The sequence below is a fragment of the Phascolarctos cinereus genome, unplaced genomic scaffold (genome assembly GCF_003287225.1).
Source record: "Phascolarctos cinereus isolate Bilbo 61053 unplaced genomic scaffold, phaCin_HiC Scaffold_726;HRSCAF=1367, whole genome shotgun sequence".
NCBI lineage: Eukaryota > Metazoa > Chordata > Mammalia > Diprotodontia > Phascolarctidae > Phascolarctos > Phascolarctos cinereus.
Genome location: NW_027556098.1, coordinates 173,885,600 through 173,953,690, shown reverse-complemented (window position 1 = coordinate 173,953,690; position 68,091 = coordinate 173,885,600). Strand labels below are relative to the sequence as shown.

Here is a 68,091-nt window from a genome sequence, read left to right as displayed (position 1 = left end):
AGCTGGAAAGAAGAGGGATCCTAGTTTTCTAGCCTTCTGATATGAGAGAGAAAACAATCCAGGTTCCAGGCTCTCTTCAGCTTCCTTAAAGGTTGAGAAAGACTCTGGGAAGAAGCAAAAGCCAGCACTTCAATCATACTCCTATGGCTAGTTTAAAAAAGAGTCCTGGGCATGAAGTCAGAAAAAACAGAGTTTAAATCTGGTCTCAGACACTTTTTAGCTACATGACCCTGAGCAAGTCACTTAACCTGTTAGCCATAGTTTTCTCATCTGTAAAACGGGTATTATAATAACAGCACCAACCTCACACGGTTGTTGGGAGGGTCAAATGGCATAATAATTGTAAAGTGCTTAGCCAAGCGCCTGGCACACAGTAAGTGCTACATAAATGTTAGTTGTTGTTATTTTCTCCTTAGGTGAGATCTGGGACTCTCACTTGTTCAGCTGAGTTATTTCCTACTGGGTGAGCTCATTCACTCTATGAATTGTCTGGTATATACATGTGTGTGTATGTATATCCTCTGATTTCTGTTTGCTGTCTGTTGGGATAAATGGATTTATTGCTATTTCTTATGTGCATTCACTGTGTAACAGACATCGGGTGGGAAGGAAGTTAAACCCTGGAGATAGATTATATATATATATATACATATATATATATGTGTATATATATATATGTATATATATGTATATACACATATATATACATATATATGTATAGATATAGATATAGATATAGATATAGATATAGATATAGATATAGATATAGATATAGATATAGATATAGATATAGATATAGATATAGATATAGATATAGATATAGATATAGATATAGATATAGATAACTTGAGGCACTCCTTTCCCATTAAGGGATAGTGATAAGGAGCAAAGCTTGAACCTAAAAAATATTTCCTCTAGACAATATTTAAGGGAGCAGGTAGATGTGATTCTAGCCCAGTATACCCTCTATCTGAGAAGAGCTAAGTGACCAGCCTCTGGTTCCATCCTCCTGCTTCCTATCCTGGCAGGAATAAAAGTCTCCTTTGGAGATGGGTGGAGGGAGGAAATTCTAAGAGACCCATATGAACATGCATAACATACATGGAGAAAAAACACAGCACACCTGCATACACCCTACACAAAGAAAACCAACTATATTGAAAATACAGTTAACAAACTATTTAAAAAATTTGCCAACCCTTGATATCTACAGACCCCAGATTAAGAAGCCTCTAATATATCTTTAATAGGCAATGGAATCTTGGACAAGTTATAGTTTAACTGTCCTTCTTTGATATTCTGTAGAGTTAATTGTCATGGTTGAAGAGAGACTGTGAGAAGACAAAGAGAAAGAGGATAAAGGTAATTTTTTTCCTGAGAAAACTGTTTTAAACTCTTATCTTGTGAAGAAATATGAAGAGAATTCTTGAGAAGAGACTTCAACTCATTTTTTGGTTTTTGGGGGGTTTTTTTGGTGAGGCAATTGGGGTTAAGTGACTTGCCCAGAGTCACACAGCTAGTAAGTGTTATGTGTCTGAGGCTGGATTTGAACTCAGGTCCTCCTGACTCCAAGGCCACAGCTCTATTCACTGCGCCATCTAGCTGCCCCTAAGACTTCAACTCCTAACCTGAGAAAACTTAATTGTGGGCTTGTGTTTCAGAACTGAGAAGTCAGGAGTTGTTAGAGAGGACTCAGACTAGTTGTTCTCACAGATAATACATTGTAAACAACTATTTATGTTTTTGCTTTATTATTTGTTACGCTGTTGATTAATTTTATGGACAGAAAATAATGTTCTTTTGAGCCTATAAGATTAGAGGGTTTGATGTAAAGGCAGAGATGAGCAAAAGCTTAGGGGAAAAGGAGGTTTTTCCAGTTTATTAATAAATAATATTTAATAAACTAGGTTGGGGCTCATAGCTAACTGATTGATTAGAGAGGTTTCAATTTTAGGAATTAATGAGAAAACGGCAAAATATATACCTTTGATTGCATAGTTCCCAAAGTGGTCACTGTGCACTGTGCTCTGTAAGCTGGAACGATCCAGGGGGGCTGTAGTAGCCTCAGGTGCAATTGGGGGGCATTGAATAAAAATAAGGGGGTGGTGGGAACATAAGGAAAGAAGAGAAGAGAAGAAAATTTTGAAAAACTGTTTGCCCATGTTTCATCTGTTGTGTAACAGAGTTAAAGTTGTAGTGATTATGTTATTTTCCAAATAAACAAACAAAATGCAAGTTATAACCAATCAGTGGTCAAGTACACCAACAGGTCTCAATAAGTAAGTATTGGCAGGCAGTGTGTGGAGCATTGTCAGCAAGTCCAGCATACAGGCAGGAATATGTGCGTGCAATTCTTGTTTACAATACAATACTGTACGGTTACATGATGAAATATTACATCATCAACATTTCAATGCAGGAAAAAACCCACACATTTACAATAAATTATTAAATTTAAAATGTGTCATTTTTTTGAAATGACGCAAATTAAAAAAAAAGTTAAATGGTTAAAGAAAGTAGATTTCCAAGGGGAGCTTAGTAATTTTTTTTTTTGAAAAGGGTGTGGTAGGGGGGAAGCTAGGTGGCACAGTGGATAGAGCACTGGCCCTTGAGTCAGGAGCACCTGAGTTCAAATTTGGTCTCATCCCAGACACTTGACACTTACTAGCTGTGTGACCCTGGGAAAGTCACTTAACCCCAATTTCCTTCCCTTCTAAAAAAAAAGAAAAGAAAAGGAGGTAGTAGGCCGAATAAGTTTGGGAACCTCTGCCTTAGAGGTTGAGATAGAATGAATAAGTAAAATGAGCTTATAGCAGGTAGGAAGAGGTATAGTCCCCTCATATAGAATACATGTGAGTGTGGTTGACCCTAAAATCCTGTTACATCTGGGTATTTATGTCTGGGATTTTGAATTTTTTTTTTCTGTTTCCCATGGATATCTTCTCATTCATTATAAACCCACTGTAATAAATGCAAAGTGCCTGACTGTGCTGATGATTAATAATATCACTTTGCATACTTTATACATATTAATTACATATAACTATTGTTTCATTACTATATATTCTGACAGTTAAATGACAAGTTATTAGTTTGCTAAACACCATTTTTGTGTTACCACGACCATCTCTCCCGCCCCTCCCCCCATCTGGGTACAACCCTGGTGGCTGTTTTCTTCCACCTTGCATTTTAATTCCTTTTGTGAATTATCTTCCCAATTAGATTGTAAGGTCCCTGAGGGCAAAACTGTCTTTTTTTTTTTTAACTTATTTGGATCACAGAATCAGATCTGTCTGAGGCTAGTGGCCTACTCCTATAATGCCACGCACCTGGGAGAGGCTGAGCTGCTGGATTGCTTGAGCTGAGGAGTTCTGAGCTTCAGGACGGCTAAAGCTAATCAGAGGTCTATATTAGGTTTGGCACCAATACAGTGAGCATTTACAAATCACCTTTGTTCCGAGCTGTCATCTACATAAGATTCTCAATGAGGGAACATAAGGTGACATCCTGGCAGCGGGCTTTTGAGTAATAAAGAATGTGCCAAAAGAAGGGATAAACCTTTTCCCATCTCTGTCCTGAAGGTGACAAACAACCTCAGAGTTATGACTCGTGGAGGGAGTCAAAAGAAAGAAGTTTTAGCTGGTTCTAAGGTAAGGATCTTTGCCTTAGCTAAAAGAGATTTTAGAATATTCTAGTTGAAGAAGGTACAGTATTGCTCCAGCCCAGCCAGTGGCTGAAGGAAAGAGAAGGGAGCAGAAGACTATAGTTACCCATTATAGTAGGTCAGAAGACCAGAGGATCAATCTATGCAGCAAGACACTGCCCTGAGATGAGCCTAGTAGCTGAGCTGCCTGCTTGGCCCAGCCTGGCAACAGCTGCCTAGTGGCAAAGCAACCTGACCAACACTGTCTGGCAGTCAGAGGTCTGCCTGGTACTCCCTGGTGGCAGTTACCACTGGCAGAGAGGTCTGCCTGGTCCCCATCTGGCAAGCACCCACTACCTAGTGGCTGCCAAGGCCAGTCTAGCTGTAGCAGTGTCTGATGAGGAGCCAGCATAACCTCCAAGTGGCCTGTTTGACCGAGTCCAGCAACACACTGGCCCATCCAGGGAAGAAACCCCTTCCTAGGAAGAGCAATCCCAGCAGAGCCACCAGTCCAACAGAGATGTTGATGAACCCTGCAAAGAGCCACCTCAAATGAGCAATGGAGCAACTTGGAATGAGCTTTCTGAGGACCCTCTGGAAAGAGAAAGGATATTGCTGATGTCTTTAAGCTCCAGAATTGTGAGGTTCCTTGGTCATGTGTGCACCTCACTGGGCGTAGTTGAAGAAGGTCCAGCAGAAACATCCCCTCCAGATACATGCAAAGTCTAGACCTAACAATGTCTGAAGCCAGGAAGGGGGCTAGAAGAATGAGTAAACAAATAAAAAACAAAAATCCCACTGCGAAAAGTTAGTATGGTAACAGCGTTGTTCAAAACACAAACAAAAAACAGACTTCAAAATATTTATCTACAAGCAAAACTTCAAAGAAAACCACAGCATGGGCACAAATTCAACTAGAATTCCTAGAAGAGACAAAGTGAGAATTTTTTAAAGAGTTAGAAAAAGCGAAATGAGAGTGCTATAGGAAAAAATGAAAAAGAAATGAGAGCTATGGAAGAAAGTATTGGAAAGTAAATTAACAAGTTGGTCCAAGAAGTACCAAACCTTGCCCAACCAAAAAACTCCCTGAAAATTGTTGTTGTCTAGTTTTGTCCAGATCTTTGTAACCCCATTAGGGGTTTCCTTGACAAAGATACTGGAGTGCCATTTCTTCTCTGGCCCATTTTACATATGAGGGAACTGAGGCAAACAAAGTTAAATGACTTGCCCAGGGTCTCATAGCTAGTAAGTGTCTGAGGCTGGATTTGAACTCAGGAAGATGAGTCTTCCTTCTTCCAAGCCCAGTGCTCTATCCATCATGCCACTTAGCTGTCTGTCCCTGAAACTTAGAATGAACCAAATAGAAGATAATGACTCAATGAAACAACAAGAAATATTAAAATACGAAAATGTAAGGCAGCAAAGACAACTGCCCTAGAAAACAGATTGAGGAGAGATAATCTAAGAACGATTAGACTACCTGACAGCTACGACCGAAAAAAGACCTATACATCGTATTTCAAGGAATCACAAACCATAACTGCCCAGATCTCTTAGAACCAGAGGGTCAAGAGGAAATAGAAAGAATCCACCAGTCACTTCCTGAAAGAAACCTCAAAATGAAAACTACCAGGACCATTATAACCAAAAGCTTCCAGGTTAAAAAAAACCATATTCCATCTCCTGATGCCTTCACTGGTGTGAGGGAGGGGACCATGCCTGAAATACTCTATTCTCTTCTCCACCTCCTAGCTTTCCTGTCCTCCTTCAAGGCTCAGCTAACATCTCATCTTTGCATGAAGTCTTTTTCCTGATGGACTTAGTTGTAGTGACTTTCCTCTAAGATTCCCCCAATTGATCCTGTATATATGTGTCTTGTCTATATACACAGTTATTTGCCTATCGTCTGCCTGACTCGATGGTGAGCTTCTTGAGAGAAGAGGTCTTTCTAGAGCTTCCGAGGTCCCAACAAAACAAAACAAAAAACTGCAATCAGCCAGGAAGAATTCAAGTACCAAGAAGCCAAGAATTCAAGTATCAGGATCACACATGATTTAGCAGCCACCCCTTATAAAGGAACAGAGAGGTTGGAATATGATATTCCAGAAGGCAAAAGACATAGGCTTATAGCCAAGAACAATTTACCCAGAAAAATTGCGTATAATCCTACACGAGGAAAAAATATATATCTTTAATGAAAGAGAGGACTTCCAAGTATTCTTGATAAAAAGACCAGAGTTGCACAGAAACTTTAAAGTGCAAACAGAGGAATTGAGAGAAATATTAAAAGGTAAACATGAATGAATGAACAACAGAGATTAAATATAAATTTGAATATGGGATAGATAATATTCTAATATAAGGAGATAGTACACATCCCCTTTGAATGCTGTCATCAGGCATCATGAGGGAGTCATTAGACTAGATTAAGAGTCATTTTGTTTTTTTAAGGCAATTGAGGGTTAAGTGACTTGCTCCAGGTCACACAGCTGGTAAGTATCTGAAGCAAGATTTGAACTTAGGTCCTCCTAACCTCAGATCCGGTGCTCTATTTGCTGTGCCACCTGGCTGCCCCCAAACAAGTGTCTGAGGCCAGATCTGAACTCATGAAGATGAGTTCCAGGGCCATTGCACCAACTTGCTCCCTCCTCTGTCAGGTTTTAATGATCTTTTAAAAAGCATAGAAAGGAGAGGAAGAATACACTAGGGAAAGAAGGGAAAGGAAAATGAGGGGAAATGATCTCATATAACTAGGATGCACAAGAAAAAATCTTTACAAACAAAGAGGAAGTGATGAGGAGAGTGGCTGACTCTTGCACCTCATTCTCATCTGAATTGATCAAAGGAGGGAAGAACATAATACACAAAAAAAGGTTCAGAATTACATTTCATTCAACAGGGAAAAAAGAGGGAAAAAGGAGAAGGAAAAGGGAGGAATTAAAGGGAGGATAGATTGAGGGCTGGATTAGTCCTAAGCAAAACAAACTCTAGCTAAGGATGTACATAAATATTTACAACTCTTTGCAGTGGCAGAGACCTGGAAACTTTGGGGGTACCTATCAATTGAGGAATAGCTGAACAAATTATAGTATATAAATGTGATGGAATACTATTGCGCTTTGAGAAATTATTAAGGGGATGGTTTCAGATAAACCTGAGAATATTTGTATGAACCAATGCAGAGTTCCGTGAGCAGAACTAGAACAATTTATGCAATTATAACAAGATTGGAAAGACAAACAACTTTGAAAGACTTAGGAACTCTGACCAGCCTAATGTTCACCTAAAATTCCAGAGGACCAATGTCGTAACACACAACCCACCTCCTGATGGAGAAGTGAAAGACTTTGAATGTAGAATGAGGCATATTTTAAAACCATGGCCAATGTGGAAATTAGCTTTGCTCGAAATACCAAACAAAATGAGATCCTACTCTCAAGGAGTTCACAGCCTAGTTGGAAAAACAACACGCAAACAACCACATGTGTATATATACAAGATAAATTAGGGGAATCTTAGAAGGAAGTCACTAAGATTAAGGCAGACTAGAAAAGGATTTATGCAGAAGATGGGACTTTAGTTGAGCCTTGAAGAAAGCCAGGAAAGCTAGGAGGTAGAGATGAGGATAGAGAGTATTTCAAATATAGCCTTCCTTCCCCACTCCATGCCAGTGGAAACACAGAAAAGTAAGGAAGCCAAATGTCACTGGATCATAGAGTATATGGAGAGGAGCCTTTAAGAAAGGAAAGGAGGACAGCTAGGTGGCGCAGAAGATAGAGGAGAGGTGCTGGAGTCGGAGAACCTGAGTTCAAATCCAGCCTCAGACACTTAGTAGGTGTGTGAGCCTGGGCAAGTCACTTAACCCAATTTACCTCAAGAACATAACAAAACAAAACTAAAAAAAAAACTCAAAAGGTAAGTAAAGGGGCCAGGTTGTGAAGGCATAAGTGAAACAGAGGATTTGTATTTGATCCTGGAGGTAACAGGGAGCCACTGGAATTTATTGGGGGGGGGTGTATATCTGTACGTGATGTAGTCAGACCTGTATTTTACGAAGATCAAACTCACAGCTGAGTGGAGGATGGATTGGAGTCAGGGAGACTTGAGAGAGGGAGGCCAATCAGTAAGCAATTGTAATTCTAACAGTTCAGGTATGAGGTGATGAGGGCTTATTATACAACACATATACAAGAGTTGTTACAAAGGTGGATTTGTAAACAAAACAAAGATTTGGCCACTGAATGGTAATGAGCGGTAAAAGAGAACACCTGAGGATAACACCTAGGTTTGAGCCTCAGTGACCAGAAGTAACAGGGACCAGTAAGAGAGAAGTTAGAAAGTTGGAAGGATTTAGGGGAAAAGATAATGAGTTCGGTTTTGGACATTTTGAGTTTGAGATGTCTACAGTATATCCAGTCCAAGATGTCTCAAAGGCAGTTGGACATCTGAGACTAAAGTTAGCAGAAAGGGGAAAGGGAGGTCAGGGATGGACAAGTAAATGGGAGAGTCATCTGCATAGAGATGATAGTTGAAACCATGGGAGTTGATGAGATCACCAAGTCAAACAGTATAAAGGGAGAAGAAAAGAGGGCCCAGGGCAAAGCTTTGGGGGACCCTCACCACTTTTGCAGGCATAAAGTAGATGAAGATCACAAAGGAATTCTCCTTTGTTGAATTTGACAACAAACTGGACTAAAACTTTGTAGGGAATATCTTTGCATGCTTCAGGTACTTGATCCTCATTGACCAGACCCTTTCCAGCCTCCCCCTCCCATTAAATTTGAAAAGCCCTTTTGGCTATCCTTACCAATTTCCTTTTTCTTTTTTCCTTTTTTTTTTTAAATGTGGCAATTGGGGTTAAGTGACTTGCCCAGGGTCACATAGCTAGTAAGTATTAAGTGTCTGAGGCTGGATTTGAACTCAGGTCCTCCTGACTCCAAGGCCAGAGCTCAATTCACTGTGCCACCTAGCTGCCCCTATCCTTACCATTTTTCAAAAGCCTTACCTCACACTGAGCCTTAACCTACATGATGGTACTCCTACAGTTTTGTGCTGCTTTTCTGAGTTCATCCAAATTTAATTATTTTGTAGTTCTTTTAAAATCTAAGCTCACTGGCAAGTGGACATCTACCAAGGCTCTCTCCTGGACCCTCTTCTTTTATCTCTCTCGGTGTTCTCATCGCTTCCCACAGGCCCTATTATCATCACTGGGCAGATCACCCCAAGATCTAGAAATCCAGCCTTCATCTCTCCTCCCAGCCTTAGTCTTGAATTACAAACCGCCTGCTGGAATCTTCATCTGTATGGCCTATAGGTATCTCAAATTCAACATGTCCAAAAGAGAACTAGACATCTTTTCCCCAAAACTCCTCAGAATTTCCCTATTTTTATTGAAAACACCATTATTTTTCCAGTCATCCATGTTAAAAGTCAACCTTGTTGCTTCTTACCCCTGTATCTTACCAGTTGCCAATTCTTATCAATTCTGCCTCCATCCATACCTTTCTCTTCCCTGACATAGCCACTAATTTAATTCAGGCTCTAATTGTCTCTTCCCTGAACTATTGAAATGGCCTCCTGATTGTTCGCTCTCTGTTACTGGTCTCTCTTTTCAGTCAGTTTGTCAGTCAATAAAACATTTATCAGGTGCTTACTACATGCCAGGCACTGTGCTTAGAGTAACAGATACAAACGGGGTAAAAGACAGTCCCTGCTCTCAAGGAGCTCACAGTCTACTGGCAGAGACAACAAGCAAATAAATATGTACAAAGAAGCTATACACAGTATAAACAGGAAATAATTAAAAGAGGGAAGCCTCTAAAATTAATAGAGGCTAGGAAAGGCTTCCTCTACATCAAAGTCAAATTGATATTTCTAAGCATAGAACGCAAGTAGGTAGCTCCATGGATAGAACACAGGACCGGAGAGTCAGGAAGACCTGAGTTCAAATCCAGTCTCGGATACTCACTAGCTGTATGACTGTGGGCAAGTCACTTAACCTCTTGACTGCCTCAGTTTTCTCATCTGGAAAATGGAGATGATAATAATAACACCTACCTCCCAGGGTTGTTGTGAAGATCAAATGAGATAATATTTGTAAAGTACTTAGTATGGTGCCTGGAAGAGAGAGGGAATGAGGTAATATTTGTAAAGGGCTTAGTACAGAGCATGGAGCAGAATGGGTATATAATAAATGATTGTTAATTCAATTTAATTTTAATTCAACTTAATGTCTGGAATGTACTACCTCCTTACCTCTTCCTCATAAAATCCCTAACTTCCTTCAAAAATACAGCTCAGGTGCTGCTTCTTACATGACTCTTTTCTTCATGTCCCCTTGTTTTTAGTCATTTTTATCTCTTGAAATTTTTCATATTTATTTTTCTATGTGTAGCACCTAGAGTCACCCTTCAACTTACATATACAGGTGTTCCAGACAAGGGGACCCCAGGTTTGAAGTTCTTTATGAGTCCATATCCATTTAAACCACAGCTCACTAGGGTCCCACTGATATATTTACCTTTATTAGTCAGAGGACATAATTATTTCAAAGCAAAGCAAAGAATGAAATAGCACAGTAAGAAAAGTAGCAAAACACATTTCCCATATAAACCTGGGACATACCCTTCCATAAATATATATATCATCAGTGGGAAATATGGACACACTAAGGGAAAATTCTTAGAGAGGCATACGCATAGGGAAACTTGTGACAAAGGCACATACATAAAGGGGACATTTAAAAAAAATTTTTTTAATGAACAAAAATCCACCTTCTCTCCCTCCTACCCTCCTACCTACACTGTCTTCCCATTGAAAAAGAAAAATGAAAGCTTTGTAGTAATTAATCATAATCAAACAAATCAAATTCCCTCATCGGTCATGTCCAAAAAAATAGAGAGAACACATGTGTAAGAAGCATGTGTGCCTGGAACACACATTTGAAGGGACAACTCTCACGATTATACTGCTGGACCCAATGTCCCCCAACGGTGTCATGGTATTCATACTATTGGGCTCAGGCCCCACTGATTTCATTCTTTTTTTTTTTTATTAATTAATTTTGATTTATCAACCATCACTTCCACCACTTCATAGCACAATAGTATTCCATTACAGTCATATACCACAACTTGTTCAGCCATTCTCCAATGGATGGGCATCCTCTCAATTTCCAATTCTTTGCCACCACAGAAAGAGCTGCTATGAATATTTTTGTACAGCCCAGTGGTTTCATTCTTGTTCCCCAGTGATCTCTCGAGCTGTGGTATAGTCTCTGATGAGCATTGCTCCCTACTGGTCTTGTGTAGCTATTGCTCAGTCTCGGTCCTAGTAAATCTTGTGGTCACAGCTAGCTAGGCTCAGTTCCCCTGGGCACTAGGTTGTGGAGCATTCCTTGCCTCCCAGTTTTTAGCTCTAGCCAGAATCCTTAGTTAGGGTGCTATTTTTTCTTTGTAAAAAGAGTGGGAATCTACCATGCTCTTTTAATTTAAATCCCTGAGGCTTTCCATAGTTTTTTTTTTTTAATAAAGCAGAAACTTTAATGGGTCTATTCAGACTAGGTTACAAATCTACCTAAGGGGTATAATTCTACCTCTGGGGTACCCCCCAGTTCATATTCACATCTGGTCCCCAGCAAGTGAACTAAAATTATAGTCTAAGACAAAAGAAGAGAAAGAAATTATAATTTTTCTCCAGCAGATCCCTACAGACTAGGGCATTCAAAAATAAAATGGTAGATAGATCTGGTAAGTCCCAGAAAGTGCACATAGAACCCAATATATCCTGAATGAAGCCCCTACAATATAATGCCCCTCTGGGAATTTGAATTCACATTCTCAGGGTAGGTCCCCAGAGGAATGACTACTCTCAGGTTCTAGAGAATAACCTTAGGAGCAGCTTATATTTTATTTTTTCTTTTGAGGCAATGAAGTGGCACAGTAGATGGAAAGCTGGGGCCTAAGTCAGGAAGACCTGAGTTCAAATTTGGCCTCAGACAATTACTAACTGTGTGACCCTGGGCAAGTCACTTAATTTTTATCTGCCTCAGTTTCCTCAACTATAAAATAAAGATAATAATAGCACTTCCCAGGGTTGTCGTAAGGATCACATGCGATAATATTTGTAAAGTGCTTAGCCCAGTACATAGTAGGTGATTAATAAATGTTATTTCCTACCTTCCTTACTTCCATTTCCTACTATAGCAGCTACAAGCCTCAATTAATTTGCTTCCCACTCACATTCAGCCAATAGGCTTAATTAGCTATTTAGAAAAAGTCTTCCTGAGATAATATAGTAAGAACAGTTGGTATAAAACATTACTCCCAAAAGCCTAGGGCATACCCTCCCACAAATGCACAGAGTACTAATTGGTGAGCTCAAACTTAAAAATGCATTGGTAGTGAGGCAAGATACCCATGTGGCAAAGGGTAACTCATCACATCTCCTGGACCTTCATGGCCCAGAAGAAAGTTCTTTCTCTCTTCATAGACCTCTCATGTAGACCCCTTTGAGTGAAGCTTCTTTGCTGCATTAGCCACTTGGCTGGGCTCTCAAGCTCTACTCTTTCTTTTTCTTTTTTTTACTTTAACTTTTCTTTTTTTAAAAATAATTTATTTTGAATTATCAACAATCACTTATAAGCTTTTGAGTTTTAAATTTTTCTCCCCCTCCTTTCCCACCTTCCTCCCCAAGACAGCGTGCAATCTGATATGGGCTATACATATACATTCCTATTAAACATATTTTCACATTAGCGATGTTGTAGGTAAGAATTAGAACCAAAAGGAGGAACCACCAGAAAAAGGAAACAAAACAAAACAGAAGAAAAAAAATAGCAAATAGTATGCTTCGATCTGCTTTCAAACTCCATAGTTCTTTCTTTGGATGTGGATGTGGATAGCATGTCTTAGATCCTTGCATTGCTGCGAAGGGCTAAGTCTATCAAAGTTAGTCATCGCACGACATGGCTGTTACTGTGTGCAACATTCTCCTGGTTCTGCTCGTTTCACTCAGCATCAGACCATACAAGTCTTTCCAGGTTTTTCTGAAGTCTGCCTGTTCATCATTTCTTATAGCACAATAGTATTCCATTACATTCATATACCACAACTTGCTCAGCCATTCCCAAATTGATGGGGCATCCTCTCCATTTCCAATTCTTTGCCACCACAAAAAAGAGTTGCTATAAATATTGTTGTACATGTGGGTCCTTTTCCCATTTGTATGATCTCTCTGGGATACAGCCCTAGAAGTGGTATTCCTGGGTCAGAGGGTATGCACATTTTTATAGCCCTTTGGACATAGTTCCGAATTGCTCTCCAGAATGGTTGGATCATTTCACAACTCCACCAACAATACACTAGTGGCCTACTCTTTTCTTAAGCCCACTGACGTCATTCTTCTCTGCTATGAGTCAGTGAATAAGCATTTAGCAAGCACCAACTATGTTCCAGGCCTGTGCTAAAGGGTTGTTGTCATTCTTCGTTCTCAAAGTAGAGAGATGTCTTGACTTACAAGTAAGTTGGATTTAAGTGAGACAGGGCTGTGCAAAGTCATCAGCCTCACTCTCTCCTCCAGGGTTATCTGAGTCCAGTGGCAAGACATAGGCCAGGACAACTGGAGATGGTCCTGGATGCAGGGGGAGACCTTAGCCTTCTTCTTTTTTTTTTTTTAGGCAATTGGGGTTAAGTGACTTGCCTAGGGTCACACAGCTAGTAAGTGTCAAGTGTTTGGTCTGAGGCCAGATTTGAACTCAGGTCCTCCTGACTTCAGGGCTCTATCCACTGCACCACCTTGCTGCCCCGTAACCTTAGCCTTTTTAAACTAAGGTTTTTGCCAGGTCTCAGTGTGTCTGAGGCAAACTCCCACTCAGTTATTAAAGGCTAGGTAAGAATGGAGGCAAAAGATGGCCCAGTTTGCCTTCACAAAAAAATCAATCTGGGAGGGGAAGACCCTCGGAGTTTCTCCATAAAGGGTTGGAAATATAAAGAAAGGCAAAAGACAGGCCCTGTTCTCAAGGAAATAAGCATGTACAAACTATCTGCCAGGATTATTTGGAGAAAATCCATTGAGGAAAGGAACTAGCATTAAGAAGGGATCTGAAGAGGTCTCTTAGAAGATGCAATTTTAAGGCGGCTAGGTGGCACGGTGGATAGAGCACCGGCCCTCTCAGGAGGTCAGGAGGACCTGAGTTCAAATCCGGCCTCAGACCAAACACTTGACACTTACTAGCTGTGTGACCCTGGGCAAGTCACTTAACCCCAATTGCCTTAATAATAAAAATTAAAATTAAAATTAAAAAAAAAAAGAAGCGATTTTAGCTGGGACTTACAGGAAGCAGGAGGTAGAGATGAGGAGGAGGAATATCCCAGAGCATGAAGATGCAGTGTGATGTGTGAGCAACGGCAAGGAGGCCAGTGTCACCGGATCCCAGAGTACATGGGGTTAGGGAAGGGAAATAGTGTATAAAAAACCAGAGGGGGGGGCAGGTTACTGTGACTAGTTCACATTCCTTGAATCAATGTCTCCCTCAGGTGACTGTCTCTTCACATCCCTGCCCGACCTGAGGCAGGTGTCAGCTGCTAGTTAGATGCATCATCTCCTACTGGTCCAAGAGCCCTGATGACATGGTTTACGTGTCTGTTCCCCAGTCCTCCCAATAAAGCGCTCCTTAACCTGGATTCTTCAACTTTGTAACTGGAACTATTGATCTTCAAGCCCCAACAGGTGGGATTATCTTGTTTGTGTTTAGGAGGTTTGCTCAGCTAATAGAGTTGTTCCCTTCGATGACCCAATTAAAGGGGTTTGCACCTCATAAAGAGGTCACAAGGTTTAGGTCCATCTTGTTTTACGCATTAAAACCTCATCCCATGAGACTGCATTCTGTGATTACATGGGTGTCAGAGGGATGGGGAAATCACATCTTGCGGGGGAAAAAACCCTCACTTGCTTTTTTCCATGAGGAATAGTGTGTTTCTCTCAGAGCTTTAGAAAAGGCCTGCTCTCCAAGAGGGACTGGGCCCCAGGTGCCAAGCTCTCTGGAAATGCAGGAGACACTCCCAGCTAGCTGGAGCCCTCAGGCTTAATTCTATTTTTTTTTTAACTGCATTTCCTGGTCACTGACACTTCTAGCGGTCTGGCCAAGACCTACTCTCTAGCTTATTTAGTGCTGACAAATCTATGTGGCCACATTTCATTTCCGGTAGCTAGTATACAGGCTATTCTTCCCACAAACTGAAAAGGGATCTGAAGTTCAGGGGCTCCAAGTTTCTTAATTCTACAATTCTTTTTTCTCTCTTATACACACAAGTGGGAAGAGGGAAAAGTGTCCCAAGAAAACTAAGCCCAGGTGGGAAAATAGTTTTTATTTTGGCCACTTTTACATATGAATTTGTCGTATTTCCCCTAGTAGAATATAAAGCTCCGTGAGGGGACAGGCTCTTTTTTCCTTTTTCAGTCTTGCACACTATTTGTTTGTTGGTGGTGGGTTGTTTCAGTCATTTTCTTGGCAAAGGATACTGAAGTGGTTTGCCATTTCCTTCTTCAGCTCATTTTACAGATGAGGAAGTGAGGCAAACAGGGTTAAGAGACTTGCCCAGGGTCACACAGCTAGTAAATGTCTGAGACTAGATTTGAACTCATGAAGATGAGTTTTCCTGATTCCAAGCCCAATGTTCTATCCACTGCGCCATCTAGCTGCCTTTCTTCTTTTTCTTTCTTATTTTTTCTTTTTAGTTTTTTTTTAGTTTTATTAATTTATTTTTAGTTTTCAACATTCACTTCCACAAGATTTTAAGTCCCAAATTTTCTCCCCATCTGGTCCCTCCCCCACTCCAAGATGGCATGCATTCTGAATACCCCTTCCCCTAATCTGTCCTCCCTTCTATCTCCACCCACCCCCATCCCCTTCCCCTTCTATTTTCCTGTAGGGCAGGATAGATTTCTATACCCCAGTTGCATGTGAAAACAATCTTTAACGTTTGTTTTTGAAACTTTGGGTTCCAAATTTTCTGAGAAGGCAAGCAAACTCGATACAGGTTATACATGTGTAGTCATGCAGAACACTTCCATAGGAGTCATGATGTGAAAAACTAACTGTATTTCCCTTCATCCTATCCCACCACCCTCCCCTCGTTTATTCTATTCTCTCTTTTGACCTTGTCCCTCCTCAGAAGTGTTTGCTTCTGATTATTCCCTTCTCCAATCTGCCCTCCCCTCTATCATCTCCCCTTCTTATCTCCTTCCCCCTATTTTCCTGTAGGGTAAGATAGATTTCCATACCAAATTGAGTGCATGTGGTATTCCCTCCTTAAGCCAAATCTGATGAGAATAAGATTCCCTTATTCCCTCTCACCTTCCATTTCCCCTCCATTGTAAAAGTCTTTTCTTGTCTGTTTTATGTGAGATAATTTATCCCATTCTACCTCTCCCTTTCTCCTTCTCCCAAGATCCTTTCTCACCCCTTAATTTTATTCTCCAAGTAACACCCTTTCATCTTCAACTCACCCTGTGCCATCTATCTCTCTCTCTATCTATCTATCTACATATAATTTTTCCCCTCCAACTACCCTAATGCTGACAAAGGTCTCATGAGTTACAAATATCATCTTTCCATGCAGGAATGTAAACAGCTCAACCTTAATAAGTCCTTTATGATTTCTCTTTCCTGTTTACCTCCATGCTTCTTTTGAGTCTTGTATTTGAAAATCAAATTTTCTATTCAGCTCTGGTCTTTTGATCAAGAATACTCTATTTCTCTAAATGTCCATTTTTTCCCCTGAAGGATTATGCTGTTTTGCTGGGTAGGTGATTCTTGGCTGTAATCCTATCTCCTTTAATCTCTGGAATATTATATTCCAAGCCCTCTAGTCCCTTAATGTAGAAGCTGCTAAGTCTTGTGTTATCCTGATTGTGTTTCCACAATACTTGAATCATTTCTTTCTGTCTACTTGCAATATTTTCTCTTTGACCTAGGAACTCTGGAATTTGGCTACAATATTCCTAGGAGTTTTCCTTTGGGGCTTTCTTTCAGGAGGTGATTGGTGTATTCTTTCCATTTCTATTTTACCCTCTGGTTGTAGAATATCAGGGCAGTTTTCCTTGATAATTTCTTGAAAGATAATGTCTAGGCTGGTTTTTTTGATCATGGTTTTCAAGTAGTCCAATAATTTTAAAATTATCTCTCCTGGAACTATTTTCCAAGACAGTTGTTTTTCCAATGAGATATTTCACATTGTCTTCTATTTTTTCATTCTTTTGGTTTTATTTCGTTTTTGTCTTGATTTCTCATAAAGTCACTAGCTTCCAATTGCTCCATTCTAATTTTTAAGGAAGTATTTTCTTCAGTGAGCTTTTGGACTTCCTTTTCCATTTGGCCAATTCTGCTTTTTAGGGCATTCTTCTCCTCATTGGCTTTTTGGACCTCTTTTGCCATTTGGGTTAGGCTATGTTTTAAGGTGTTATTTTCTTCAGTATTTTTTGGGTCTCCTTTAGCAAGCTGTTGACTTGTTTTTCATAATTTTCTTGCATCACTCTCATTTCTCTTCCCAGTTTTTCCTCTACTTCTCTTACTTGCTTCTCAAGATCCCTTTTGAGCTCTTCCAAGGCCTGGGACTGATTCATATTTTTCTTGGAGGCTTTGGATGTAGGAGCTTTGACTTTGTTGTCTTCTTCTGGTTGTATGTTTTGATCTTCTTTGTCACCAAAGAAGATTATAGTCTGACTTTTTTGCGGTTTGCTCATGATCCCAGCCAATTACTTGAGTTTTAAACTCTTTGTTAAGGGAGGGGTCTGCTTCCAGTGTGAACAATGTACTGTCCCAAGCTTCATGGGTTTTGTGCAGCTGTTTTCAGAGATACTTCTAGGGACCTACAAAATTTCTGTTCTTCCAAGGTGGTACGATCAAGGGTGAGGTGTTTACTCCTTTCCTGGCCTCTGCTCTGGTCTATGAGTGACCACAAGCACTCTTTTCTGCCTTGGAACTGTGGGGAGGATTCTCTCTCTACCACCACTGCAAGCTCCACCATGCCAGTGCTGCTCCTCGCCCCAGGACTGCCACCCAGAAGTGTGACCTAGATCCAAGCACAGGCAAAGTAAGAGATTCCTGACTCAGCACCAGCAAAGAGATCCCCGCAATCCCTCTCTGATCAGCCACTTGATTCCCCCACTGTCTGTGGGCCAAGAGCTCCAGAAGTAGCCGCTGCCCTTGGGCTCCACAGGGACTAGGGCTGGGACTGAGCTTCTCTCTCACCGTGGTCACAGACCTTTCCTACTGACCTTCTAAGTTGTCTTTAATGTTTGTGGGTTGAGAAGTCTGGAAACTGCCACAGCTGTCTGTGATTCAGTCCTCTGAGGCCTGCTCCAGGTTCACTGAGACCTGGTCTCTGCCTGCATGCCCAAGCTGAACTGTGCTCCTCTCATAGCCTGGCGCAATAGACCTTTCCAATCAATCATCCAGGTTGTCTTGGGCTGGAAATTTGTTTCACTCTGTCATTCTGTGGGTTCTGCTGCTTTAGAATTTGTTTACAGCCATTTTTACAGGTATTTGGAGGGGTTTGGGGGAGAGCTCAAGCAAGTCACTGCTCTTACTCTGCCATCTTGGCTCCCTTAAACATTCTAGCTGCCCTTCTTACACCAAAGCACGTTAACAAATATTCAAGAGTGAATCATGAGATCATAGGATCTTGAGGATCCTTAGAGATGTAAGGGACCTTAGGGATCACCTGGTTCAACCCTCTCGTTTTATAGATAAGGAACCTGAAATCCAGAGAGGTAGTAACTTGCCTAAGATTATGCAGAATGTAAATTGGCTTTCACCTTTTTCTTTCTCATGTCTGGGGCTGTGTTGTCAGAATTTCATTTTTTAGAGATTTCCATTCCTCAAGCCATATTTCCTTTTAGAGTTTTTGGCTGCGAGATCATATAATAATAGCTTATATTTATATATCGTTTTAAAGTTTACAAAGTGTTTTCCTCACAACCCTGTCAGATGCATTCTCTCACATTCCCTTTTAAGAGGTAAGAAATGAAAGGATTAAAAGAAATGAAATGATTTGCCCATGGTCATAGGACTAGTTTCAAGGCCAGGATTGCCTCTCAAGGAGCTCTATGATTTCTTGTCTCTGAATTGTTTAAAATATGCTTCCTCAAAGTCCTTGCCACATATCCAACCAACAGGGTGTCCTGCCTTCACAATTATAAATTCTAAGATGAGAGCATCAGTTTTTCCCTGGGTTTTCTTCTCTTCTGTTTTTCCAATTGATTCCTTATTGGACAGATTTAAATCTAAAACAACAAGTTCCTTTCATTGTTTCCTGCATCTTCTGAGAGATTAAATTACTAGCAAAACAAATATCTTAGATATGACATATATTGAATTTTTATAGGGAGAAGGGTCTGTTGTGATTTCATTGGTACAAGGGCCTTCTGGGAAGGAAACTCCTTTCACTAATAAAGATCTATTGTTCTGGGATTTACAGTCTTAGAGACATGATGAGGACACTAAGAGATCATGTCAATAAAATTTATTAAGCACCTACTGTGTGTCAGACACACTGCTAAGCAGCTGAGGATACAGAGAATGTCCCCAAGGAGCTCACAGTCTATTGAGGAAAACAACATGCAAACACCTACATACAACCAACTATATAAAGGATAAATTGGAAATAATCAACAGAGGAAAGGGCAATAGAATTAAAGAGGATAACGAAAAGCTTACCCCAGAAGGTGGGATTTTAGCTGGGACATGAAGGACACCAGGGAAGCCAGGAGCCAGAAATGAAGAGAGAATTCCATGCATGGGGAAAAACCAGTGAAGATGAGCAGAGATGAGGGATACAGCTAGTATGCATCAGTTAGCACTTGAACCTAGGACTCAGGGGTGGGAAGCCTCATGTGGCCTTAAGGTGGCAGATTCCCCACCCCTGACTAGGTCTTTCTGACTAGATGGCTGGTCCCACCATCCCACCTGCTGGTCTTGTCAAGCATTTTGGATAATGAAATTAAGCTTACCAGGTTGGAATCACTAAGGCAATAGTTACAGGGATATAGAAATTCCCACATATTAGCTGGTGTTAAATTAAGAATGATTGAGAAAGTCAGGAATGTTTCCCCCTGGAGAACAGCAGTGTTTTAACACTGAAGAAATTGAGGGCCTTCATCTAGAATTTGCTCTCTTGGACAACTAGAGCACATACTGAAGACCAGTTAAGTTTCCAGTGATGAGCAAGGTGTCTCAAGCTTGTCCTTGGCAGGAAACTAGGGCTGGACACCTTTTCACAATTTGCTAATTTATGCTAATAATCCTACCTTTGCTGTCTAGGAGAAAGAAGTCTTTCAGGAACAGGATTATCAGGAGCCTGGGGCCTCTGCTGCAACTGTCCTGAAGGTTTGAGGGAACCTTTATGTGAGGATCTATTCCCACAAGTAGCAGGAAGCTCAGAACATGGGCACTAACATTACAGGTGTATTCCCCTTGGGTCTATGAATACCCTGGATCTCTGCACTGAACTCTCCTGTGGCCTTGGAAAGCTGTAATCAGTGACAATCACAGCTGTCCCCCTCCTTGGGAAATATAGACTCAGGCCCCCTGGGTGTCCCATGGAGCTAACCAAACTCTCCAGGGAGGCAAAGAAAGTACTCCCATGAGAATGGGGAAATTCAGACTTCCCAAGACACTGTGGTGGCTTCCATAAGCAGAAAAAGAGAAAAGTGAAAAAAAGGATTCTGCTCATTTGAGTTTTTCCTACTGCAAGCTTTTCAATCTACTAAACTTATTACTTAGCAGTAGGTGTCTATTGTCTGGTTCCCTGTTATATGCCCTATATCTTGATCTCTTAAGGCCTCTTCTGCCTCTGCCTCTATGCCTCCCATGCTGGGAGGCTACAAACAATTATCCTTCTCTGGCTGCTGATTCCAAGTGGAAGAGTACATACAAGACAAATTTGTAGCAATTGATTCATCAGTTAAAAAAAAAAAGTCAGATCCCCAGAATCATTGATCTGTATTTCTGTCTCTTAAGTTATCAATCACCAAGGGACTCTGAACTAAACTTGAAAGTAGCAAGCTTCAGTGAGCTAGCTGTCACAATGGACAGATCACTGGGCCTGGAATCTGGAAGATCTTAGATACCTAGTAGCTATGTGACCCTGGGCAAGTCACTTCACCTCTACTTGCCTTAGTTCCTCATCTATAAAATGTGCACTGGAGAAGGAAATGGCAAACCATTCCAGCATCTTTGCCAAGAAAAAATCCACGGACAAAGTGCATGGGGTCACGTAGAGTTGGACATAATTGAACAAGAACAACAGCTTCAATAAACAAGTTATCTCACACAGGAAAAACATCAACTGCCCAGCAGAGAACTGTTTCTTAAGATTACAGCCATACTTCCAGGGCTCAAAAATTTCAACTGGCTGAAGTATAAATGCCACACTCTTAAACTTTAAAAGCCTGTTGTTTAAACAGTTGGGGGAGGGAGGGGGGAATGCAGTATTGGGAGTCTAGATGATCTGGATTCCAACCCCAGATCAGCTGCTTCCTGTTACCTGTGTGACTCAGGGCAAGATTCTCATTCAGGGTCTCAGTTTCCTCAATTACAAAATGAAAGGGTTGATAAAATAATTTCTAAAGCCCCTTCCAGCATTTAATATATGATATTGTTGACTGGGTGACCCTCTGAGATCTCTTCAGCCCTAAATCGATATTCCTAGTTTAATTTCATGCTAGTAGAGATCCTGCAGGGAAGCTAGAGGACGCAGTGAATGGAGCATTGGGCCTGGAGTCAGGAAGATTCATCTTCCTGCGTTCAAATCTGGCCTCAGACACTTACTTACTAGTTGTGTGACCCTGGACGAGTAACTTAACCCTGTTTGCTTCACTTTCCTCTTCTGTAAAATGAACTGGAGAAGGAAATGGCAAACTCCTTCACTATCCTTGCTAAGAAAACCCCAAATGGGATTATGAAGAGTCATATGCAACTAAAAAGGATCCTGCTCCAGCCAAACTGGACTACTGAATGTAAAGGAAAACGTTGTAAGACTTGGAAAGGGCCTGGCACTAAAGCCATAGCTCCAGGGTTCATATCTGGCCTCCCATAACCATCTCCAGACAAGTTACTTAACATTATCTGGGTTTGTTTTCTCATCTGTAAAATGAGGGGGTTGGATTAAGTGACCTCGGAAGTGCTTTCCAGTTCAAGATCAAAGATAGTATGGTCATCCTCATTCCCAAAACACTTATTCATCTTTTCACTTCCATGCACTTGTTCACACCCCTGTGTTTGGAAGTGCTCTTCCCTACATCTTTTCAGATTGAAATTCTACTCATCATTCAAGGTCCGGTTCTAATGCTACCTCCTCCAAAGAAAGTGTCGCTTAAACCCCACAGCTGAAAATAAACGCTCTCCTCTAAACTTTCATAATACAATCTGTACTTATAATATCTTTATACTATTAATATCTTTAGTATATGGGGACATGACTTAATTCACCTGCTATATTTATGTAATCCCTTTATGGTCAGGACCCTGGCCTCAAACATCTTTGCATTTTTCTTCAGAACCTAGATCCTGTACATTTCATGGGTGTTGTTGAGTCATTCCAGTCATGTCTGATTCTCCATGATTCCATTTGGGGTTTTCTTGGCAAAGATACTAAAGTGACCATTTCCTTCTCATTGTTTTTTTTTTTTTGGTTTGTTTATTTTGGTTTTTGCCTTTTTTTTTTTTTTACAGATAAGGAAACTGAGGATAAGAAGGTTAAGTGACTTGCCTGGGGTCACACATTTAATAAGTGTCTGAGGCCACATCTGAACTAAGAAAGATGAATCTTCCTGCTTCTAAGCTCAGTGCTCTATCCATTGTGTTACCTAACTGTCCCTATCATATGACTAATAAAGATGAAATGAGTTTTGGAGTTCTGGACCCTAGTTTCTGGGTTGCAACAAGACATTAGTAAATGCACGAAGAGGTTAAAAGAACTGGTACAGAGTAACCTAAGGAAATAGAGAGGGAAGAATTAATATGTAGCAGGCTTGGAGTAACGATCAGAGCAGATGTAATGCTGAATCTTGATAGGAATTAAAGACACCTAACTGGTGAGTTGAGTAAGTGTGACCTTCCTTGCCCTGGGAATGGAAAGTTATCAGTTGTTGAAGGGAACAGAACCTCTATAAACTAGATCCCAGCAGTTGAGGGGAATGTTATGATGTTTTTTCTTTGTCACTTTATTTTCCTACCTTTCACCATGTGGAAAATAGCACATTTAAACAGATATAAAATGTGTCTGGCAAAATCTCTCAGTTCTGAAAGAAGCCTGTTTACCTATTGACTTAATTGGAACAATCTCGTTTGAGATTTTTCCCTCCACTGTTTGAGCAGTTTCAAATGGCCTTACCAATGAATGTCTTCCTGCCTCCAAAGAGCAGAGTCAGAGTAGAGAGTCTTTGCCCTTCTGATTTGGTCTGGGTGAAACAAGGCTCCTCAAGAAAATGCGGAAGGGGGCCATACATGATGAACTTTAGTGCAAGTCAGGACATTTTGCTGCAAAATACTGTAGGCAAGCGTTACCAAAAAGGGACACTATCCCTCCACTTTGAAAACACGTAGCAATGGAAAGATGGTTGTGGAGCTGAGGAACTGGTTCCAGTCCAAGGCTCTGCCATTTAGTACCTGTGTGACCTCGGGAAACCCATTTAACCTCTCTTAAGCGTCACTTTCCTCATCTATAATAGAGAGGGTTGGACTAAATGATCTCTAAAGTACCTTCCACGTTCTATGAAACTCATCTAACAGACCTCTTTTTAAGTTTCCATTTATTTGTCTCCTTCCCTATCACCTTTCCTCCCTATTCCAAATACAAAGCTCATCGTTTTTTACAGGGAGTTAAAACATTTCTACCTTAGGTTATGAATAAACTTGGTTGACTGCAGTTTGAAGCTTTTCAAAAAAATCTGTAACAATAAAATAAAATTGAACGCTATGTAATTGTAATGATCAAACTGGGCCCTGGAAGAGATAAGAAATCGAATCCCTTTCCATTTGTTGGAGAAAGAGGAGCCTATGGGTGTAGAATATTGCATATGCTGTCAGATTCTGTTGACAAGTTTTGCTGCATTATTTAAAAAAAATTCTTTCTTAAGGAATTATTTTGTTTGAGGAAAAAGAACTTAGTTTTCTTAAGGAAAAACTCCATAAGTAAGGGAGAGGAGAGGGAGTATTTGGAAATGAATGTAAAAACAAAAAGAATCAATAAACAAACAAATATAAAACCAAATCCATATATTCCATTGTTTTTCTACTAGTTAGAAGCATATGGTCCATAAAAATTTGCTGAAAATATTTTTATTTATTAAAAATCAAAATACTGTTTTGATATATCTGTTTAATACAAAGATGTAGAAATGACTTAGGCCCAAACAGTTCAGAACAAAATCCAAATGTTAATTTTAATAGATATTAAAAGGAGATTTTAAACATTTTTAAGGTGCTGTTTTATTTCCTTGTAGTTATTTTAGGTAAATAAATGAGAACAGGATATGAGTTTGGCAAATAGTACTTGTTGAGAAGATCTGATTCTGAATGAATTTCCAGGCAGCATATTTTAGTCATGCCTCATTCTTGTAGAAAAGGACTCTGCTGTGTTCCTAACAAAGATGATGAATACCTCACTTCTATTTGTGGATTTTTTTTCTTCTTTAAAAAAATCACTTTCTAGACATATTTATTCAGTAGCAAGTCAACAATTAGGGCCCCAAATGTTACTTAGTAACTTCATAGTTCAAAATACAAAAAGGAATAAAAAAAGGTTTGAAAATATAGAATGGAAAAAAAGGCTAATAATTCTAAGGGTTCCTTAGTTCAATTTAACCAATATTTAAGTGCCTATTATATTCATGACATTGTACTGGCTCACTAGGAATATAAAGTGACCTACTCCCTGACCTTAAGGAGTTTACAATCTAATCTTGCCTTGTATTGAAACAAGGCAAAATATCTCCCTACTACTAGATTGAAAACTCTGAGAGCACAGGGTCTACCTTGTCTCACATTTATGTCTCCACATAGCTTCTACCACATTGACCCACATGAAGTAAACATAAATATTTGTTAAGGTCACAAGCATTTATTAAGCCCCTACTATGTGCCAGAAACTGTGCTAAGAACTAGCTAAATACTAGTAAAGTAAAACGAACACATTAATCAAGTTCAACTATATGTGCTGTTATAACTCCATAGTCCCCCACTTCTGCAAAGAACGGGACATGGAGTCTTTTCTTCAAGGCTAAGTAATAACGCAGGGTAAGTTTTGATTTTTGTTATTCTTTCCATTTATATTTTTGCAACTATGGTGAATATCACTTCCTAGTTTTGTTTACTTTGTGTTAGTTTACATAAGTCATCATATATTTCTCTATAGCCTTCATCATCATGTTTCATGATACGATAATATTCCACTTCATTAAGTTTGCTCAACAGATTCCCCTCCCCTCTTTTCTTTTTTATTAGTTGTTATAAGTGATGGTTCTCTGAAGGAAGGCAGGGAAAGGGAGAGGGATATATTGGGAAATGAAGGTAATGTAAAATCAAAAGATAAAATATAACTTTAAAAATACTAGTTGAATGAGGGAATAGAATTTTAAAATCCTCCGTCCAAAAAGGGAAGACAGCACACCTTTCTGAACACAATGTTTTTATACTTTGACCCCGGGCTAATGCAAAGACTTCCCCTAGACCAAGATACACTATCTTTGTAGGTAATCTTTCTTAGCACTCAAGAAGAGCACCTGAGAACCTAGCAAGGCCTACTAGCAGCTAACTTTGCACCCAGGCACACATAAGAACCAAATGAGGCCTATAAATGGTTCACAGCTGAATTCTAAGTTGGCTGGGCTGTCTAGATCAGAGGTAAAAACCTCTGTTGCCTCTGAGGTATTGAGGTTCTATTAAAATTGGCATTGGATGGACTGGTGAGTGGCTAAACAAACTGTGGTACATAAATGTAATGGAATTATTACTCTGCTATAAGACTCGAGAAATAGGATGAATACAAAGACGAATAGATTTACACAAACTGATCCAAAGTGAAGTAAACAGAGCCAGGAAGACAACATACATGATTACCAAAACAATTTTAATAGAAAGAATAACAATCACAAAATAACTGAAAATGAATGCTGAAAAATTTTAAAGCAAGCTTGGCTCAAAGAAGAAAGATGAGAAAACATCTCTTTCTATACCTTTGTACTGACTAGGGCCCATGTGTTTAGAAGACTGCATAAAATGTCAGATATTTTTCCCATTTATTGATGAATTTTGCTAAATTTTTTCTTTTTTTAAAAAATCTTTGTTATAAGGGATTTCTATCTGGGAGGGAGAAGAGTGAGATACAGGAAGAAAATCTGAGTGAGGTAAAAACAAAAGATATTAATAAAATATGTATTAAAAATAAAATAATAAATCTGAATGGAAGAGTTAAAGAAGAAAAACAAATACTATGAAGACTATTCATTGTCAGAATACCTTTTTCAAACTTCCTATTCTACTTTTCCTTCTGCTGAGACCCAAGTTTAAAGCTTTGTTTTCTTAACTTTCTAGAGACCTTAATTTTCACTTTTGAAAACTGGAACAAAAATCTGTTCTCAATTTATTTTCCCATTAAACATGAATAGGGGCAAAGGGTCACTGAGATTAATAAATGGTATGACTGAATTGAGAAGTATATCTATATCTATATCTATATCTATCTCAGAGTGTGTGTGTGTGTGTGTGTGTGTGTGTGTGTGTGTGTGTGTGTGTGTGTATGGCCATAAAGTCAATGGACACTTGTTTAGCGCCTCTTGTGCACCAGACACTGTGTTAAACGCTGAGAATAAAAAGAAAGGCAAAAGATTGTCCCTGCTTTCAACGAGCTTACAGTCTAGTGAAGAAGCCACTTAACAGTCTGATGGAGTTGGACAGCTGATGGAGTAATACTAGAATGAAACATTATTGGACATGACCAATATGAGAATTTGTTTTGCTTCATTATACTTGTTACAAGGGTTTTGTTTTTCTTTCCTCTCCCCTCATGGGGTAGGGATTGGGAGGTGGAGTAAAATAGATTTTTTTGGTTGAGAAAAATCAATTAAAAAAAAAAAGAATTGGACAACCTCTAAATTCTGTCCCAGCTGTAAAACTATGAACTTCTTATGGATGGATGGGGGTGGGGGGGTGGGGGGTGGGAGGTGGTTGGGGGGAAATATATATTTTTGTTCATTGAAAAAAAAATTTTTTAAAGAAAAAAATTGCATAACCTTTAATTTTCGTCCCAGCTACAAAACTATGAACTTATGGATCATCACAAGGGTCATGGAAGGGGTTCTCCTGCTAAAAACTTACCTCTTCATTTTCTCGAAGGGGGGCCAGTCTCCGCCCTTTCTTCATCCTTTCGGCACTTAGCAATGCCCTGAGGCAGGGCTACCTGCTGGTAGGTGAAGTCCAGTCAAGAAGCATTTATTATCTCTTACTATGTGAGCATCAGGAAGATCCTGGTTCAAATCCCAGCTCGGGCACTAAGGAGGTATGACTGAGAGCAAGTCCCCTTCCTCCCTCCCCGACCATATCCCCTGTAAAACGAGGACACCAACCTCAGTTTCCCCTTCTGTGAAATAAGAGTACGCCTCCCCGGGGGGCCGTGAGGGTCAGAGGTGGGAGGATTATGTAAAGTGCTGGCAGTGAGTCTAGGTGCGCTTTTCTCGTTTATTCTTATTCTAGCAGCGGGCACGGTCTGAGAGCGAGTTTTCTTACGGTCCCATCCTGGCAGCGGGCATTTAGCGGCTGGGGGCGGGGGCCGGCGCTGGCCGCTCGCCCGCTCCGCCGCCGCGGCTCCCCGTCCTGCCCGCAGGACGCGCCCCCTCGCTTCGCCGGCTCGCCTCACAGGCCGCTCAGCCGCCCCAGGGTGCGCGGGTGGGGGATGGGGAGCTGGCACCTCCGGGCTGGAAGCAGGGAGGGTAGCAGCTCGGCCGCCCAGGAGCGGGGGTGCCTCCCTCCGGCCACAAGCAGGCGGCCCCGCCACCGGGAAGCATCAGGTCGGTGGTCGTCCCAATTCTCAGCCCCGCGCTCTCGCCCGGGGAGGGGGCCGAGCGGGCCCTCGCGCCCGCCCTGCCTGCCCCGGCGCCCCTTTTGGGGGACGCGCTCCGTGCTCCCTGACGCCCCTCAGCTAGGGGCCCCGAGCCCACCTGGCAGCCCTACGTCCCGGCCCCGGAGCCCCGGCCCGCCGAGGTGGGGGCGCCTGCCCCCCGGGTTTTTCTCCTCAGCGAGGACTCGGGCCCCGGTAGATGGGGCGGCGGAGAAGGCGGCCCCGGCCCCGGGCTCGGCTCGAGCTCTCGCCATCTTGAGGGGAGGAGGAGCCGCGGCCGCCGCCATGCGGGGAGGCAGGGAAAGAGGGAGGGCGGCAGCGAGCGAGCGAGGGAGGGGGCGCGGCGGCGGAGTTGGCTCGGCCCGGTCGGCGGCTTCGGCGGCGCCATGAGAGCGGGGAGCGGCGGAGGTAGGCCGGGCGCAGCCGGGACGCCGGGAGGGCTGGCTGGCGGGCGCGCCGGGGCGGAGCGCGGCGCGGCGGCCCGAGGGGACATGGCTGAGGGGGCCCCGGTAGCCCTGGGGCTGGACTGGGCCGGGCCGGGCCGGGCCGGGGAGGGCAGGGCCGGGGGACGGGCGGGCGGAGGGTTTCGGGGAGGAAGGAGCCGCCGCCATCTTGGGAGCTTCGAGTCAACAATAAAGGAGCCGGGGAGCCGGGCGGCGGCGGCCTCGGCGCCGTGACACAGGCCCCAGCCGCGGTCAGTGGGGTGAGGCGCCGGGCTTGGCCGCTGGCAAGGTGCCGGGGCTGCGGGAAGCGGGCCGGGCCCATCAGGGGAGGGGGCGCTCTGGGGCGGAGGCCGGAGGCCTGCCTGCCCGGGGCCTCGGGGCCAGCGTAGCAGGCGGCGGGGGCTGTGAGGGGCAGAATCCAGAGGCGAGGGCCGACAGGGTCCTGGGACCGGGGGCCGAGGAGGGCGAGGAGCGGGCCCGCGCCGCTGACAGCTTTATAGGGACTGGGGGATGTGGGGGCCGCGGGGCTGGGGGACGTGGCGCCCCCCTCCTGGGAAGGCGGGGGGGGGCAGACTGCGGCTCACCGTGGACTGACCCCTCTCAACCCTCCCCCAGTGCGTGGACAGTCGGGGGTGCTGGACTGCCCCCAGTAGGTTGAGGGGGAAGGGGCTTGCTCGGGCCGGGGGGTGACTCTTTGGGGCCCCGAGGGGGAGGGGGAATCCCCATTGTTTCCCGCTGGCTGAGCTGGCGGGGCCGCGGCGGCTCCGCCAGTGTTGCGCAGATCCCATTGCAGGGCCCCAGCCTCTTTTGTTTTTAAGGCCAAAGGAAGCGGCTTTGGGATGGAAAATAACCAAGAAATTACCAACACACTGTGTGGGGGGGTCCCCAAAAGTCGCTGTGCACTTTTCCCTTCGACTTATTCCTCTCTTAATTTTCTTGTCCATTCTTCCAGAACCACCTCCCTCTGAATTAAAGCCCCCACCCCAACTCTCCTCCTGAGCTTTTAAGGGAAACTGCGCTGCGGTAGCAAACAAAAGCTCATGGTGGTAAGGAGTTTTGGGGTGTGAAACTGTCATTTGCGAGCTCTAATCTAGGAAACGCTGTAATTAACTTAGCCAGGGGAGCTTCCTTACTTGTCTGCGTTTCAATCTTATTTTTGAACATGCAGGCATAAAACTTTGAGACGGAAATTGGGCTGCTAAGGAAAAGGGTAGGAGGAATATTATTTTCTCCTGTGAAACTGCCATGTAGGTTCTTTCTCTATTAAAAGTGGTGTAGTTGTTCCAAGGTCCCAAATGGGTGGCATAGTTCGACTGTAAGGAGAAATGTGCAAGTGTGAGCTGGAATGTCACATTATTAACAGCAACAACGTTACTATTTACATAGGGTTGCCCTTTTCATCCTCTCTGCACTTTGCTAACATTAATTAATCCTCACAATCTCCTTGTGTGAAGGAGGTGGTAATGTTGGTCATCATAGTATATAAACCTGTCAAAACAGGAAGCTGTTTGTTGCAAAAATGGTATCAAAATTGAGTGGCTCTCAACCACGGTCTGCTTAGGTTACCACAGCCAGAGAGGGGGTTTAAATTTTTCTTTTCAGTTTATTTTAGCAAAATTTTGACTTTTTTATGAGCAAACCAGTGTTCAATAAAAACTACATAGCGTTCCCTTTAGAAGATGAGTTTTAGAGTCAGGGGACATTTTTCTAATGTTTCATTGTACTATCAGAATTTCAGAAACTGTCTTGAATATATAAATCATCTTTGTTTTTTATTACACATTCCTTTTGTTTGTATAAAATGTAGTAAAGCAATGAACCTTTGTATTTCTTGTTGGACCAAACATCATCTACTGTATTTTTTAAAAGTACAAATGACTTAGCCTTTTTGATAGTTAATCTTAGTTTTAGGGTGGTAGTATAGTCTGGATTAACAATTTGACTTTTTTTCTGACAAATTTTTAAAGTTTACATGCTTAGTATTTCATAGAACAACAATTTGGTTGTATTTGTAAAAGTGAAGTACTTTTGTGTGTTGTGTGCCTTTTGTTTAATATGTGCAGTCTAAATTAGGATATGGCACTTTTAAAATGTAAAGCTTTCTTTAAATTAAGATTTAAATTACTTAGCTATCTTTTGAGTTTTCTGATCAGTTTCCAAGAAAAAGTCTACATTTTAAGTTTTTAAGAGATAGTGCAGACATTCCAATCGACATTTGGCTTCCTCTGGTACTACTTAAAAGGACAACTCCCTAAAAAAGAAATTCCTCTTCGTAAAGTAGGAATCTTAAGTGGCAGATAAAATTCATATGGACATAAAAAAATTTTTTTTGCAAGATATTATCCGAATGAAACCTGAAACTTATTTAGCTTTTCAAGACCCAGTTAGTTTGTTACCTGAAGTAGAACACAAAACAAATGAATTGTCCAGCCATGTTGGTTGATAAGCTTCCATCATGTAACTCTTGTTAGAATGTAATTTGGAGTTGCAAAATAGTTTTTAGATAAAATTAATGCTGATTCAATCACTGGTTTCTTAATAATCACTAATAATAGCACTTATATAGTGCTTCAGGGTTTGCAAAGTACTTTGCAGATATTCTCACTTTATCTTACAGCAACCCCAGGGAGGTAGGTGCTTTTTATTATCCCTATTTTACTGATGAGGAAATTGAGACAGAGGTTAAGTGACTTCCCCAGGGTCACACAGTAACATTTGAACCTGGATTTTCCTGACTTCAGGTCTAGTCCTCTATCCCTGTGAGTTTAATTTGTAAGAGACTTGAATTTGACATCTGCTTGTTCTACCTGTGTGTTACTTTGGTTTGGGGACAGTATGTTGTCTTTACAACTGTTTTCTTTGCCGTGGTTGAAGGTTAGATCTAAACATAAGTTTATAGTGGCTTTTTAAATGGTAAAGACGGTAGAAATCTTGGTTTAGGAGGATTTGATTTAGAGGTTTAGAGTTTGATTTAAGGAAAAAAGCCTACTGTTACTTAATTCCAAATAATTGATAATTTTTTTTTCTTTATTTCAGATTGAAGTGATTAAATTCAGATATAACTAAATTTTGTTAGAGGGCTTTTTTAAAAAAAGTTGTTTCAGTGCATCAGAGCAAGTTACTACTGCTTTACCGTTCAGAGACTTACAGGTGCTTGCCTGCATTGCAATAAAGGACTCATATATTGAGCAAGACTTATATTTATCTCTTCATTTTGGAGAGTCTAATAAACTGTTATTACAGTTTCTCTACTGACTTTCAAAAGTTTTGAAGTCTAAAAGAGACACCTTTACAAATAACAAAGCATGAGCACGGCCAGAACAGAGAACCCTGTTATAATGGGTCTATCCAGTCAAAATGGGCAGCTGAGGGGCCCTGTGAAGCCCAGTGGTGGCCCTGGAGGAGGGGGCACACAAACACAGCAACAGATGAACCAGCTGAAAAATACCAACACAATCAATAATGGCACTCAACAGCAAGCACAGAGTATGACCACCACTATTAAGTAAGTATTAATATTAAAGCTTTAAAAGTCATAGATGCTCTTTTATGTTGTTATTTTGATGTTAATTTGTTTTGTGTATGTTGGGTTTTCTTTTTTGTGATTAAATACTTCTAGCTACAAATGGAGGGCAAAGGAAAGATAAGTCCACCCACAAATACTCACCTCTTCCCACCCCCACCCCCCATGCAATAAATGTATACATTTCTGCTATGGTTAAGCTGGGTTTATTAAGTAATGAAGCATAGGCACAGATACCAGAGTTGTTTGCTATGATATCAATATATTTAAAACAACCAAAACATACAATTTCTGACTTTCATAAATAAAGCAAATTGGAACAGAAGGTTAGAAGTAGGACAATGAGTTCCTTTACCAGATATCATTGAGACTACTGTGCTCTAGTCTTGGTTTTTCCAGTGTAACTTTTTGTTTAGCCCTGTGACTCTTCTTTATTTCAGTTTATGCATCAAAACTAATAATTATTTCAGGTTTTTTATTTTGAAGTCACAAATGTGTATGGTTGCCTATGACCTATAGACATCATCACATAATTTCAGTTAATAAATTTTTTTGTTGTTTTTCATTTCAACATCCCTTTAAAAAAATAATTTTTATTGATAAGTTGTTTTAACATAGCCTGAATTTCCCTCTATAGCTTATCCCTCCTCAGCTATTCCTAATGATTCCCTCCCCTTTTTTTTTTAACAAAAAGGAAAAGAATCATTTGACAAAATAAGCAGTGTTCTACACCCAAGGATTCCCCTTTTTCTCACCCCTACTCTTCTTCCCTCTTCTCCCCCCCCTTCTCTGCAAAAGAGCAAGAGGGAAGTGTTTTCTCATATCTCTTCTTTGGGGCCTAGCTCATTCTTTGTGATTTTGCAACGTTAGTTTCTGATTGTTTTGTGACAATTTTTTTTTCTTTTTTTGGCAAGGCAGTTGGGGTTAAGTGACTTGCCCAGAGTCACACAGCTAGTAAGAGTCGAGTGTCATGGTCTGAAACCACATTTGAACTCAGGACCTCCTAACTCAAGGGCAGGTGCTCTACCCACTGTGCCACCTAGCTGCCCCAACAATTGTTTTTTCCATTATAGCCTTGCACTGTGTGTGTGTGTGTGTGTGTGTGTGTGTGTGTGTGTGTGTGTGTGTGTGTGTGTGTGTGTTTTGCTCTGCTTCATTTTTCATCAGTGCATGTAAATCTTTCCATGCTTCTCTTCATCATCCCTTCTTGCACATACAAATAAGCAAGGACAGAAAGTAAGCCATGAGTAATTGAGGATTTTGAACTCAGGAAAAAAAGAGTGGATTTCAAACATTCCCAATTCTCTTTGTTGGCAAGTTAGGTGGTGTAGTGGACAGAGCCTGGGATCTGGATTCAGACTTGAGTTCAAATCCAGCCTCAGACACTCAGTAGCTATGTGAACTGGGCAAGTCATTATGCCTGCCTCAGTTTACTCATCTGCAGAACGGGGGTAAATAATAGCACCTACCCTCAAGGGTTGTGCGGATCATTGAGATATTTGTAAACAGGCTTTTCGACTCTTAAAAAGTACTGTATAAATGCTATCAAGCTCCAAATACTAGAGACTCTTTTAAAGACAAAAATATAGGTGATGTTTGCCATTTAAAGGACATATTTTAGTGAAAGTAGTATTTCAAATTATTTAAGGTTTTTCTCTGATACTTCATCTAAGTGACCCTTTTTTGTAGAGACAATGTGGTAGAGTGGATAGGGTGCTGGACTTGGTATCAGAAAAGCTTGATTTTTAAATCCCCACCTTGATACTTATTAGCTTTGTGCCATGAACAAGTCATATCACTTCTCTGAATCTCAGTTTCCTCATCTGTAAAATGGAAATATCTGTCGTAACTACTGAAGGATATTTTAAAGTACTTTAGTATCAATTTTTATTATGATTATTGTTGGAAAGCTATAGCAACAGAATTCAAGCCATAGCTCATCTTGCTAAGCTTGTTAGGCATCCAAGAACAGACCAAGGCTAGATTGTAATATGAAGAGGCCTATCACTTTGAGCCCAGCCACTGATTGCAGTGTGCATGGGTGTAGGGAGGACCCACGCCAGTCAAATCACAGATTCTTAAAAGTATTGAAATAATGACTCTCAATCTGATGAAGACTGTGACATAAGACTATGAAATTAAGATCAAGAATCTTTAACCCAACATTTGGTTTCTTCTACTGTTGTAATTGGATTCATCTCACAGAAGTTTTTTTTTTTTCAGATAAAACTTTGGTATACATTACTTGATATTTGTTCTATAGGGTCCTGTTCTTCCTGTTGCTTCAGAAGCATTTTCAGAGGTATGGTGACCCTTTAGAAAGTTAATATTACATAAGCTTATAATCTATAAAAAATTGAAAGTTCCTTCCAAAGTCAGTCACTTATAGAGAATCATCTAGTCGAAAGGAAATTTTAGGTGAACTTGTATTCTTTTACTTTTTCAGAATTAGTAATATAAATTTATTTTGCTCCCAGTGTGCTTCTTAGGGGGTGGGATAGATTATCAAAAGCAGAGGCTGGTAAGTTTCTAATGCTTCTCTGCAAAACTCTATTAGAAATATCTGTGTGTTGATATACACATACACATATATTTTAGGTGTACAAAGTCTTTGAAAATATATAATTAACAATAGCTTACATTACTGTAGCACTTAACAAAATGTTTTCCTAACAATAACCTTGTAAGATAAGTAGTTTAAGTAGTAATATCCCTGTGTTACAGATGAGGAAATTCATTCTGCCCCTTAGAACTTGCCACTTAACTAGCTGTTCACTAGACAAGTGGGACCTTAGTTCAAATCTGGCCTCAGATACATAACACTAGCCGTGTGACCCCATTGCCTAGCCAAAAAACAAACAAACAAAAGAAAAATGGGGCAGCTAGGTGGCGAAGTGGATAGAGCACCAGCCTTGAAGCCTGGAGGACCTGAGTTCAAATTTGGCCTCGGACCAAACACTTGACACGTACTAACTGTGTGACCCTGGGCAAGTCACTTAACCGCAATTGCCTTTTAAAAAAAAAAAGACAAGTGGGACCTAGAACTTAGGTCTACTGATTCCAAGTTCACTGTTCTTTCTGTTCTGCTATTCTGACTAAACTTTGACCAAGTTTTCTAAAAGAAAAAAGATTCTCTGAATGAAGTAAATAATTGATAGATTTGAGTATCATAGCTTCTGTGATTTTACTCCTTCTAGAGTAAGTTGTTTCTATCTAAATTATTTTAATTCCTTCAAGTCTCATTTCTTCCATGAAGTCTTCCCAGATGACTAGCATCATTTGTCCTCCTTCTGAATTCTTTCTGTACTTGCTGTCTGTGCTACCTTTTTGACACTTGATCTTGTGTAATTTTATTTAAATGGTTTATGTGTTTTGCTTTTCCCAGGTTGTAAATTCCTTGTGAAGATAATTACGTTCTGTTTCTTTTTTATCACAACCACAATGCTTTAAATGGCGCTATGGGTACAGTAGATGTATAAGGATTTATTGAATTGTATCATATGATCTTAGTGTCCTGTCCACACTATTTAATTTGGAATCTTTTCTCAGAATCTGTGGGGTTACTGGTTGGAGTGAACATTTTGTGAACAACCTTAGATTAGCATAAAAAAATAGAAATTGGGATGCATGTGTTAACAGTCATTTTGGTCATTCAGTATTAAAGTATGTGTTATCTTTTTTATAAAGAGTAGCAGAGAGATCATAATTGCAGTGAATTGAAGTAAGCAAAGCAACATCCTTATAAATAGGACTTGCATAAAAATATTATTGGTTGTAGGCATCTCTCTTAAGATTGTATTTTCCCTCTCTGATCCCCCCTCCCATATTTGTAAGCAACTTGAGGAAATTAAAGGGAATGCTATCTTCCTTTTTCAATGTGATTGATGGATTGCATTCTTTTTCATTAGTGGAGCATTTTTCTCAATTTGCTTAGCTCTTTGGTATTGCTGAACAACCGAGTAATAATCTTGTTCCTAACACCTACCAAGGGGGGTGGAAAAGGGGGATTAATGTAATTGTTTAAAGTTTATTTATGAAATAAATTGTTATTCTATAATATGCTGCTGAATAGTATTATTACAAAGACATTTCTAGTTCTTAAATTTCTTTTGTTTTCTCTTTAGACCTGGTGATGACTGGAAAAAGACTTTAAAACTCCCTCCAAAGGATTTGAGAATCAAAACTTCGGTGAGTTTCTTTTGAAACACAGGTAGAAAAGTGGTAAGAATAGTTGAGGTATTACAAACTTATCTTAAAGTAAATCAGCTGTGTAATTTGGGGGAGCACTTTGAGATTTGGGATAGAGGCAGGGAAGACTTGATACAATCAAAATTGATGAGTAGGCTCATAGATTTGGAGCTGGAAAAGATGTTAGAAATCATTTAGTCCAGTTCCTCTCATTTTGTAGATGATGAAATAATTGACACCCAGAAAGATTAAGTGACTTGCCTATAATCACATCTTTGATTGCAAGAATTTGTTAATTTATCTGAGTGAGATTTAACTTCTTTGGGAATGCTGTACATGTTGATTACTTAATAATAATACTACTACCTGAAATAACGTATTTTTGGTACTGGGTACAGTGCCATCGGATGATAGTTTAAAATTATTTTTTGAAAGGCTTACTTTATAAACTTCAGGGATAGTTGGGTTGATAAGTTGGTATAGAGGTAGTCTGTTTGGATTTATGTTAGAAATGTAGAAGACTAAGGGCTCTCAGTCTAGATTTACATTAAATAGTAGTTGTAACTCTTTGGTAGCTTGCATGAACTTGGTTTATTCTCCTTGGCTAGGATGTGACCTCCACAAAAGGAAATGAGTTTGAAGATTACTGTTTGAAACGGGAGTTACTGATGGGAATTTTTGAAATGGGCTGGGAAAAACCATCTCCTATTCAGGTATGTTTGAAAACATTAATATCCTGCCTTCTTCTTACCTGCACTCCCTGTGTATTTTTTAGATTTCTTAGACTTACCTGTTAGGACGACACATAAAGATTTTTTAAAATTCTGGTGATAAAAGTTAGGGAAGATGGAGTTAGTTTCTTTCTATTAATTCTGTACTAGAGTCAGTCAGATGACTTAAGATCACCTGTGCTTCCAAGTTTGATCAGGCACAGAATACCTACCAATATTCCTAGCCATAGAAACTATAAGAAGGTGATCACAAAATTGGATGTAGAAAGGTGACTAAAGGTCACGTAGGCCATTCCACATTTAACTGATAATCTCAATTAAGTGATAATTCAGCCTCTGCTGGAAGATCTCCATTGAGAGAGAAAACTACTACCGCCTGCGCTTTAGCATGGCACTGATTATTAGGAAATTTTTTCCTCACAGTAAACCTAACTCTTAGCCTATCTATAATTTCCACCCATTGCTTTTAGTTCTGCCTTCTAGGGACAAGCAAAAGTAAGACTAATCCCTCTTCCATGTGACAACATTTCAAATGCTTGAAGATAATACCTTGCCCTATTAATTCTTCTATTCTTCAGGTAAACTACCCAAGTTCTTTCAGTTGACCCTCTTGTGGCATAATCTTGAGGCTCTTCAACCATCCTGATTGCTTTTCTCTGGACATACTCTAGTTTGTCATTCGTGAAGTATTGTATCTAGAACTGAATATTATACTCCAAATGTAATCTGACCAGGGCAAAGTATAGTAGGGCTGTTCTAATCCTTGATACTGTGTCTCATATGTCTTCAATATCCCATTAGCTTTTTTGGCTGCCAAATCATAGTGTTGAGTATTACTGAGCTTATAGTACACAAAGCCCCAGATTTTTTTCAGTCATGATTCCCGACATTTTTATCTGTGAAAGTTAATTTCTTGAACCCAGATGTAAGACTTTGCATTTATTCTTATTGAATGTCATGTTAATAGACTTGGGTCAATATTCCAGTCTTTTGAGATCTTTCGCGATATTGCTTCTTACAGCCTGTTTCCTGTCCCTCTTAGCTTTGTGTCATCTGTAAATTGGATAAGTATGCCATCTATGGCTTTATCCAAGTCATTGGGGAAAAAAAAAAGTTAAATAACACAGGGCCAAGAACAGTTTCCTGGGGCCATTCCATTAAAAGATTCACTTCCAAGTTGATATCTAACCATTAATGATGACTCTTTTAATCCAGTCATTCAACCAGTTCTGAATCTGTTTAACTGCACACTTGGGATATTAGCCCATATCCTTATGTCTTGTCCACCAGGGATGACACAAGAGACTTAGTCAAATACTTTGCTCAAATCTCAGTGAACTAAGTCTACAGCATTCCTCTGAGCTACCAAAATAATAACCCTTTTAAAAAAAGGAAGGTTAGTCTAGTATGACCTGTTCTGGATGAACCCATGTTTGCTTTACATCCCCTTTTTCCTTTTCTAGGTACATGCTTTAGAATATTGCCAAGAACCTACATTAAGCTCACTGATTTTTAGTTTTTAGACTATATTTCCTTCCCTTTTTTTGAAAATTGGACAAGGTTTGCCCTTCTCCAGGTCTGTAGCACCTTTTCATATTCTGGACAATATTTGAGAGATTACTAACAGTGGCTCAGTAATTATATTTTCCAATTTTTTCATACCATGGTTTGGAATTCTTCTAGGCCTGTTGACTGAAACTGCATGCCTATTTTGAATTTCAGCTTATTAGCCACTTCTGTTTTGTCTTTTCCAAACATTATTTTTCTTGGTAGAGAAAACAAGCAAGAGTTAAGGAATTTTCCTGCCTTTCTGTTGTCTATTATCGCCCTACCTCCTGAGCTTTCCTTTTCCGAAGCAGTGGTCCTTTCACTTCTTTGTGTGGCATCTTTTTCCCAGTATAACTTTGTGAAAATATGATTTTGTTTTTCTTAGCATTCCTAGCCACTGTTTATCACATTCTGAGTTTAAGTATTCCTCACACTACTCTTACAAGAGTGCTTCACTTCTTTATTAGCCTTCCATTACCTACCTTTTAAAAATACAAATTTAGCTCAGGTGTGTGCACTCTGTAGTCCCTTTTGCTGGGGAGACTGAGGTTAGTGAATTGTTTGAGTTTGGGAGTTCTGGACTACATATTAAGTCTTACACCAATATGGTGAGCTCCCAAGGATGGAAGGCCACCACGCTACCTAAAGAGGGGTAAACCAACTCAGATGAGAAGAGTAGAGCAGATTAAAGGTTCTGTGCTGGATGAAGTCAGTATGGGGATTGGGCCCATGGGTGGTCTCTTTACTTTTAGCTCAGGTAAGTTAGGAAGATACTCCATCTTATCTAGATATCTAGCTCTAGATACAGAGGGTGTGTGTGTGTGCGTGTGCGTGCATGTGTGCGTATACATTATATGTATATATGAGACCTAGTCTCATCTGTATATCTAGATGTAGATCTTTGTTGATGCTGTCATATATTTAGATGTAGATCTAAATATATACATATTAAAGCAATTTAAAGGATATATAGAACAAGAGATCTAGATATATTGATGAGACTAGGTCTCAAAGATATGTGTGTTTTGATGTTTTTAGTCATGTCCAACTCTTCATGACCCCATTTAGGGTTTTCTTGGCAAAGATACTGGAGTGGTTTGCCATTTCCTTTTCCAGTTAATTTTGCCGATGAGGAAACTGAGGCAAACAGGGTAAGTGACTTGCCCAGGTTCACACAGGTAGTGTCTAAAGCTGGATTTGAACTCAGGTCTTCCTGACTCCAGGCCTGGTGCTCTATCTACTGTACCACCTAGCTGCCCCATAAATACATTTTTAGCATCATAGGGTTTAAAGATAGAAGTTACTTTGTTGTTTAGTCATTTTCAGTCATGTTTGGCTCTTCATGACCCCTTTTTGGGGGTTTTCTTGGCAAAGATATAAGAGTGGTTTGCCATTTCCTTCTCCAACTTGTTTTACAAATGAGGAAACTGAGGCACATTGGGTTAAGTAACTTGCCAAGGCTCACACAGCAAGTTTCTGAGGCCTAATTTGAACTCAGGCCTTCCTGGCTCCAGGCCTAATTTTCTTTATCTGCTGCACCACCTAGCTGCTCTGTATGATATATTGGTGGGGGAGATGTATCTTTGCTTGTGTATTTATACAGAGAGATCATTGAGTTCTTTGTGTAGCCATATCACTCTCTTTAGACATTTCCCCCTCCCCCTCGACTCTCCAAACTGCTCTCTACCTTTCCACTGCAAGTGGGGCTGACACCTCCTCCTTCAGTTCTCTTCTTTTTATGGGTTGTCTTCCTCTGTTACAGTATAAGTTCCTCTAGGAGAAGTACTTTGTTTTTGCTTGTTTTTGTATTCCCAGTTCTTAGCATAGTGCTTGGCACATAACAAGTGCTTAATAAATGCTTTATTTATCTTTTCATTTTCATCAAAACTGGTTTTTTCTTTTTGATTCTTCAAAATTTTATTCTTAAGGATTTTCACTTCTAGGCTGACTTCCTTTGTAAAATATTAGTCACGTGGATCCTAACCTACCTTTTCCTGATACAAGGCAACATATAACAAGGGACTTGAGTTGATTGGAAAGACTTCTAGTTGGTGGTAACACTTTACCTGGATCTTGAAGGATAGATAATTCAGGAGGAAGGTAGAGCATTCTCAATAGAGTGAACAAAGGAGTGAGTGTGGGGCTAAAAAAATAATAACAAATTGATCTGATGACTAGAATAGAGGCTGTTATTGGAAATTAACAGAAGTCTGATCATGTCATTCACACACTCAACTCCAATGGCTTCATGCTCTGTTTGGCATCCACAGCCTTTTGTAACCTATTCCCGTCCTACCTTTCCAGTTTTCTTATACCCTACTGTCTAATACATACTCTTCCATCCAGTGACTCTGGCCTTTTGACTTTTTCCTCAGAACAAGACACTCCAGCTCTTGGTTTTAGGCATTTTTTTCTGGCCATCTGCCATACCTGGAATGCTTTCCCTACTCTGCTGTAGCTACTGACCTCCCTGGCTTCCTTTGAGTACCAACAAAAATCCCACCTCTTACAGAAAGCTTTCCCTAACCCCTCTTAATTCGAGTGCCTTTCCTCTGTTAATAATTTCCTATTTATCTTATGTATAGCTTGCTTTGTATACAGTTTGGCTGCATGTTGTGTCCCCGTCCCCCCCATTAGACTGTAAGCTCCTTGAGGGCAGGGACTGTCTTTTGCCTCTTTTTGTATTTCCAGTGCTTAGCACAGTGCCTGGCACATAGTGGGCGCTTAATAAAATGTTTATTGATTGTTGATTGATATCAGTCCATTAATCACCACTTTGATTTGGGTGTGGTTTTTATCTACACTGTGGATATACTTAACTGTGGATATTTCTCAAGGCTCAGTCCTAGGCTTTCCTCTCTGTCCTCTTTGTCCTCTCAAACTTGATGAGCTCATCAGCTCTGGTGGATTCAGAGCTCTAGGCTGTGCATTATTGGACATTTTGAACTGAATGTACTTAAGAAACTAAACATGTCCAAAACTGAACTCTAAAGCTTTCTTCCCAGATCCACCCCTCTTCTGAACTTCCCAATTTCAAAGACGTCAGCATCCTTCCAATCAATCACTGAGGTTTGCAACCTCAGTGTCATCTTTGATTCCTTATTCTCATTCACCCCGAATATATCCGCTCAGTTGCCGGATCTTGTCTTTTTTTTTTCTGCATTTCTTCTCATCCACCACCTTCTATCCAGTCACACAGCCACTGTACTTATTACTGTTCACCTGAACTATTAGACTAGACTCCTCTTTGATATCTCGGCTTCAAGTCTTTCCTCCTAAATCATCCTCCACACAGCTGCCAGAGTGATTTTCCTTAAGTGAAGGATTAACCATGTCACATGTCCCTCTTGCTTAATAAACTACAGTGACTCCTTTTTGCCTTTAGGAGCACATAGAAACCTCTCTGTTTGACATTTAAAGCTCTTCACACCTTACACATCACTCTCCTCCATGTACCCTGTACTCTTGCCACAGTTGCTACTCTTTACACTCCATCTCCTGTCTCTGAGCCTTTCCGCTGGCTGTCTTCCATGGTTGGAGTATGTATTCATTTCTCAAATCTCTCTCTCTTGGAATCCTTTGCTTTCTTCTGTACTTCTTCAATACCACCTTTTGAAAAAGGCCTTTTCCTGGTCCCTCTAGCTACTAGTACCTTTTCCTCTGAGGTTACATTTATATTCTTTCTACTCTGTAAGTATCTTGCGTGTGTTTATGTATGGTATGTTACTCTCTGTTAGAATGTAAGTCCCTCAAGAGCAACAACTAGGTAAACATTTTCTTTGTATCCCCAGCACTTAGCATAGCATCTGTCAAATTCTAAGTCCTTAATAAATGCTTATTGATTAATTGGACTGTCCTATTAACCAGCATACTAGAAAAGAAGTTTGTCAGATATTTTAAGTCAGGATGTCTATAACATTTGTCTCATCTATCAGTTGATTCTTTTAAGTGCTCACAAACTCTTTAATAATCTAATCTAAACTTGCATTTGGGTAGTCCCACTTTATGTTCTGTCATCTGTTGGTAGCGTTTAATGGTTTGGTAACTGTTATGGATGTTCTTCCCTATGCTGGACACTGGGGGCAAGATAAAAATAAGCAAGACTCAGTCCCTGACTGTCTGGCCTTTACCATTTAATCATTGCGGTTATGCAAGTAAGTACAAAGTGGAAAGAAAGGGCTTGAGAAAAGTGCTCTCCCCATATTAAATACTTAGTAAGTGTTTAGTAAATGGTTGTTGAGCTGTACAGTTAAAGGGCTAAGCAGATCGAAGGAAGGAAAAATAATTTTTTGCCTTGAGGGGAGAGAATCAGGGATCACTTAATGAAGGGATCTTGTAAGAGCATGCCTCTGGAATCCCTTTTCCCTACACCAATCTCCCATTTGCTGTTTCCTAACAGGTATTGGACATTTCCTCTCAGTAAGACACTGACACCCTACAGTTTCCTTGTATATAAAATAGTAATAGTAATTCTTGTATTACCTAGCTCAAGGGGCTATTGTGGGGAAAGTGTTAACGTTTTAATAAAGCTATAGAAATGATTTGACATTATTATAACAAAGTTAGTGTAAGCATTATTATCCCCTTTTTACAGATGAGAAAACTGAGGCTCAGAGAGGTTAAATGAGTTGAGTACACTAGTCATGTAACTAGTAAGTAGTACATATGGGACATGAACCCAGATTTTCTAACTCCTAGGTGCAATACTTTTCCTCTATGTCATATATTGCCTTCCTATTGGAAGTCAGTATAGAGCCATTAAAGGGTTTGAAGCAGATAAAATTTCAGAATCAAAACTATCCATAGGGAATATTGATCACATGCGCTGTCATGTAGTCTTCATGCCTCATTTTAAGGATGAGGAAATTGAGACCCAAGGAAATTTGGTAGTTTGCTCAGTCACATAACTTTGAATTCTTTAGGAATTTAGCACTAAGAAAGGTGAAGGATCAATAGCTTAGGTTCAAGACATTTAAGAGTTGAACTATGTGCTGGCATCAGGAAAAAAAATCTCTAAATCTTATCTCTTTCCCCCTTGGGATTTTGTCTTCTATGAATCTGTTCTACCCAGGCAGCTATAGACTTAGTAGTTCTCGGTACTATCTATTCCATGTTGCCCTGCAGTTTTGACAGAATAGCACACAACAACCCAATGAAAACAGCAGGCAGACTGCAACTATATGCTCACTCCCTCTTCTCCCCCCCTCCCCAATTTCTCCACACCCAGAACAAAACTGGGGCTCTTAGAAACAGATAACTCTTGAGATAGAACAAATCTCAAGTCAGACAGCCTAATAGAATGGATTTTACTGGTCTTTTGTCAGTGTCAGAAAGATACTTGTGGCTTTACACTTTAGTGAAGAGAAAGAAGACACCATTCTCAGATTTTGAGTTAGCTTAGTAGAGAAAGTCCTTTTTAAAGCCAAGGGCTCTAATTCATACTCAGGAGACCTTTTCTTTGTCATGTCTATTAGTATGAAAATTATCCTTAGGCTGACATGCCTTTTCCCCACTAATATATTGGAAGAGCTCATGGCACATTTAAACAGTGAACTGAATCATGTAATGTGCTATGCTTCATAAACAGATATTATAGGACTAATCATCATCACCATTAAGACATGTGTTTGAGGTTATTTGGTAAAAGTTGCTAGGAAAAAAATTATAGATATTTGCCATTTTTGTCAAGAAGAAGGTAAGAAGATGGAAATTTTGGTGAAATTTGAAAATTTTCCAAATTTTACAAATCTAAAGTCACTTTGTTTAGGTATATAAAAATGTATTTTTAATAGTTTGGTTTGCTCATAGAATAAGTAAGTGAAGGCATGCATTGAGTTCTTGTGAATCCAAATTTCTGCTTTTTTTCCCCATGAGTCTTAGTAATCAGAGTGTGCTGAGTCTTGTTTCTAATCCTTGCATAATAAATAGATATCACTTTGAATGTTTATTTCATTCCTAGACTTTTGAGGCTCTACATAGGAGAGCAGGAATGTATTCATCAAAGTCTAGATTAAAAACTACTGGACACCCACAAGAAAAAAAAAGATTGTGTCTTGTGAAAATAGTAGTGCCCCCTAGAGGCAGAATTGGGTCTTGCTTTTTCATTGAAGAGTTCTGCTACTACTGGTAATGGTTGTCTAGAGATTTTAAGATCATGAAACGACCAACAGCTTTGTATAAAGAAATTCCTATGATATATTTTAAATGAATAATTTTAGGGAAGTAGAGTCTGAGTAGCAATATATGAATAACTTTACTTTATTCATCATTCTTTTTTAAAAAAACTATATAATATTTTTTAAATGTCACTTTTTAGGGATGGAAATGTCCTTAGAAGAAGTTGTGCCCTACCTCCCCATCCCCGTGCCTAAACTTGATGTTCCATACTTCTCCCCTTTCTACTTCTTTTTGCAGTGGTAATAGGTTGCACTGAATTTTTTCCTTGGAGATGTGCCCTCTCTGACCAAGGCACGAGTGCCTAAAATGCCTGTTTACACATTCACATATATTTAGCTATAAATTAGCTTTTCTCAGTGCAAAGCAAAAAAATCCACACAGCTACCAAACTAGAGCCTGGAGCTTCATTCATACTATTCTCTAATGAACTGAGCCAATTAATTTTACTGTGTAAAGTGTGAAAGTTGTTCTCTCCGTCCCAGTAATGTGACCATTATAGATGTGTGCTGCAACAACTATGGAGCAGTTGCACAGGATTATTAAATAAAAGTTTTGAATAAGAAGTAAAGAAGCAAACTGTCTGAGATTGAATGTAGGGAGGCAGAGTGTAATTATTGTACTCCAGAATACTGGCCTAGGAATCTCAGAATTGGAAAAGGATCTTATAATCCATCTAATCCAATTTATATACAAACAGTAACACTTACCTCTACAGCATCCCCCAGTGAGTGGTTGTCTAGGCTTTTACTCAAAGATCTATAATGATGGCCATTACCTCTGAATCTTCTCTGCAGCTTCCAATCATTTGCCCTTTGAGGCTAAGCAGGATCACAAGACCTGGGCTCTAGCTCTGGCTCTGCTGCTTTTTTTTTTTTTGCCAAGTTGTATCTTTTTGAATCTTGAATTTCCTCCCCTGTAAAATGAGGGGGTTGAACTGTGGATGATCTTTATGGTCTCTTCCAAATAGAATATTCCAAGTCTCCTTTAATTGGCATTCAATAAAGGTATTAGGTATTACACAAAGTAATTTTATTTATTTATTTATTTGTTTATTTAGGCAGTTGGGGTTAAGTGACTTGCCCAGGGTCACACAGCTAGTAAGTGTTAAGTGTTTTGGTCTGAGGCCAGATTTGAACTCAGGTCCTCCTAACTTCAGGGCCGGTGCTCTATCCACCGTGCCACTTAGCTGCCCTACACAAAGTAATTTTATTGGCTTAAGTTTGGTTGCTACATGAACTGTGCATTGTGAAAAGCTATTTTATGGCCAAATACAAGATACTTATCTGGATAGTCATCTTAACATGTTATGCCATTGGGGTGGGGTTGGGTCATGGAGAACCTCAGGGAAGACCCTGTGAGAACGTTTGAAGTTTCATTGGTTGGGCCCTTGTCTAATGCTGTTCAGGATAACCAATATTTGTTGCTAAAGACTTTGTAAGTCTTTGAGCTAATAACTATAATGATAGTGACTTACTTGGTCACCAGAGCACCCATCCCTTGAGTGTTTCCTACTGATGTATCTGATCTTCACATATTTTATGTATTTGTGTGCAGTGTCAGACACGTGAAAGTGAACTACATCCATGACTAAATATGAATCATAAGCTTTCAGTAGACTAGAGCGAAATAGGCTCAAATGCTGCTTTAACGTAATTTTGCGTTGTCTTGTCTATTTTTTAGGAGGAGAGCATTCCCATTGCTTTATCTGGTAGGGATATCTTAGCTAGGGCTAAAAATGGAACTGGCAAGAGCGGTGCCTACCTCATTCCCTTACTTGAACGGCTAGACCTGAAGAAGGACAATATACAAGGTCAGTTGGAGAGAAAGTTTCCTATGGGAACATCAGAGAGCCCCACTATAGAAATTATGGAAGTTTTTTTTCCCATACTATCTAGGTAATGTGAAAAGCAATTGTGATTTGTATAGAGTTTGGTTAAAAAAATTTTTTAAATTCACAGCTTTTTCAGGTAAGACACATTGGTAAATAAGGGAAGGCAATCTGATAAGCTGAGTAAATAAAGCGTTTTAAAAAATTAGCCTTAAACTTGTCGTTCTAATTGGCTTCCTTAGAATTACTTATCTCCCTTTGTTCATGCCAAGCAATATTATCCTGCATGTTTATAAAATGCAAAAATTTGGCTATTTAAGTGTTTTGAAGATGCTAATAATTATAGTCCCTTAATGGTCAAGGGAGCCACTAGTCTAGAACAGAGGAGTAAGAGAGTGACTCCTCCTCCCAGGTCCTTCTCTACCATGGAAAGCTACATAAAGAGAAGCTAAGAAAATTTGGGAGAAACCTTGATCAAAGAGTTCTCTGAGTATTCTTAACCTACAGTTAGCAAGTTTCTATAAATAAAAGAATTTAATTTTTCCTTCCTTTTCTATAGTTTTATTGCTCCTTGGAATAGTTTAGAAACCCCACAGCTTTGAGTCCTTGAGTGGGGGTTAGATACCATTAAGAGACCACATGATAGAAGAGGAAAAAGTACTGGACTAATACTCAGAAGACCTGGGTTCTAGCTCTGATTCAGCCACTCATTAGTTTTATTACCTTAAGTAAGTCACTTAATCTCAGTTTCCATATCTCTAAATTCAAGGAAGTAGTACTTGCTCCTGTCTGCCTGCCTTGAAGATCAAATAAGATAATAAAACACTTAAACTGTAAAGTACTAAATGTTATATGATGGTGTCAGCTAGAAAAGAAATGGAAGATATTAATTCCTGACCTATGTAGTACCATTTCAGGAAGTTCATAGTAAATATGTGATAGTAATAACAGGAAAAATTGAGTCCTGAATGGTTGACACTTTCTTGGGTTGGGATGGGGTTGCAAATTTTGAGGAACAGTACATTTATATCATATAGACTAGTTATATGGCTATATTTCTATTAACATATAGAAGGTACTAATAGTTTCTGAGATGTTCATGCTAAGGTTTAATTCATTCTTTTGTTAGGTCTAAGAATTCAAGTTCTGAAGGACAATTTTCTTATAGCTCCTTTAATCCTTTTGAGGTAGTAATTTGTCGTAGAAGGTAATGTACGATTTTTGTCTATTTTTTCTTTATCTCTGCCAGCAATGGTGATTGTTCCTACTAGAGAACTAGCCCTACAGGTCAGTCAAATCTGCATCCAGGTCAGCAAACACATGGGAGGGGCCAAAGTGATGGCAACCACAGGAGGAACCAACTTACGTGATGACATAATGAGGCTTGATGACACAGGTAGGAAATTATAATAGAATAAGGTGGTAATATCTTTTCAGTGTTGGCAGAAACCTTCTCCCTTTCAGATATTCTTTTGCTTTCTGTCTGTCAAAAGAAGAGTTTATGGGATAAGCTGATGGGATTGGTCATGTTTTATGTATGACATTATCTAGCATTATTGTGATTGTAGATTCCTCAATGAACAAATTTCCTGGAACAGTTTCTATAAGCAAAGTTTGTTTGGGCTTAGGATTAGAGGAAATCCTCAGAAGTTCTTCAGTGCTAAATTGGAAGCAATGGTGATGCTTCCTCAGGTGTAAGCATTTTGAGGCTAGGCCAAGGCCTGGTTGAGGGCAGGGTTACAGTGCTGTGAACATTCAGGATTAGGGAAAGCATTGCATGACCTATTGCCGTATGTGGCCTCTATCACCATGCAGACATCTTTCTGAAGGCATCTTCTATCTTCATTTCTCCTCCCTCTGAAGGGAGGTAGAAGGTATATTCTTTCAGAAAGTTAGGGAAAGAGAAGTTGTTCCAGTAAGTTGACAGAAATCGACACCTAGAAGGTGATCTCTTCATTAATAGAAGAATTACTTCACTTTGTGTTTGATGAAGACAAAATTTACATAATCAATGATAACATGTATTTTTAAAATTTTTATGCAGTACATGTGGTGATTGCAACCCCTGGAAGAATTCTGGATCTCATCAAGAAAGGAGTAGCAAAGGTTGATCATGTCCAGATGATAGTATTGGATGAGGTAACTTCTCTTATTTGAGAAAAATACTGTTACAGCAACAACAACAATAATAGCTGACATTTATGTAGCTCTTTAAGGTTTATTAAAAAAAACATTTCATTTAATCAATTAATTCATTGTTAACAAACGGAACAATAGTTATGCATATTTCTCTGAGCTGTCACACACCCTCACCTCATCTAAACTAGCCTTATTTTTGGTTGGAAAAAGTCCAGCTTTGTTTATTTTTTAACAGGAATGTTTAGTATTATTTTTAGTTTAGTATTGTTATTTGCCTAGCAATCCAATAAGGTTGAGAGGAATCCTTGTCCTATAAAGTGACCTCTTCATTAATAAAGTAGTTATTACTACATTATGGCCAGACAATTGTTGGTCACTTTTTACCACTTCTTCCAATGAGGTGTTTATGATTAATTCAGCAAGCACAGTTATCTTTCTCAAAAGGGTGACCTTGAGTTCAAGAATTTTTCCTGTTGTGTTTGATATTAAGAATATTAGGATATTAGGAATAATAGTATATAGAGCTTGTACTCAGGAACTAGGAGAATTGTAAAGATGTTCCATGGCTACCTGGATGTTGCTTCATATTAATCAAGTCTAGGGATTGCTAAGGGTTTTTTGTTTTTTAAATTTTCTTTGACTATTTCTGTTACAGGCAGATAAGTTGCTGTCACAGGATTTTGTTCAGATAATGGAAGACATTATTCTCACGCTACCTAAAAACAGGCAGATTTTACTATATTCAGCCACTTTCCCTCTTAGTGTTCAGAAGTTCATGGTGAGTATAAGTTGGTTTAATTGGAAGTATTACTGTACTGAATATCCATTGGCCTATGGGGAGGCTTTTTTCTTTCTCCTTACCAGTGAGACATTATCTTTTCATTTATTCTTTGTACCTTATCTGTACGTGATATTCATTATTTTTCACATCTGAGGCTGTCTTCTTGGTTAATTTAGTATGTTCAGTGAATAAGATTTTCTTGCTTCTAGGCAGCTAGAATAATTGACAAAAATTTTTAGTTTTTATTTTGTCTTTGGCATCTTATAGACATAGTGAGACACATTGCACAGTAAATCCCATACGTAAGGTAGCTGGAAAGAAGATAAGAATAGTTAACACTTTTGTGTCTCCATCTTTAAAATGTTCCTTCCTTTTTGGCATGTACTCTTGAGCTGATGAGTTGTCTTTTTTTCAGTTTCTGCTAGAGATTTATTAGTCTTTACAGTTTGTTGTTGTTGTTCAGTCATTTCAGTTGTGACCCCATTTGGGTCAGAGATAACTGGAGTGGTTTGCCATTTACTTCTCCAGCTCATTATACAGATAAGGAAAGTGAAACAAACAGGGCTAAGTAAGTGACTTGCTTAGAGTCACACAGCTAGTAAGTGTCTAAGGCTGGATTTCTTTGCCACCTAGCTACCCCTTAGGATTGTCCTTCAGTTTATAAACAGGACCATTTTTGATTTGTTGACAGTGATTATCCTTGCTATAAAGATCGTGGTGATACCTAATGAGGTTTGGGTTTTTTTTTTAATCTTGTAATAGATACGGCTTTATGTTGATTGTTTATGCTCTGCTTTTATTAGTTCCATTGTGAGACTCCTCTATTTTCTTCTTAGAATTCCCATTTGCAAAAACCTTATGAGATTAACCTGATGGAGGAGCTAACTCTGAAGGGAGTAACCCAGTACTACGCATATGTAACTGAGCGCCAGAAAGTACACTGCCTCAACACACTTTTTTCAAGGGTAAGAAATAAGCTTCAACTGCTAAACATCATAATTTACTAAATTCTAACAACAAAATGTAGATGATTTGTATCAACAGGCAACCATTTTTCACACACCTTCACTGTATCAAATTCCCTAGCTTTTCTGGTTTCTGTTGTAAAGGTGCAGTTTCAGTTACTTATCTGAACTTGATTACAATGTTGCTTAATGAGTCTAAGCACTTTGTAACTTGAGTCTAAAACAAAATGGCTTTATCTCACCTCAGACCCAGTAGTTTCATTTGTGGCAGTTATGAAAGTCAATCTGATACTAAGATAAAATTCTGAAAGGAAATGTGAATTTTTCTTTGATTTAAGTTCTTTTCTGCCCACTATAAAGTGAAGGAAAAAAAAAACACCCACACACCTGTTTAGAATTATTGCACTCTCATGCATTCTGTAGAGGCAAGTTTTAGATAATGTGCAATGGAAAGGTTTCCTGTTTGCCGATCAAGAACTCAAAGCTCTAGCAAATTGAATGAAGATTTTTGCCATTCTTGTCAATGTCTCTTTCCTATGCTTAGCTCCAGATAAACCAGTCAATAATTTTCTGCAACTCCTCTCAACGTGTTGAACTATTAGCTAAGAAGATTTCCCAACTGGGCTATTCTTGCTTCTACATTCATGCTAAGATGAGGCAGGTGAGTGTGAAGCTATATAACACTGAAGCTCACAGTAGTTATTTCTTAAATAGTTATGTGATTTTATTGTAACTCTGTAATTGTTATATTATTTTGGGACATTTTTATTTTCTACTTTAATGGACTCACTAGGGGTTTTTTTCCTCCTTCTATATTCCCTCCTAGGTCAGTTGGTAATGTGTTTTCCCATTTTTTCCTTCCAGAACCTTTACAAAAAGGATCCAATTTGGACTTCCCTAAGTTTTTCTCTGTAACATAGCAATTAGACTTTTAGATTGCAATTCTTTTGTTCACTACAACATTCTGAAAGTTCAGATGGTGAAATTTTTCCCACTTTGTACAGTTCCTGTGTGCAAACTGCAATCAAGTACTCAAAAAGAGATCTAAACCTCTTTTGGCTTTTGGAAAAATGTCCACATTACCAGTCACATTTCAGTTGGGCATGAGTCAAGCATTAGAAACTCTCACTGGAAATGCATATCTTAATTTGGAAGCATAATTTTCAGAATGGGAAGATGGTCCAGAAACAATCCATAAGGATAACATGCCTTTGAGCATTGCTTTGTTGTACAAGAACTGGAAATGTCATTAAAATACACTTAACTCTGCGGAAAGCAGCTCTCCATAGGGTCGTAGATTTCAAGCTGCTAGAGAACATAAAGGCCATCTGTTCTTCAAGGTAGAGATGAGGAGACTGCTGCTTAGAGAGATTAAGTAATTGGCCTAATACTACCCACTTAGTGAATAGCAGAGCTCAGATTTGAACTCATGACCTCTGACTCTAAATTCTAGCACTCTTTCCACCATAGCACACTTTCTCACATCTATAAACTTATTTTAATTCACTGAATGCAAGTGGGAACGTAAGCATTTAAAACTGAAAATGATGAATGTGAGATTTTAATGGTGACATTGATTCTTCCATATACTCTACATTCATATTAAGGGATTATACCAATACTGAGTAGCCAGCAAGAATAGTGTATTAAGTGTTTAATAAATGCTTAACTGAATCGAGAGTAGCATTATGGAGTAGTGGATAGAAAGCTGGTCTTGGAGCAGGAACCTAAGTTCAAGTCCTGCCTCTGACACATACTGGCTTTGTGGCCTGGCTAAGTCACTTTACCTCTCACTGCTGAGGGCCACTTTGTAGTTTGGGGAGAAGGTGACAGCCTGCATTAGTAGGGGGAGTTTCCTTATTTTGAAATTCCTCATACTAATGAAATAACAGATCCAGTCCCTGTCCTCTTCCTATTGGATTGAATGGCTAAGATTTAGAATTTTTAGCCTTTAGATAAAAAGAGTGACTAAATTAACTTAGAAAAATCACATATTTGGTTATGTTTTATTTTAAAAATTTTTTTAGGATTTGAAAAAAATTTTAAAAGGAACCTAAAGTAAAACTTTGTATGAAAATCAAATAGTTTTCAGAGTTGAAAACAAAAAGTTTAGTTAAAAATAGTTACTTATTTCTAAGACAGAATACTCTAAACCTATTTGCTTGGACTTTTATTATTTTGTCTTTTGCTTTAGTATTTGTAATGTTACTTATTATGATTCTCTTGTGCAGAAGAGCTATGAGTAGGAAGTAATGGGGGAGAATTCTGTACCTTATGTGGTTTCTTTTTTTTTTTTTTAAACAAATTGGCTCTATTTGTGTTTTTAGGAACACCGAAATCGTGTATTCCATGATTTCCGAAATGGCTTATGCCGTAATCTTGTTTGCACTGGTAAGAATTTTGTACTTCCCTTGCTCTTTATTTCCCCTGTTCTGCTTTGAGTTGTTTTCACTCTCTTTGTCCCTTTCCCTCTCACCACCAGAAAAATAACTAATTTTGTGAGGTCAAATACTATTAAATCTTTGAAATTGTGTTCTTTGTCTGAAGTAGCAGGAGAATTGTTTGGCATTATTGTTTGTAAAACAGTATTGTTAATGTTTGTAAAACTTAACAAGGTTGGGTGGTTGTTTTTTTTCCAGGGTGGGGGAGGGTAGGAGCTCCCAGTTTGGTTTGGTTTTGTTTTAGTCTTTTCTAAATTGAATTAGCACAAGGGAAGATACCAGCACAAATTGAATTGTATTAGGGATCCACCTGTATTTTTGAAATTTTGTTGTTGATTTTTTTATCTTACAAAAACAGCCCAGTCTATATTTTATTTTTTGATTTTTGTACAGAAATCTTACAGGGGGCAGTATAGTCTTGCTATGATGACCAGAACCAGTTTTGTAGGGTAGAGAAGAGAATTTAGGTTTTCAAAAATGCTGCTCTGCATATCGGTATGGTGCAATGGAAAAAGATTCTGGAGACAGATGACCTGAATTCAAATCCTGTCTCTGATCCTTGTTATTTATGTGACCTTAGTCAGGACACTTAGAGTTTCTGGTCCTCAGTTTCCTTGTGTGCAAAGTGAGGGGTTGGACTAGATTAGGAGTTTTTCACCAGGGGTCCATGAACTTTCTTCTTGCTTTTTAACATTTGATAACTGTGTCAATATAAATGGTCTATGAATTTAAAACCTTATGTTGAGAAAGGAGTCCCTAAGTAGATTTACCATGCTTCCAAAGAGGCCCGTGACACACAAAAAGGTAAAACCCCTGGACTAGATGGACTCCTGAGAAGTCTCTTCTGGCTTTCAAATCAATGATCCTATAATTGAAGAAACTATTCTCTATAATTCTAGTAGAGTTCTTAAATCAATTCAGTTATAGGATTCATCTGTGAACAAAGCTATTAAATGCTGCATGTTATTTCTTTACCTTACTTTCTAAAGTACATTTACTTTAGTTTTGAGTTGCCAGCTTTGATTTACTTGTTTCAATAGCTATCACATTTAGATGCCAAAGAAGAGGAGACAAATATATATAATGTAACTTGATTCCTGTTATAAGTCAGTCCTTATCTTTTTCTCTACTGTTTGGGGACAACAAATGCCATATAGAATGACTTTTTCTCATCTTCGTATTTCTTGGTTTCTGTAGCATTCAGCACTATCAATCACCCTCTCTTCCTGTATACTCTGTCCTCTGGATTTTTTGTCACTGCTCTCTCTTGGTTTTTCTACCTGTTTGAGTCTCCTTTGCTAGATCATAATCCATGTTCTGCCACTTCACTAAGTATACCCCAAAGCTCTGTCCTAGGCCCACATGCTTCTCTTGATGCACTCTTTTATTTGGTGACCTCATCAACTCTCATGGGTTTTAGTGATCATTTGCCTGTAAATCACTCTCAGATCTATGTATCTTGCCTTGCCCTCACCTCTCCTGAACTCTAGTTCAATTTAAACTAGCTGCCTATTGGACATTTTGAATTGGATCTCCCAGAAGGCAGATCATCAGCTTCAAAACAGGACTTGTTATCTTTTCCTCCAAATCTTCTCCTCTTCTTAATTTCCTTAATACTATTAAGCACCACCATCTTTCCAGTCACCCTAGTTCACAACCTCAGTGTCATCTTTAATTCCTCACTCTCAGTTTATCTGATCAGTTGGCAAAACTTGTTGATCCTACTTCTCTTACATACATCCCTTTCTCTCTACTAATATGATCAGCCTCAGCACCTTGCCTCATAATTGTTTCCCTGCTTCAAGTCTTTATCCACTCAGATCTGTCCTCCATGCAGGGATTTTCCTATATGTTACTCCCCTCCTCAGATATTTTCTGTTGGTTCCCCATTACCTCTAGGATCAGATGTAAACTGTTTCACATTTAAAGCTCTTGGCAACCTTGCTTTCTCTACCCTTCCAACCTTATACATTACTCTTCTCCCTATATTCTGTAGTCCTGCTCTAGTGGCCCACTTACTGTTTATTACATAGATCACTCCATCTCCTGGATCTGTACCTTTGCATTGTCTGTCTCCCGTCTTCTGCCTTTTGAAATCCCTGGTTTCCTTCATGACTAAGCTCAAACACCAGCTTCATCATGGATCTTTTTGTGGTGTCCTTGGCTGCCAGAGCCTTCCTCTCCAAGATTACCTTGTATCTCCCCCTTTTTTCCACATACCTATATATGTCATGTTGTTTCTCTGTTAGAATATAAGTTATTTGAGAGCAGGGATTGTTTACTTCTGCATTTGTGTCAGTTTCCGTATCTGTAAAATAAGAGGATTGGATTTAGATGGCTTTTGAGATCCCTTCCCACCCTAATTTGTGATCCTACATGGGGAGAGATGAGGGAGATTTTGTGGAGGCAATTGGTTGTCAATCCATGGCAACTGATTGGATATGAGAGATAAATGAGAGAAATGTCAAAGGAGGATGAAGTTGAAAACATGGGTGATTGGAAAGATGGTGATATACTTGATAGAAATAGGAAAATTAGAAGGAAGAATGGCTTAGGGAAAAGAAAAGAAATTAATTATGTTTTGAACATCTTAAAATATGAGCCATCCAGAAGTTGATCTGGTTCTGGAACTCCAAAGAAAGAGTAGGTGTGAATGTGTATAGATTGAGGTGTCATCTTTGTAGAAATGATACTGAAACCTGTAGGAACGGATACTAAATGATGGTGATCCATCAAAGGAGGCAGAGAAAGAACTGTCACAAAGGAAGGAGAACCAGGGGAAAGCACTGTGAAGTAACCAGGGAGTAGAGAATATCCAGGAAGTGGTGCTGAACTGCTTTATTTCTCTTTTTTTATTCTTTGTTACAAGGGATGATGACTCACTGGGTAAGGAAGGGATATCTTTAGATATGTGACGGTGATACCAAAACAAAAGATGTCCATAAAAAACATTTTTAAACTTGTAGCAACTTCAGAGAAAAGAATGAGGAAAAGGACGTATGAACAAAAATATTGCAGCTCTTTTTTTTGTAGCAGGAAAAAGGTGGAAACTAGAGGGAGGTGCCCATAAGTTGGGGAATGGTTTAACAGATTATGGTATGAAAATAATGGAATTTTGTGCCACAAGAAATGATGAAAAGTTCAGACTTGAGAAGTCCCCTGTATGAACTGATGCTGAGTCAAGTGAGCAGAACCCAGAGAAAATTAAACAGTAACTGCATTGTAATGAAAAATAGCTAAGAAAGACTTAAGACCTTTGATCAATTTAATTACCACCTGTAATTCTGAAGAACTAGTGATGAACATGCTCTGCACTCCTGACAGTGAGGTGGTGAATACTTTTGGACAGGCATTGTAGAGGTATGTTCTGTTTGACCATGCATATTTGATTCAAGAGTTTGCTTTTTTTTTCATTTGAGGTAGGGGAGTGAGATGAAGTTTAGCAAGATTTACCAAAATGAAATTTTAAAAAAATGTAAGAAAAGAGGGTCTTTGAAACATTTTAAATTCACAGAACAAAAGGAAAGTGAGTAGAAAAAAACAGACAAGCAGGACAGCTTTGAAAATCACATGTTGAAATCATATACTTGAAAATCAGGAGATATATGATGCAGATTCATGGCAGTATATTCAGTCCTATTTTACTTTGTTTATGGAATTGTGTGTTTGGTGTTATATTCAAAATAAAAATAAAATTTTAAAGGAAAAGAATAGGACAATAGCTCTGATAATTTGAAGTAATTATATGGTCAGTTGAAGAATTTTTAAGGATGGAGGAGATATGGGAATATTTGTAGGTATTAAGGATCAAGGGGAGTGAAGAATAAAGAGAAGAAATGATCAAAGGGGAAAGCTCCTGAAAGAAATAAGAAAGAATGGGATCAAGGGCACAAGTAGAGGACCCAGCCGCCTTTGCAAGGTAAAGGGGCCATGTTTCTGGTCCTTTTTCTGGGTGACTGTAGCTAAAAGAGAGAATGTGGGATGCTGTTGAGAAGATCTGAGATGTAGTATGGAGATAAGAGGGAGTTATGACAGGTGCCCTCTTTTCTAGATAAAGTATGAGACAGTAGACTGCATTAAGGAGAGGAAAGAAGGTAGCATAACAAGTCTGAGAAGAGCCACGATTTGGGAAAAAAAAACCGTGGGGAATGCAATAGGCAGTCAACCAATGAGGGGTAAAAAAGATTAGTATGCAGCATTTAGGGCCAAATTGAAATTGGTTCCAGTACAAATGTAATCAGCACAGTTGTATGACTTAGTCTGTTGCAGGGGTTCTTAACCTGGGGTCTGTAAACTTTTTTAAAAAAATATTTTATCGCTTTTAATATAACTGATTTCGTTTGTAATCCTGTGTATTTTATTTTGTGCATTTAAAAATATTCTTAGTAGGGGCCCATAGGTTTCACCAGATTCTCAAAGAGGAACATAATATTAAAAAAGGCTAAGAACTCCTAGTTTGGATTTTATAAGGTGGAAAATTAAACCAAAGCATAATGTCTATATCCTTTGCCCAAGAGATGCCATTGCAAGGCATGTACTCCAAGGGAATCAATGACAAAAAAAAAGGCTTTATATTCATCAAAATATAGCAGAACTTCATGAATTTTATTGATTATTCATATACTACTAAATTGCTTTCCAGAATAGTTGGACCATTTCATAGCCCTAACAGCTGTGCAGTAGTGGGCCTTTCTTTCCATAAGACCTCCAACATTCCCATCTTTTGTCAATATTCTGGATGCTAGGTGAAACCTCTGAGTTGTTCTGATTTATAGTTCCCTTTTTAATGATTTGAAGCACTCTTTCATATGTTTAATAATTTGCACTTCTTATGAGAACTGTTTTTTCATATCTTTCAACCACTTATCTTTTGGGCAGTGACTTTTAGTCTAATATATTTTTGTTAGTTGTCTACATATTGGATATCAGTCCCTTATCAGAGACACTTGATACAGTTTAGTTAGGAAACTAAACATGAACACGTGAAAAGCTGACTAATAATATAAGGAAGTAGTTAAGAGTTGAATGAATGGTACAGAGAATTCCTGGTATTATTGTATAGTTTAAGTGGACATCTGTGAGTTGTGGTCTGGAAAAGTTTTACAGAGAAAATGGACTTCGGGCCTTGACAGATGAGTAGGATTCATATATACGTAAAGAAGAAAGACTATTTCAGGTGAAGGGAACAAAGCATAAGCAAAGAATTTAAAGATTGTACAGCAAAGGAAGGTGTGTTTGGAAGGAATGGTGATTAGCCTGGTTTTGCTAGAGCAAAAAGTTTGTGTGGGAGAATTGTAAACTATAAGGTAGGGAAAGGTAACTTGGGACCAAGCTGTAGAGGACCTTGAAGGCCTAGCTATGAAGTTGGGCCTTTTATCTAATGGGCAGTAAAAGTCATTGAAGATTTCTCTTTTTAGTAGGAGAGGAACATAATTTTAGAAAGATTGGTCTGATAATGATGTACATGGTGTTTGGAGGAAAGTGTGAGAAGAGTGATGTGGCAATCACTTAGGAAGTACTGCATTGGTCCATGTATGAGGTAGTAAGGACCTTGACCTAAGGTGGTGGCAATAAGATTGAAAAGGAATGGGTACTTTATGAACACAGCTATGAAACGTTTTTCACACAAACATAGATCTAAATAATTGGAGAAATATTAATTGCTCATGGGTAGGCTGAGTCAATATAACAAAAAGTATTATTCTGCCTAATTTATTTATTCATTACCTTACCAACCAAACTACCAAAGAATTATTTTATACAGCTAGGAAAAATAATAACATTCATCTGGAAGAATGAAAGGTCAAGAATATTAACTAAGTCAGTGGGGAAAAAAATGTGAAAGAAGACAGCCTAGCAGTACCAGATTTCAAACTATATTATAAAGTAGTAATCATCAAAACAATCTGATACTGGCTAAGAAATACAGTAGTGGATCAGTGGAATAAATATTAGGTACATAATACATAGTAGTAAATAACCATAGTAATCTAGTATTTGATAAACCCAAAGATTAAAGCTTTGGGGGTAAGAACTCATCATTTGACAAAAATTGCTGGGAAAACTGGAAAGACATAGACCAACATCTCACACCATATATATATAACAAGGTAAGGACAAATGGATAAATGATTTAAATGTAAAGACTGACAATGTAAGTAAATTAAAAGGACGTAGGAAAATTTAACTGTCAGATATATGGCTAAGGGAAGAGTTTATGACCAAACAAGAGATACAGAGGATCATGGGAAGTAAGAGGGATAATTTACATGAAATTAAAAAGCTTTTGCACAAACAAAGCTAATACAACCAAAATGAGAAGGAAAACAGGAAACTGGGGTGGAAGATAGGGGTAATTTTACATCAGGTTTCTCTGATAAAGCCCTCGTTTCTCTTTTTTTTTTTCCTCATTTCTCAAATATATAGGGAACTGAGCCAAATTTCTAAAAATACAAGCCAATCCTTAATTGATAAATGGCCAAAAGGGTATGAATAGGCAGTTTTCAGAAGAAGAAATCAGAGCTATCAGTGTCACATGAAAAAATGCTTTAAATCACTATTTATTAGAGAAATATAAATTAAAATAATTCTGAGGTACCACCTGTCACCAGATTGACTTAACAAGACAGAAAAGGAAAATGACAAATATTGGAAGGGATGTGGAAAAATAGACACTAATGCAGTATTGGTAGAGTTGTGAAGTAGTCTGCAACCATTCTCTAGAACAATTTGGAACCATGTGCGAAGGGCTACAAAATTATGTATACCCTTTTACTCAATAATACCACTGCTAGATCTTTATCCCAAAGAGATTAAAGAAAAGGGAAAAGGACCTATTTGTACAAAAATATAGCAGCTCTTTTGTGGTATCAAAGAGTTGGAAATTGAGGGGATGTCCATCAGTTGGGAAATGGCTAAGCAAGTTGTAGAATATGATTGTGATGGAATACTCTTGTGATCTAAGAAATGATGAGCAAGCAGATGGTTTCAGAAAAACCTGGGAAGACATATAGATGAACTAATACAAAGTGAAGTAAGGAGAATCACAGTAACAGCAATATTGTAAAGATGATCAGCTGTGAAAGACTTAGCTATTCTGATCAAGACAGTGGCCTAAGACAATTCCAAAGGACCCATGATCAAAAATGCTATCCACCTCCAGAGAGAGAACTAATGAGTGCAAATTGAAGCGTACTTTTTAAACTTCATTTTTCTTGGGGGTTTTGTGTGTGTGTTTTCTTTTTCAATATGGCTTTGATGTCAGTTATGTTTTGTGGGACTTCACGTGTATGTTCAGTATATAGCTTGCCTTCTCAAGGAGTGTGGGAGGGGCCGGAGGGAAAGATAAATTTTAAATAGATAATTTTAGATAATTTTTTAAAATAAATGTTAAAAAATTTTACATGTAATTGAGAAATATTTAAGGAAATAAAAATATACTGAAAAAGAAATGGACAGGTGACATTGCAGAGGAAAAATTAGTAGGACTTAGTGACTAATATATTTTGGAGGAAGAGGCAGAAGTCAGAAATAATGCAAGTTTTAAAGCCTTTGTGCCTGGGAGAATGCTGGTGTCATTCCTATGAGACAATAGAACTGGGGCAAGTTTTAGAAAGGAGATGTATTTTAGATGTGTTAAGACCACAGTAGGATGAATATTCAATTGGAAATGGCCAGTAGACCTTGCAAGTGTGGGCCTGGAACTTTAGAGAGAGTTGGGAGGGCTCAGGATCCAGATTTTGGACTCATCCTTAGAGTGATGACAAATGAAACCATAGAGTTCAGTGGGAGCTTCGAGGGCGCTTTTGGGAAAAGAGCAGTGGACCAAAAATGAACCTTAGGAACACTCAGATTTAGGGATCAAAAAGAAGCCAGGAAAGGAGAAAGTAGAGAAGCTGTGAGGTAGAGGGAAAACAAGAATAGTGTGGTATCTGGGAAGTAAGGTAGGAGGGGATTTTAAGAGGTGGAGGTGGTCACCAGCATCTGCTGCCCCAGAATGCAAGTATAAGAATGACTGAGGGGGAAAAAATAAATGTAATCAGGCATCATTAATAGTAGCCTTGGAGTATGTCATCACAGTTATAAACTTAATCAGTTTCATTTCAGAGCTCACAGTCAATATTGCTCATATTTATACTGTTATCTTAAACCGTTATTTCTCTGCCTGTTTTCAAAGGTCTGGGAAGTGAACCTGCATAAGCCATAAGTTATTCCTATTAGGTGTGTGCTAGCCTTGAGTAATGTTATTTTTGTTCAGATGTATTTGAATAATTTAAATGGAATGAGGCCACGTAAAAGATTATTGAAGTGGTGGTGCAAAGAGTAATACTTGAATTAGATAGCTTCAGGAAATTATCTGCCTTTTCAGATCTGTTTACCCGAGGTATTGATATCCAAGCTGTGAATGTGGTGATAAATTTCGACTTTCCAAAGCTGGCAGAGACCTATCTCCATCGTATTGGCAGATCAGGTAAGGAAAGGGAAAAAGGATGTTCTTCAGTGAAGTTGGGTTTGCCTGCATATGATATGAATTTCTGGTTCTTTTGACATTTGAAGATGACCCAAAGAGTGGGAGGAAAAAGTGTCAAAGTTTCTAACTTTGAAAAATAATTGATTGGATATAACATAATCCTATTTGGTATAAAATACCAGGAGTTGAATCAGTAACTTATTTTTCTGAATCTTAATCAAGTTTCCTACTGTCTTATAATTAGTTAGCTATATGCTTACTTGATAAAAATTTATCCATATGAATACTGAGCAGATAATTGCCTGTTGTACTATTTAAAGCTGTGTATTTTGGCCATTTTCAATTGAGCAGCCATCTTGTCATGTGAAATACAATTTACTTTGAAATATGAAACCTGAAATTTTAGGGTGATGTTGATGTGCTTGAGGAGAGGCAGCAGGTAGTTTCATAAACTAGAAGTGGTGTCAGATTCAGATACTCATTCATGATCTTGGCACTTAGAGACTTGAAGTTGTAATCTCATCCCTTCATACTAGTTTTAAATTTCTTCTTTTTTCTCTTGATAGGTCGCTTTGGTCACCTTGGTTTGGCCATCAATTTGATCACATATGATGATCGATTCAATCTCAAAAGTATTGAGGAGCAACTGGGAACCGAAATTAAACCCATCCCAAGCAACATTGACAAGAGCCTGTATGTGGCAGAATACCACAGTGAGCCTGTAGAAGATGAGAAACCTTAACAAGCATGTGCGTACTTGACTTTATTTCTGAATCAGGAGAAGACTAGAAATAGAAAGAAGACATTATCCTTTCATATTTCCCCAGGAAAAAAGCTTCTGTCCCATTGATGATATGTAACAAAACAAAGAGATGAAACTCCAGTAGTAAACCTCCCACCTAGTAGAGGTTCAGCAAGCAGACACGTGCATCTCTAGTGAGACTGATCTCTCTGGGGATCAGTGAACTCAGGTGTTGCATACAACCTGCTCAGTGCAGTAACAGTTTGTATCAAAATGAAGCTGTTCATTGGTCAAGATCAGTATTTTAAAATAATACCCAGCAGATGTAATTATATGAAATATCTTTGGAGTTTGTCATGACAGAACTAAATGTTTTTTTAAAAATGTACATTTGTGAAGATACATATTGTGCAAGTATGTATTCCCTAATAACAAAGGAAAAACATGATGCTATTTGATAATTCTATGTGAAAGGCATATATTCTGCCATCTCCTGCTAGCATTAACAAATCAGATAAGTTTAGTTGTTATTTGTATCACAAGAAAATTAAGTAAGTAATTAGGAGGTTACCGTGACTACGTGCTGCATCTTTCATGTTCTCTCATTTTTACATAGAGGGATTAAGTTTTATTTCTGGGACTGATTTTAAACAGTTAACTGTTAAAAAAAATTTTTCTCCTAAATTAGCTGTCAAAATTTTAAAACCTTATTCTTCTTTCCTATGTGAAATTGCAAGCAGGCCCAGTTCAGATTTATAAGATATCGTTCTTTTGGTTTAATTACTATAGATTGACCTCAATATTGAGAAAGGTCCTTTGAGAAATGTTGCCCAAAATCTCATTCTAGTTTCTGTTTGGGGTACCTATCAAAAACTTCTCCTTATCCTAAAAGAGGAGATTGCTCTGAAGGGATAAAAATTCATTAGGAGCTGCTACAGACAATATTGCCTAGATCATAAATAGCTAGAAAGAATTTGGACTATTGCATTTAAAAGGATAGATTTTTATGGTCCTGTTTTACACTTATTTTGGGAGCATTAATTTCCTATTTCTCTCCTTTCCTTAGGCTTTGACAAACTACAGAAGCCCATCTGGATCTGTGACACATCGTTTCTTTGGGAATGCTCTTCTCTTTGTGGGTTTTTCGTCTTCTTTTCGTTTTGGAACTATGAAGACTTAAAAAGAGCTCAGACTTTTTTTTTCTTTTTAATCTGGCGGAGAGGAGAAAAAAGCTGAAAAGAAGGAATATACCTTTTTTTGTTCCACTTGTTTGCACTGTGTGCTGACTGAACATTAGTTGCACTAACTGCTGGTTTTAAAAAATTTCTTCTGGGAGGCAGGGGAAGGAGGGGAAAAAAAAGGAAGAGGAGGGGAGAAACCCTGAAAAGAGAAGAATCTTGATAAACACAAGCTTGTCTACTATTTCAAAATTCTCCAACAGTTGACTAGGAGTGCATTTCAACTTCTCCCTGGTTCTCATCCGTTTTTAAGCCTAAAGAGCTTGTTACTTATTTGTGCGAAGTGCCTTATGCTATGAGACCATTCAGAATATCACCTTTCAGACACAGCCCAAGGAATCAACAATGGCAGTTCTTTCCTTTTTTTTTTTTTCCTCTCCCCATCCCTTTTTGGTTTCAGGTCAGTTCCTTCCCTTTACCTCCTCATTCACCCAAATACTCAAGCCCAGGGCTGGGAAATGAAACATATTGGTAATGTTAAACACTTGTTTTTTGTTTGGTTTTTCATCGGAGGAGTTGACATGCAACAACAGTTCACCCGCACTGTAAATACATGTATTTAAAAAAAAAAACCCAAGTTAAAATTCTGGGCTGAGTAGGTGCAACATCATCGCTCCGGAAGGAAAGAGCAGTCTATCATTGCAGGAGCCATATGACAAGCCTTTGTGCTCTTTAGCAGAACACTAAAGACTGATTTACATAAGCCTCCATTAGTAGTTATGGCACTTGATGTGTAGACATGTCAGAGCCTTGACCCTCTTTCCTCTGTGGCAAAGCGTGTCCCATAGAAAATTGGATGTGTATACTTGTATAAACTTTGTAAATATGTTTTTTTCTGGGTTCATATATAACTTTTTTTTTATGAAGGTTGCTGGGATTAAGGGGATTAGACTGATTATGGGAGCAGCTAAAGATGAGAGGGGCTCAGTTTTTCGCAACACTAAACTCTAAAAAGTGCTCCAGCCTCTTACTGTAGAAAGCAGGCCTCTATGGGGAATCCCAGAGTTGAGAAGGGGACCCTAGGGTGGGTGATGAGGGGTATTCACTGATAACTTGCTACCACACTGCTCTACCCAGTACTGTGGAGGAGTCCTACAGAGAGAACAAGGAAGCTTCAAAAATGTATAGCTCAAGATGTTTTTGAGATGCTTTCTGACATTCCTCCCTCCCCCTCTTTAAAAAAAAAAAGACAAAAAACAAAAATTCCATAAACTACATGCTCTGAAAAAGGGGGTAAAGACAAATCTACCTTGCAGTGTAACCATTCTAGCAGGTGGTAGTATTGTTAAACAGTATATATAAAGCACAGATTTGAGTTTCAGAATATTAGAAGATACCAGTTTATATAAACTGACAGTTCTGGAGCTTTTTTTCTGTGGGTCAATTCTCGTACGCATTTGTTGCCCCCAAACACCTAGATACATGGATTTTTCACAGGGATGGGCAAACCCTGAGACCTGTTAACTTCAGAGCTACAGAAAGCTGCTTGCCATCCTCTGTGTTTTGGCATGAGTTGCTGTCTGTCATTCTGCATTGTATATTGCTGGCAAATGCTTTATGGTCAATAGTGTTGCTTTAAATTGTGCCCCTCCCAACATGCTTGATGTTTGGCCTGATCTCCAGGCAAAAGGAGTGAGATGAATCAAAACCAGTAAACTTTTTTGTTGTTTTTTTTTTTGTTGTTGTTGGGGTTTTTTTTCCTTTTTTTTTTTTTTTTTAATTCCCTTTTTAGCCCAGTGTATTGTAGTCGGTCAGGAGGCATCTTCAAACCACCACTTCACACCTCCCCCACGCCTAAGGCAGTTTTTCTGGTTCCATTGTTTTTCCAAAACCTTAACATATTACAATCAGATCCTGTGTACTTTTTTTCCACATTTGTCACCTGGACAAAAAGAATTGATCTTATGGGTTATGGTTTTTTTTTTACTCTGCCCTTATTTAGTTTAAACAAAGTTTATAGACCGATCAGATACCTGAACCGTGCCTCCTGATCAGACTTAACAATGATTCTTTTCCAACTGTAGCAAGAGCTGCATTGCACAGTACAAACTTGGACAATAATTAGAGCTATATGAGCCACACACTGTATCCAACCAATGTTAGGTACTAAATGTAAACGATAATTTAGGAAATAACTCTTTTTGGGGGGGAGGGAGTTTATAGGTAACAGATTTTGACCAAATTTGAAATTCTTGCCCTTGTACTGAAGCAGCTCATTTTTTTTTCTTCTGGCAAGACAAGAGGGATCATTTAATACAACAAAGATGGAGAAGCAAATGTAAATATAATTTTGTATCTCGCAACAGTTTGTGTGCGAGTGAACAAGCAGGACAGTCCCACTCTGCCAGCCATGGACTGCTCTGCTCTGCCTGGTGCGGGATAGGTAAGCCTGATGCCATGCTCCATTGGATCCCTCCTGAAGCACAGACTTAAAATTGAAAGTATTACTAAAGCTCAGCCTCTGAGGAGGAGTGGCACTTAAAATGTCTGGAGCACCATCATTGGATAGCTTTCTGTTAAGGCTGTTGTCCAGTTTTGGTTCTTGACTCTTGAATAGGAATTGCAAATGGAAAGATGCTCTAAAGAGCTAGGTAAAAACCTGGTCTTTTGTTTTTGTTTTTATTTTAATCCCCTTGCAATAAGGACCATTGTAACTTTTGGGGGATGTTCTCAGATTCCAATTTTGGGGTGTTTTGTTTTAGGGGTTTTAATTAATGTCAGCATTTTTCATTGGCTCATTTGGGTTAGAAGGAGTCCTTATTTTTAATAGTCAAGCCACAGGTCCAGCAGGTAGTTTGGCCTGTGGTGGTGCGGTTGGTGTAATAGAAAATGCAACAAACACTGCTGCCTGTCAGCCCATATTTTCCCCTCACTCCCTCCCGAATCCCCATTGAAAAAAGCAATCTCCTTCTTCCCTTTTGAAATAGAATAAATTTTGTCTAAATTGATCTTCCTGGGGAGGGAGAAGAAAGGGACAGAGAAACCTGCACTTGTTTCTCAGTTACCTCCAATTTGGTCCCTAGTTCAATATGGGTTGGCCCCAGTGGGTTAGTGGGTGGGTTGGTCATCAATATTTGTGTTCAGAATGAGATGGGAGCATCTTTCCTTTGCTGTGTGCTTTGTGCATGTCACCATCAAGCTTAGGTAAGAACCAGACTGCTCAGCACAAAGCTCTTGATATAACTGTTGGTATCAAAACATCTCATTCTGGTCACTATTTTTGTTCTTTTGTTTTTGTTTTAATAGGGGTGGGAGGGAGGGTGTCTACATTAAGGATTTAGAAACACTTCAGAAGCTTGTAGCCTCATCATCAACTTTTCTCAACCACACTGTTGACCTCACAGATGAGTAGCAGCACAAAGGTGAAATGATTAAATTTTCCTTGTGAATTTGAGCCTTGTTAGTTTAATTTGCCATTCTTCATCATCCTGAATGTGTCTTCCCTTCTTTCCTGCTGTATATCAGCTGTCTGGCAGTCTCTGGCCAGCAGTGAATTCAACCAGCAACCAAACCACCAGCTCCACAGAGCAGTATTGTTGGTTCATGGGAGCTAAAGCATCTTTCTTTAGTGAACTAGAACTAAAGACTCATCTGTTAGATTGAGTGTGTGTGTATGAAGAAGGAATGATTCATGAGGCTTGAAAGAATAAGTCTGTTTCATCTGTAGCTTGCAGATTCTAGTAGAAGTGTATCTAAATTCACCTGTGGACAATACGGGGTGGGGAAAGGGTGGGGGGAGGGATAGGTTCAATAAGATACAGGCTACTGTATTTTAACCAATGATTGTGGGGGAGGGGTATCTGGAGAAAACAAAGTCACTATTCCCTTTATTAAAACAAAACTGGAACATAATTTTTTTCTAAAAAAAAAAGCTATTTTTTGTTCAATTCAAATGGGAGACTTAAATCCAGTGTCCCTAGCCACAAGGGACCAGTTCCACTGAGAAGCAAACAGTGGAGACTCAAATTTGAAAACATTTGGGTGAGGGGAGAATTGGCTTTCTGTTAATTGGCTGATAGTCCAGTGGGGCTGTGTTTTTGTTGGGATGTGTGATGTGTTGTATGTATGTGAATGTGGAGCTGAAAGTCTCTACTCAGTTCATAAAGTTCAGAAAAGATGGTTGGTAAAAATCTTGATTTTGTTCATTTATCTCAATAAAAGCCCACTGGACCTCCAGCCTTGTGTGTGGTATTCATTCATGGCACTATGTCAAATTTTGATGCTTACCAAGAAGACCCTGTTTTTGCTGAAATGACTGCTCAGTCAGAATCATTCTTGTAACTTCTAATGAATGCAGTACTTAGACATCATGTCTTCATTTGTCTGAAGGAAAAAATGTTTCTCCTTTTGGTCCCTTCCTACTCAGTTTTATTCTGCCTCAAGCTTTACAACTAAAGTGAAGAAACAATGAACAGACTGATTTAGGGTAAGGGAGCCCATATCCAAATTACAAATAAGAAGAAACCTTGATCAGTCTTTCATCTGCTGGGTTTCAAGAAAGATTGTACTCAAACCATCCAGTAAAATAAGAATCTTGCTCAAAGACCTCGTTTCACAAGTAAAGAAATAGAATCCTAGAAGTTGAAATTAATTACATAGTACTACATAGCTGATAAGCGACAGAGCCTTAGAAGTTGTAGGTCATAGATTTAGAACTGGAAGGTATTTAGAGTTAATCCAGTCTAGCTAAGTTCCAGCAAGTCTATAGCATTTGTCTGATGTACCAGTCTAGTAACCCCATCAAAATAAAATTCTGCTTGGTTTGTTTTTGGTAAATCCATGCTGGCCTTTCAGAAAACTCTTCAAGGTGTAAACATGTATGAGCACACATGCAAACTGTAGCAGTCTTCCAGAATTTTGCCCAAGAGTAGGTAATCAAGCTCATCAGTCCTGAGATTATAGAATCTACTCCCTTACTTTTTTTTTTTAAATAGGGACATTTGTAGTCCATCTTTGAGCATCTCTTCTATTCCTCATGATTCCTCATATCACCACCAATATCTGTTTTTTACTACTTTAGGATTTATCTCAGCCTGAAAAAACTAGATGTCAAATTGACAGCTAATATGAATGATGGTTTGAAAAAGGTCTTGGATGGGGTTGAAATTAACAAAATGA

The 68,091-nt window shown here is 39.1% G+C and overlaps 1 protein-coding gene across 4 annotated transcripts; it reads left to right on the top strand.

Annotated features, from left to right (window-relative positions):
* The first annotated feature begins 27,574 nt into the window (after positions 1-27,574).
* Positions 27,575-67,149, top strand: DDX6 (DEAD-box helicase 6). 4 transcript variants are annotated; one of them, XM_020984799.2, is made up of 14 exons: positions 27,575-27,709; positions 31,239-31,707; positions 35,850-35,913; positions 36,522-36,626; positions 46,050-46,179; positions 47,447-47,593; positions 48,242-48,336; positions 48,992-49,114; positions 49,954-50,082; positions 50,627-50,743; positions 52,410-52,473; positions 60,892-60,993; positions 61,560-61,742; positions 62,802-67,149. In XM_020984799.2, exons 2-13 carry the CDS (start codon positions 31,508-31,510, stop codon positions 61,733-61,735), a joined length of 1,452 nt encoding a protein of 483 aa, XP_020840458.1. In that variant the 5' UTR covers positions 27,575-27,709; positions 31,239-31,507; the 3' UTR covers positions 61,736-61,742; positions 62,802-67,149. The 4 variants fall into 4 exon arrangements, with proteins under 4 accessions (XP_020840458.1, XP_020840459.1, XP_020840460.1 ...); XM_020984800.2 differs by lacking the exon at positions 27,575-27,709 and adding an exon at positions 28,067-28,167; XM_020984801.2 differs by lacking the exon at positions 27,575-27,709 and adding an exon at positions 28,352-28,453.
* Positions 67,150-68,091: the final 942 nt, after the last annotated feature.

Bases quoted from the DNA above. Each gene is read 5' to 3' on its own strand.
- DDX6 (XM_020984799.2), top strand. From the start codon at position 31,508: ATGAGCACGGCCAGAACAGAGAACCCTGTTATAATGGGTCTATCCAGT. The intron at 48,337-48,991 runs GTAACTTCTCTT...TTTCTGTTACAG, and splicing joins AGATGATAGTATTGGATGAG to GCAGATAAGTTGCTGTCACA. The intron at 50,083-50,626 runs GTAAGAAATAAG...TCCTATGCTTAG, and splicing joins TCAACACACTTTTTTCAAGG to CTCCAGATAAACCAGTCAAT.